The sequence below is a fragment of the Megalobrama amblycephala genome, linkage group LG17, assembly GCF_018812025.1.
Source record: "Megalobrama amblycephala isolate DHTTF-2021 linkage group LG17, ASM1881202v1, whole genome shotgun sequence".
Classification (NCBI taxonomy): Eukaryota; Metazoa; Chordata; class Actinopteri; order Cypriniformes; family Xenocyprididae; genus Megalobrama; species Megalobrama amblycephala.
Window position 1 is genome coordinate 48,851,643 of NC_063060.1, and position 72,089 is coordinate 48,923,731.

The 72,089-nt window shown below is 38.0% G+C and overlaps 4 protein-coding genes across 9 annotated transcripts in view; 2 read left to right on the forward strand and 2 right to left on the reverse strand.

The window, feature by feature from the left end:
• Positions 1–1,729: 1,729 nt before the first annotated feature.
• LOC125250799 (mucin-7-like) lies at positions 1,730–17,874 on the reverse strand. 2 transcript variants are annotated; one of them, XM_048163573.1, is made up of 6 exons: positions 7,910–8,189; positions 7,703–7,811; positions 6,884–6,970; positions 5,800–6,436; positions 5,449–5,608; positions 1,730–1,939 (listed from the first exon to the last, which is right to left on the reverse strand). In XM_048163573.1, exons 1-6 carry the CDS (start codon positions 8,130–8,132, stop codon positions 1,761–1,763), a joined length of 1,395 nt encoding a protein of 464 aa, XP_048019530.1. In that variant the 5' UTR covers positions 8,133–8,189; the 3' UTR covers positions 1,730–1,760. The 2 variants fall into 2 exon arrangements, 1 of the variants encoding a protein (XP_048019530.1); XR_007180865.1 differs by lacking the exons at positions 1,730–1,939; positions 5,449–5,608; positions 5,800–6,436; positions 6,884–6,970 and adding an exon at positions 17,168–17,874 and having other exon boundaries at positions 7,097–7,811; positions 7,910–10,281.
• Positions 17,875–29,225: 11,351 nt separating this feature from the next.
• On the forward strand, positions 29,226–32,056 carry LOC125250808 (gastrula zinc finger protein XlCGF57.1-like). The gene has a single exon (XM_048163584.1). The coding sequence runs from the start codon at positions 30,355–30,357 to the stop codon at positions 31,600–31,602; it is 1,248 nt and encodes a 415-aa protein (XP_048019541.1). The 5' UTR covers positions 29,226–30,354; the 3' UTR covers positions 31,603–32,056.
• Positions 32,057–33,161: 1,105 nt separating this feature from the next.
• Positions 33,162–37,811, forward strand: LOC125251409. 4 transcript variants are annotated; one of them, XR_007180995.1, is made up of 3 exons: positions 33,162–33,505; positions 33,877–33,976; positions 35,868–37,811. XR_007180995.1 is itself a non-coding variant. In XM_048164410.1 (3 exons), the coding sequence occupies exons 1-3, from the start codon at positions 33,405–33,407 to the stop codon at positions 34,500–34,502; spliced, it is 648 nt and encodes a 215-aa protein (XP_048020367.1). In that variant the 5' UTR covers positions 33,162–33,404; the 3' UTR covers positions 34,503–35,181. The 4 variants fall into 4 exon arrangements, 1 of the variants encoding a protein (XP_048020367.1); XM_048164410.1 differs by lacking the exon at positions 35,868–37,811 and adding an exon at positions 34,056–35,181; XR_007180993.1 differs by having other exon boundaries at positions 33,162–33,976.
• A 29,752-nt stretch (positions 37,812–67,563) lies between these two features.
• LOC125251502 (gastrula zinc finger protein XlCGF57.1-like) overlaps positions 67,564–72,089 on the reverse strand; it is a 13,404-nt gene continuing 8,878 nt past the window's right edge. For both annotated transcript variants that reach the window (XM_048164527.1, XM_048164528.1), the window contains one exon: positions 67,564–72,089. This exon is cut by the window's right edge and continues 37 nt beyond it. In XM_048164527.1, coding sequence (XP_048020484.1) covers positions 71,048–72,089 — 1,042 coding nt within the window. In that variant the 3' untranslated portion in view covers positions 67,564–71,047.

The following is a 72,089-nucleotide window of genomic DNA, read 5'->3' on the forward strand; positions in this document are numbered from 1 at the left end:
TGAAGGTAAGTAATAAATGACAGAATTTTGATTTTTGGGTGAACTAACCCTTTAATTACAAGAAACCAGCCCTAAACCAAACCCTAACTCTTGCTCTACAGTAAGTCCACTTGAATGAAACGACTGAGTGAATTCAGACACTGAGTGCACCGGAAGAGCTGCTGATTTCACACAGTTTGTGCTGCTGTTTATTAATCATTTGATTCATTCAGCATCTGCAAACCTTAATTAAACCATTTCATGATCAAGGAATTTATACCTGAATGATATTATGCTGGAATGAATGGATTCTTTAATATTTTCTGTAAGATTATACTTCAGTATATTCTCTATTTATGTAGAGCTGGACATTTTAATAATGATCAAATGACTGAGTTCAGCTGTGAGAATAAAACCAACCTGTTTGTTCCTCAGTATCTTCATGTTTCACACTGAATGTTTCTTCAGTCTTTATTTCTTCAAACTCCTCTTTATTAAACTCAATCTTCATGTCCAGTCTCATCTTTATTAAACTCAATCTTCTTGCTTCATTCCTCTTTAATTCCATCTTTAAGAAGAGAATCATTAAACAGAATTTCTTCAATGACCTGTTGGACGACAAAAAAAACACTCAAAACTAACACTACAAATTAATTAACTTCCCTGCCAACACACCCATGTGGGGCCCATAAGGGTTGGATATGGGCTGGTGAGTGGGCCCCATCTGGGCTGCCCAGATGGGGCCCAGTTAATTTTGTCCGGGGGTTCCATGGTGGCCCCATGTGGGCAAGCCCAGATGGGCTGAAGTTGGGCTTCACATGGGCCCTAGCTAAAACCCACACGGGCAACCCATGTTTCTCCCATCTGGGGCCCACACTACCTGGGCCCCATGTGGGCTGATCATGGGCCCCTGCTATTCTACCTAAGGGTAATAACCATTATTATTATGGGCTAACAAATTCATTTTTGGGGATTTATTTTACAGTCAGCCCATACAGTTCTTTAACCTGTGTTCAAATTTTTTTACACAGCCAGTATTACCGGGTCTGGTGGACCCACCTCATTTTTAGGCTTTTAAATCAATACAGCCATAACAATTCATGTAAAAAATACCTAACAGATAGCTCAATTACCAACAATATATACATCATGGTTCATATACGCCACACATTTATGATCGTTTCCATTTTTTGTGAGAAACCAAGGAAATTCAATTAAAAAAAACAACACAAAAAAAAACAAATAGAAAAGATTTTATCATTATTAGTGATTATAACTTAATCAGAATAGGTGAAAGTGCTTGAAAGTAATAATTTTGTAACTTTGTGTGGGAATAGCAGGTGCAGAAAGACAACATTCCCGCACACAGACATCTACGCTCAGACACGCACACATACAGGTGCTCAAACACACACAGAGATGCAGACACTTAGACACACACGCATACACAGCCGGCCCAGTTAGAAGGAGAACACAGTTAAGTTTCATAGCACCTACAATTACACTCAGGTCCAGTAGACCCGAACACCTCATATGTAATAGTTGTGTGTGTGTGTGGGGGGAGGGGTGTACTGTGTGAAGTCATTGAAAAGAAGTTATTTTTTATGTTCTTCACCGAAAATGAGCCAAGGCCAATGAGTTTGTGTTAAAAGAAAAATATGCTATTATTTCTTCTAACAACCTTTAAAACGGGTCCCACAGACCCAAACACCTTGGGTTAAACAAGCTAAAATGACAACGAGACCAGTAATACAATTAATGAACTTTTTATTTAAGTAAAATTAAGAAAAACATTTTGAAAAAAATTGATGAACCCAAAGCCTGAAGTCCTTATTGAGGGGTTGGCTGTCGGGCCTGTCTATTCCCCCCCGGTCCCTAGCACCAATGAGCCACTTGGAGACCGCCTTCTCTGCATCTTTACGTGTGATTTGGCTGGTCATGGCGTTTTTCTTTAAGCCTCCTGCAAGAAACAAATATAACGGTCACTTACTTTATATGTGCCAACACAACTCTCAGCCAGGACTGTAAAGACAACTATGTAAAGAAAAGTGCTATATAAATTAAGATTATTATTAGAACTAGACACATACTCTTAAACATACAAGTTAGGCAACTGAGAGACATGTGCGAACACACTGCTCAACAAGCGCTCCATACACAAATAATGTTTACAACGTTGGGGTATTGTGACACCTTTAAAGGTGTCACAATCAGCTAACAATGACCTGGCGGTCCGCCAGCACTTTTCGGGCGGCACAAAGTCAGCGGCTAGACATGGTAGGACCATCGACAGCACACCATCGGCAAGCCGACCAATCTGAAAATGCAGATGGTCTGACAGCGGTTTTTGGGTGGCACGCCACCAGTGGTTTGCCACTGCTGGACCACCGTTGGTACACCAGTGGCAAACTGATAGTCTGTCCAGTTTCTTCACAATTGTCCCACTATCACGTGCTGGGGTAGCATTTTGCGCCTAAGATCGGGTCATAAAACTACAAGATGAGTTTTAAATTCATGATTTAATATTAATGAGGTTATGTAATGTTTTAATTCTAGATGTTTATTTAAGTAAATACTGCATGACTATGACGTGTTTTAACGCGTGCGCGCGCTGAACATTTGAACCATTTTTAAACACTGGAGCGGCGCAGAGTTGCCATGGAAATGGAGAAACAACAACTGACAAGCAGCAAAAACAGCAGTCTCTCGCTGTTGTTTTCACTTCTTTCAGGTGAGTTTAGTAGCTAAAAATCACACAAATACAAACAACTGTTCTTGACACTTCTACAACATGTAATTGACATACTTCTGTTGAATATTTACTTTATAGAAACAATTTAGTGTCTTCGAAAAACTCTGTTAGCATCTCCGTTAGCATACCTCTTCTGAAAACGGGATGCTTGCTAACTCTATCGATTGATTTGATTATGATAGTATAGGCTTTAAATCACATCTTTATATATGTAGATGAGAGGATTTGATAGTTTTGTAAAGGTTTTTCTGTCAATGGGTGATTAGAATCTGGCTAATTTATAACATTTGTAGCCTACTGTTAGTCTGTGACGTAACTTGCATGAAGCACAATTTTTCAAAAGTGTTTTGAGCTCTTAGGGTAAACAAATATTGATAAACTTTGTTCTTTGATTTCAGGGGAAGCTCTGAAAATTTCAACATTTCTGAAGGAAGCTGCTGACAGGAGGAGGAAACACAGGCGAGTAGAGGAAACTTGCCAAATATCTCCATATCCATTTTTTCCCACAATATTTTTCACCTATACCATGCATCTATTTTATTTTTTAGAACTACTTTCTTATTTTCTCTAATTTACATTTTTTATTTATTTCATTTGTTTTTAGAAGGCTTTGCCATCCAAATGTAAGTGACACTGTATGAGCAATATTTAATAAATAAGTAAACCTAAAAACATAAATTCTGTTTTCTGTGTATTCTTTTTTTCTGCTGTAGCTTCTTTTCTTTTAATTAAACCTGACATTGTATAATAATATTGTTGGCTCTGTGACAAATTGTTTGTTCCTAGATACTTCCCTGCTGATGCCTTGCACCATAGTGTTGGAGCAGACTATTTTAACCATGAAAACATGGTTAAAATAGTCAACATGACTACAGTGGTACAAAAAGTATTCTCGTCGCTTCTTAACAATAAGATTGAACCGCTGAGTCACGTTGACTATTCTAACTACGTTTTTAACTATCTTTTTGGATGTCAAAAGGTGCAATGACTTTGCTGCCTATGTGTGGATAAAAATAAAAATTTAAGATAAAAATATCTTAATTTGTGTTCCAAAGATTAATGAAGGTCTTACAGGTGTGGAACGACAAGGGTAAATAATTAATGACAGAAATTTCATTTTTGGGTGAACTAACCCTTTAAGCCTTGTCTGTAAAACGGGGCAAGTGTCTTAAAAGGAAAGTTTGCTTGACAGTTTTGCTGACAAATAAACAGGGATCTCTCTATGGAAGCTTGTTTCATCACTAAATAAAAAAAAAGGTAATTGTAGGGCTGCGTGATTTATTGCACAATATCGCACAACTATGTGGTTTTTTTTTTTTTTTTTTTTTTTCAAACCATGGTTCTACTGTTGTAACATTGCAGTAATACTAGAGTAAAAGTATGGTTATCATGACTAGTAACCATAGGTTTTGAAACCATGTGCTTGGTAGTTATGCTTTTACAATGACAATAATAGATAAACCATAGCTGTAGTAAAACCATTTTGTTTTTACTGCAAATGCTATGGTAAAACCAAGGTTAATTTAGAAATAAACGTGAATTTAAAGGGTTAGTTCACCCAAAAATGAAAATTATGTCATTAATGACTCACCCTCATGTTCCACACCCGTAAGACCTCCGTTCATCTTCGGAACACAGTTTAAATATTTAAGATTTAGTCTGAGAGCTTTCTGTCCCTCCATTGAAAGTGTTTGTACGGTAGACTGTCCATATCCAGAAAGGTAATAAAAACATCATCAAAGTAGTCCATGTGACATCAGTGGGTTAGTTAGAATTTTTTGAAGCATCGAAAATACATTTTGGTCCAAAAATAACAAAAACTACGACTTTATTCAGCATTGTCTTCTCTTCCGGGTCTGTTGACAAGTGACGCTGCTGCTTCTTTCCTGTTTTACGGCGGTTGGCATCCAGCTTATTGGTGGCATTCATCACTCAATTCGTAAGGTCTGATCACGCTCTGATAACGGCAGTGATGACTCGCGCATATACTTCAATGAGTGCTAGACATCACTGCCGTTATCAGAGCGCGATCAGACCAAACGAATCGAGTGATGAATGCAGTTGGACATAGTGATGTATTAGAGGTAAAAAATGATATAAATACTGTTCGGTTTCTCACACAAACCGATCGTTTTGTGTCTAAGGACATCAATGTGTCGTCACGCCGCAGGGTTTAATTTGGATTTGTCTGTCGTGTTTTATTTACTCTTATAGTCCAAGTTCCCGCTGACTTGCATTATACCACTGACAGACGGCAGCGGTTGCAGTTAAAAATCTTAATTTGTGTTCTACTGAAGAAACAAAGTCACCTACATCTTGGATGCACTGGGAGTAAGCAGATAAACATCAAATTTTCATTTTTGGGTGAACTATCCCTTTAATGCTCCTAATTTACTTGACTAATATTCACGTTGGATAAAAACATGTATGTATTTATTTAATCTGTTCATTGAACATGTATTTAAAAATAAATTTGCAATTGCTATTGAGAGTGATGTACATTGATTCATTATAGTGTGGAAGGACAGTGGTAATATAAGTAACTGATTATAAACCGTGGACCGACTGCGGGCCGCCAGAAAACCTTTATTATAAACCAGCGGCGTGATAGCGGACCACCATCAGAAAAGTGGCGGGAAAACGCCAGTGGCCCGCTGGTCTGATGTTAGCTGGATAGTATCGGTACAACTTAAAACATTATCCACATGCACACCTACCATAAATTACTTCATATAGTTTTAAGGCCTTGAACTCCCTCTTCCCGTTTCGGCCCACAAAGTTGTACTGCCTGGATAGGCCATGGTCTAGGAGGAAGGTCATCATCCTTCTTGTGGCCTCGTCAACAGTTGCCCCCCCTATGTCAGTCACAGCTGCAACCTGAAGGGGAACAAATGCAATACAAAGCAAAATTATCTACAGTATAATGCTCACTGGAGTACACAACTAAACATGAAAGAACTTCCAGAAGCATGGGTGTGAGCACACCTGGGAAGTTTCAGATCAAATTCGCTGCTAGCCTCCCAATAAAATTTAATTGAGTTGCACTACGCTAGACTTAACATACATACCAGTTCGGACATGAAGTTTGGGTTTGCCAGTTTTTCCTCCATGATTTCCACATCCCTAACTGTCTTTAGGGGAAAACCCTCTGGGGTAGAAGAGACGGTGGTTCTGATGTTGTCACGCTGTTGTACAAGCATTTGTAGCATCCTCCCTTGGATTTTTTGTGTCTCTTTCATCTCCTCAAGGAGAGTTAAGATGCGAACAAACATGATGTCCCTGATTTGTCTTTGAGGAGTTTCTGGTGACATGGTGACGTGGTGATGGGTTGAAACATCGGGCAAACTAAGGTTACCCAGAGGGGGTGGAAGTGTAGGCCTAGCAGATGGAGGCAGTGGAGGTGAAGACCTGAGGTTGAATGGAGGCCGTGGAGGTGTTGGCACAGATCTGAGGGTTGATGGAGCCGGTGGAGGTGTTGGCACAGATCTGAGGGTTGATGGAGCCGGTGGAGGTGTCAGCACAGATCTGAGTGTTGATGGAGCCAGTGGAGGTGTCGGCACAGATCTGAGGGTTGATGGAGCCGGTGGAGGTGTTGGCACAGATCTGAGGGTTGATGGAGCCGGTGGAGGTGTCAGCACAGATCTGAGTGTTGATGGAGCCAGTGGAGGTGTCGGCACAGATCTGAGGGTGGATGGAACCGGTGCGCTGTATAAAAAAAAAAAAAAAAAAAAAAAAACAATTTTGAAATGACTAATTTTGTTGTGTTGGTTCAGCAAAAATCCACACTGTAAAAATCTTGTACAACAAAAAAAATCTTATATATATATATATATATATATATATATATATATATATATATATATATATAAAATTTAAATTCTTAAGTACTTCTGTATCCTATAGACACAAAATGTTGAATTGGCCCAACTATAAAAGATTTGCTACAGAATAGTTTTCTCCAGAAAACAAATAATGTCAAGTTGACTCAACTAAACGTTTTTGTTGTTTGTGTCACAGACAACTTATTTTCAGTTTGTATGACTGTTATTTACAAAAGTTAAGTCAACAATAAAAAGCTAAGGGAAATTAGTACTAAGATTTTTTTTGTTGTACAACCTTACTTTTTTTTTTTTTTTTAGTGGAGATGATGACCTGAGGGTGGATGGAGGTGTAGGCCTGATGGGGCTGCCGGACCAATTGTCATCATCATCCTCATCCTCACTGGACAAAATCACTCGCCTAGAAATGTACAATATACAAGCACAATCAATGAGTTTAAGTCAGGGGTAGGCAAGTTCGGTCCTAGAGAGCCGCTGTCCTGCAGAGTTTAGCTCCAACCCTGAGAAAAAAAAAAAAAAAAAAACTTCACCTGCCTATAGCCTTAGTAATCCTGAAGAGCTTGATTAGCTTGTTCAGGTGTGTTTGATTAAGGTTGGAGCTAAACTCCGCAGGACAGCGGCTCTCTAGGACCGAACTTGCCTACCCCTAGTTTAAGTATTTTCAAAACAGTTGGTTTAAAAAAAAAAAAAAAATGTATACATTTTGGACAACAGGTGACTCTACACACAGGGTTCGTACATATTTCCACCAGAGAATTTCCATGACTGATCTATATACAGTATGACTACACTCTAGATGCCAGAGAGACCCTCACATTGATCCTTAACATCTGTTCCAACACCCCATGCTCCCTTCAGGCATGCACACATCCATTTGTATACATCTCTTTTCCCCCCAAAACATGTGATTGTTACTTTTATTAACTGATTACATTTATTTATTATTTATTTGTTAATCGTGTATCTGTTGTCTACCTCCCTCGTTTTGACAGCTTTGAGACAAATATACTTAACAAAACTTCCACAAAACATGTCCTTCCTGTGTCATTGGGAAATTTTTCACCATCCATTTATCATCATCCATCACAATTTTTCATCATCCATTTAGTAGTAGTGATTCAAATAGCCTCACCTCTTTCTGCGCTTCCCCCTTCCCATATTCTCTGCAGAATCGGACTCAGTTGGTACATCTGTGTTCTGTTCATACTCAACTAATTTTGTTCGGGCAATTTCATATGTTGCTGTGGGAGACAGAGTGGCAATTAGTTTAATTCAGAGCAAATTTGAACAATCAACAGTGAACTCATGTCAGATAATATCATACACATGGACACTTTACCAATTTTTCTCTTGACAGTCAACTTGTATGTCGCCCAGTCAGTGTGAGGGTCCTGTTGCTCTATGACCGCCTTTGCCATGTTCATCCTTGCTGGTGGCCAGTAGCATTCATCCTCCTCAGGCCCGATAAACCATTTGGTCGGTATAACTGCCAATCCTCCACCATTTATAAATTCAACAATTGCGAAAGGTAACATGCTTAAAGAAAAACAAAATACATACATAAAAACACATAAATTCGTAACTTAAAAAAAAAAAAGAAGAAAAAAAAAGCGCACTAGTGCAGGAGTGGTAATGCCACATATCCAGCCTTAAATGGCAACAACACCATTTTTGTTTTTATCTCCTCCACAGGTAACAGCTGCAACTGTTCAGATAAATTGAAAACAAAAAGAATTCCAAGACGTGATGAGTCCATTGGATAGGTGAAAAAGGATTTGGCAGTTTCAAAGAAATTACACAGGACTTTAACAGTTCCAGAATGTGACAAAATGTTCCGCACAATAAGAATCCTTCCCCCTACAGAAAAACAGTCATCGCCACGAGAGGAGGAGATCAGTGTCTGTCCATCATTGTAACGCCTGTATTGTTCCCATGTTGCAATTGAATTAATCATTGGTCCAAAATAGTGGAGCTGTTTAAGTGGGCTGAAAACTGATGTGGTCTTTTGGCTTGCCACTTTCTGTTTCTCATGGATCCGCCTGACGAGTTGTTGGACAGGGTTTTGAGGTCGACGGACAAGTTTTTTCAGTTTACCTAAAAATGTCTCAAAGGGAAAAGCTGAAACACTATCCAACGGGCCGAATTTTCGTGCATCTTGAGCTAGGTGGATCAATGAATGCATGTTATAGCTGACAAATTCAGTGCCATAAATTGCAGCAAAATCTGTTACAAAGAGTTTCAAAATCTCCTCAGCATAGTCACAATTGTCAGGAGAACATAAGGCAGGACTCAGAAGAATTCTCATAGATACAGACAGAAGTAAAAAGTTTCTGTACATTCTACTGGGTATATTATTGAGGAGAACAACAGGGCCAGTGTAAAGTAAAAATTGCCGAAGCTCTGTAGCTTTCCATGTGCTGAATTCAAACAAGGACCGTGGTTTCCTTGCAAAATTGCTAGGTAAATATTGCCTGATAGAAACCAAATATGCTGACATTACAACAAAAAACTTCATAGATTGCCTGCATTTCAGCGGCCCTTTCAACCATAGAAATATTAATTTGCGCATTGCCCCCAAGCACACAAGGTGCATATAATCTAACACAAAACTGGTAACTAAACCTATACCCAGATCATTTAGGGGGGATGCTGACAGTTGGTGCTGTTGATAGCCTTGCCTACCAAATTGCTCATCTGTCCTGACCTCTGCTGATATTTCAGGATAAACCACCTTCCCATTAATGTACTGGCCTTTTTGATTGCACCTCTCACACCCATAATAGCCTGTATGTCCTTTTGTGCATTTAAGAAAGGCACGAGCAGGTGCATCACAAATAAAAGCATCTGGTAATGGCACCCTGAAATGTACACCATTGTACACAATACCACTCTGAGAAACGGCTTTCATATCTACAATGAATTCTTGTAAATATTCTTGAACATTTGCGGGTTTGGACGCACCCGAGTACACTCCAATTACAAACACACTACACCCTGGAATTTCCTTAATCCTACCCAGAATAGGCCACAGACTCTTACTAGAGCTACGGAATAAGGGCAATCCATCAATGTTAATTCGAAGTGTGAGAGTATCAGTCACATTCGCTAAATGTCCTAAAGATGTTAGTTCAGCTATGAGAGCATTTTCAATTCCAAAGTGGTAGTAGGACCCCCCAGCCATATTCGCCACATTGCAAGATCTGTCAGTAGACATAAGAGTTCTGCCATCCATTGGGATATCAAGGCCCTTCTTCCTTAGAATTTTAAGAAGGGCAGACAGCGCTGTTTGTGGTATGTTGAATTCTGCAGCCCACTCTGCAAGCCCATGTGAATCATCATCATCATAATCTTCCAAATCAGAACATTCATCTCCATGCAAATCACAGTCACTATCACAACCAGGCACCCAGTTTTCAGAATCCAAATCATCGAATGAGGAAATGTTACAATCATAAAAAATATCTGAAGAATTTTCATCTTCTAAATCATTTGATGTATTCTCAAAGCAGTTCTGATCAGAAGCATCGTAGAAAGTGTCCGTGGAATCTTCTCTTTCAGTATGTTCTAAATCATCCAGTGGGTATTCCTTTTCAGAATCATGTGCCAACAAATCATCAATCATATCAGACTCCTTTTCAAGGAGACGCAAATGTTCCTCCACTTTTGCTGATATTTTCCTTCTTTTAGTTCTTTCTGAACACTCCATTATTTCTATAAAAAAAAAAAAAAAAAAAAGCATTTAGTTTTTAGCTATGATTACAGGGGATTGGGAATGACAAACTCTAGAGTACAATTGCAAATAATATAGTTTGCTGAAGCTGGTATGAATGTGACTGTTCTTCTAGTATCCTTCAATGTGATCAGCTCACAATTTTTTTTTTAAATATTGAGATGTAACGTTAGCCTACCATCTCTCTCGTTCTGAAGTGTTGCGCTCACATCCAGCACTTATCTCAGCCAGTTTTTGCATCCCCTGGCCACGCACTCAGAGAAGCAGAGTTTAACTGCTGAACTTCGAATTCACCTCTTAAATGGAACAAATAGTGATGTGGAAGACTCGACAGGGTTTTCCATAGTAACAAGGGACTCATTTATCTACATAAATGTTTATTTAAATGTGTTTATGAATGTTCAGTAAATTAGAGAATACTGACAATAGCCTTAAAGGGATCCCCTGGTGTTAAGACTTGTATGACTTAATATATCATAAACGATGTCTCTTACTGAAATGGGTGGATGACATGACGTACAGTTCTACCTGTCCATAATGTCATTTACTAAAGAAAATGGGTATTTTTTAAAAATTTATATCCTTATGTTGTTCCTCTAACAAGATATTACTACAGCATACCATAGCTTTAGTTGGTGTATGAAGACCAATACTTCAAATTTTGATCTAAACATCAAAATTGTCATATGGTGTGACTGTCCGTGTGACTTTACTAATATGACAATATATCTCAGCAAAGTATAAACAATTGATAGATTAACAGTTTAAATAACAGAATTAGGCATTTTTAATGAACACAGAAAGTGTTGATGTCTGTGCATGATTTTTAAGAAAGTTCTGGCCAAATACATTTTGTCCGTAAAATGGGCATCATATGGTGTGACATTAAAATCTATATTTTGAACGGGCAATAATTTGGACAACATTATGAACCAGAGGTCCACACTCAACCAGGACGTTGCATTGTCATCTCTAAAGTGGTTTGGAAGGTCATGAGGCAAGTTCTGACTTTTTGATTTTTACTTAAAAAGCTCTGTATCTGATTAGCTCACTAGTGGTCAAAGTTTTGTGTCTTATGGTGTGACATTATTTGCATAAAAATGAAACACTTTTTACAAATTTTACTCATTTATTCTTAAAAATCATTGCTGTCATGTGGCAATTTACGTGCCAAGTATAAGCTAGCTGTTTTTAGTTAACCGAGAGATTATCTTAACTGAGCAAAACGTCATATGGTGTGACATCGTATCATATGGTGTGACCGTTTTTTCCAGGTCACACCATATGATACATTTGTCACACAATATGACATACCCCTTTTTTTGATGATAAATAAATAATCAAAACATATTGTAATAAATTAATGGTGAACATTAAATTACCCATCCAATTAAAGGGTTAGTTCACCCAAAAATGAAAATAATGTCATTAATTACTCACCCTCATGTCGTTCCATACCCGTAAGACATTCGGCTAATTGTAAATTGATATTTTTTACTGTTTAACAGTTATAACACACACACTGTCCTCTAATTTTAAAATGTTCATGTTGAAGTTTCTTGACATGAGACGGAGTTTGATTTACTCATATTTCATAAATAAAATCTTAAAAGTTTTAAAATGATAGTAAGTTTCATGATTTTTAGTCCTATTAATGTTAATTTAATTAATTGAATGATGAATGCATATAAAATACACTTTTTTTTCAGTTCGTCATATAGTGTGACACTATATCATTTGGTGTGACAATCAGAATTGTGACAATAAAATTACTTTTTTTGTTATAAATCATAAAAAAGTCAATGGAGCAAAAGTGAAATAGTATAAGCAAGAGTCACAGGCATTTTGTTAGATTTATATCAGTTTGTCAGAATTAATCTAAAATATCTGGAAAGGCTGAAGAGGTATGTCTTACTTTGCATGATGATTTAAAAAAAAAATAATACAAAATATATTGGATCTGCACCAAAAAAAATTTAAATCTAAAGATAGTAATGATAAAGGTTTATGGTGAAGTTAGTTACGTAGGGAGAGTATATCTCATTTTCATTTTATATAGAATAACTTTTATGTCACACCATATGACAATTTTAGGCACAAATGCAACAAATGGGTGAATAAATCCAATTTCCAATACAAAATCTAAAAAACCACAACTATTTTTGGAAATTCAAGAGTCAGTACAACACAACTCAATATTTTTTATGCCTAATATTTGAAGTTTTTAAAAAAAAATGTTTTTCAGGCTTATATGTCAACCACCCAAATATGTAGTAGAAAACCAATGAAATATCTGCGTTATTTAAAAAATCCATTATATATTTGGACAATGGGCAGCACCATTTTGTTTGTGTTCTAGGGCGATGGCGTAGAATGGTTGCACTCCGTAATCAAATGGCGCTACCGTAGCTATTTTTACCACAACAAGTAGAAAAATGTTTCAGAGTTAAAAAAAACAAAACAATTAATTGCTTTGTAATTGCATTTAAAACACACTCAAACACACGTGCACACAAACTCTCTCTCTCTCTCTCTCTCACACACATCCCAACAGATGGGCGCGAGCACACACACACACACACACACACACACTGTGCAGGCACACACACAAGCTCAATCAGCTGAAATGTTATATACGTGGATGTGTGTGTGTGTTGACTTGCCTAATCTGTCACCTGGTTCCGATTCGGCAGGCCAGCACTCTCCAAGGCTGAATCCGAAATCGCCCCCTAAACCCTCATTCACGATTCCCTACTTAATTTCACTACAGTTCACTTGAAGGAGTGAATGAAAACAAGTGCGTGAAATCAGACGGCTGTTGAGCGTATTGGCTGTACACTCGTTATTGCGGTGCAATGGGGGATTGAATGAGTGCACTCAAACATGTCCGCTATGGTTTCGGACACCACTTCAAATGGCTGTCCCCTCAAACAGTGCCCTATTTAAGGGTATAGGGCAGCGATTTCAGAGCAGTCTGTCAGGTGTGTGTGTGTGTGCTCGTGCCGATCTGTTTGTGTGTATGTGTGATTGAGTGTGTTTTAAATGCAATTACAAAGCAATTAATTGGTTTTAACTCTGAAACATTTTTCTACTTGTTGTGGTAAAAATAGCTACGGTAGCGCCAGTTGATTACCGAGTGCAACCATTCTACGCCATCACCCTAGAACACAAACAAAATGGCGCCGCCCATTGTCCAAATATATAATGGATTTTTTAAATAACACAGATCTTTCATGGGTTTTCTACTACATATTTCAGTAAGAAACATAATTTATGTTATATTAAGCCATATAAGTCTTAACACCAGGGGATCCCTTTAAAAAAAATTGCCATGTTTTATCAATAGCCTGAAAATTTTTGCGATTTTTTTTTTTTTAAACAGTAAAATTACCTACAACTCAGGATAGGAATGATATATCAACAAATCCCTCTAGACAAGCTTTCAGAATATATTTCAGTATAAGACTGAGGCCCCGTCCACACGGAGACGCGTTTCAGTGAAACCGCACAAATTTTTTATCGGATAGGCGTTTCGTCCACACGGATCCGGCGTTTTCGAAAGGTGAAACCGGTATTTTTTGAAACCGGGTCCCAGAGTGGAAAAATTTGAAAACGCCGGCTTGGCGTTGTCGTGTGGACGGGGCAATCCGTATATTTTCTGAAACGATGATGTCATCACCCCACGTGTCGACCCTAGTCAGACGCGCTAACACCACAAAACAGCACCAACAACAGCAATAGCAGACTCTACATGTTTGTGTTCGTGCTGCAGAAGCTACTGAACCAAAATAAAGTGTTATTTCTAAGCTTTGCTAAAGTTTGTATTCAGCGCGCAAGGTTTATGCGCATGCTCCAAGTCTTCTTTGCTGCTTTAAGTGCATTTCTGCGGCAGAATTACAGCGCCACATAATGGTCTGGCATGTATACTACATCGTTTTGAGTCGTTTCAGTGGTTTCGTGTGGACGCAGATATTTTTTGAGACGAGGAAAAAAAAAGATCGGTTTAGGGTAAGCTCCGGCTTCGTGTGGACGTAGCCTGAAAAAGCTGGTGCTTGTAGGTGCTACTGAAGTGGATAAATCTGACTCTGAGTGTGAGAAAAAAAACTCATTTTGAGAAAATGGCCTTTAACACTCTGAGGTCTAAAAACGCGCCGGCGCGTTTTGCAGGTTTTTTTTCACATTGCAGCAAAACAGACTTAAAATACTCCGTCATTTTTTGTCATAGAAACATAAGTAATACATCAATTGAAACTATAGAATATCTCCTTTTATTTGTATATACTCAGAGTAAAAACAAAATGTTGTGCTTTTTGTAAAATAAAGAAAACTAACATGATGCGTGATCTCTCATCTCCCTCTGAACGAAGTCCAATCTGATAGTTCTCAGAAAATGAAGTGTAACTTAGTGAATACTAATCACAAAAAATTCATACTTATGTCTAACAAAACGTTGAAATGTCAGGTTTTAAATCGTGCAAGTCAACAAGAAAACAAACATTCTGTGTTTATGTAATCTGTATGAAAAGAGAGCCATGTCAGAAGTCCGTGATTCAGCTCATTACCCACTAATGCGGCCACACCCACGGAGCCAGCGCTATTCACAGGCAAATTCAGAGACAACACATGCATTCATCATCTCAATCGTGTATTTATTGCCTTGAAAATTGTTTATCTGGATGAAAAAGCCATGGTTAGCGATCTCTGGAAGACATTCAGTAAATTCCTGTTTGTTTTCTTCTATTGATAAGTTTTAAGTGAGTTTTTGTTTCTTTAGCGCCCTCCGGCTGTAGTATGAATTGGTAAACACCATTCATGGAATATCGTCTTCTTCTTAGGTGAATTTGTGGACTAAAATGCACAGAGCGCCCTCCGGCTGCAGTATGAATTGCAAACACCAGTGCTCATAGAGATAACAATGAATATTAAATAAAAAATAACTCCTCTGTATAGAAAATTGACATAAACATATGAGAATCCTATATTTCTCCAAATGTGCATGCTTTTAAACTAAAAGCCTATATTCAGACTCTTTGCATCACAGAAATACATTATATTTTAAAGTATAATATAAAACCATTATTTTATATTGTAATAAAATTTTTCTGTATGTTTCATATACCATGATGAGCTTGAGACATCACAGAAGTTTTTTTTCACAGCCTACCTGACTGAAATGCCTCATTAATATGCAAGTCTTTTCAGGTCATTACTATTCAATTCTTTTGTCTTCACAGGTGAGAATGAGCCATTATTCATGGAGATTCACGCCTCCTCGCATACCGTGTTTCTTGGCAAAAAGTGTCTTACAAAAACTAAATCAGTATATTGTTATAAATGAAAGAGTAGTCAGCATAATTTTTACATAATTTTGAAGCAAAAACTCTAGTCTACAACCTTCAATACCCAAAAGTCTTGTGAACACAGATTTAATATACTTTTATTGGCCTTATATCAGTGACTTAAGTTTTTTGTTTTTTCAGTAACCACGCATAAACATTATTCCTTCAAAAACACAAACATGTACACACATGTTCCTCACATATTATGGTAGCCTAGTTTGTGCTGAATACAGTGTAATGACACTTGTGTCATTAATATGTTTATGAACAACTGAAAAAAGCACAAATGTCAGGGATGTCAAAACTTCTCCAGGCCCCAAATCAGCCTCAGACTCCAGAGGGTTAAAGTTTTATATTGTACAATTTCATACATTTCTATTGACACCCACAACCTACAAACAAAATATATTAAATTAATTAATATCAGTAAGTGTATAATATTTAAAACGCATTTAAATAAATGAATAAACTATTAATAGCAATAGAACATAACTACTTCTCTTGTCAGAGAAGAGTCAACATTTTTTGAGTGCAGTTCACACCCACAAAATTGTCTGAATGCACCACGTGCAACATGGATAATCCAGGATTGGGTCTTCTGACCTTTTGATTTTGAATAATATGTGAAATATGAGAGAGTTAAGGGAGAGGGGCGGGGGAGGGGCTATCTGCTCGTTCTCTCTGTCACTCAGTTCACATGCGCAGCAGGCATCTACATCACACATAGATCACAATAACTGATCAAACCAGGCTTTGGCGGGACAAAAATTCGTTTTGGCAGCCGCTAAAAAAAATTAACGCAGTAAAAACCCTGGAATGTTAGCTTTTGGTGATTTACGGTAGAAATCTAAAGGCGCAAGTTGACAAAATATAATGAAATAACCACCTTAATGTGTAATGCTGACAATTTTTTTTTAATTTTAATTTGGAGCAAACTGGCCTAAAATCTCAGAATTGATCACTGCATAAAAAAACAAACAAAAAAAAAAAACGACGTTTTCACCTGCCATGTCTCGCGTGCAGCAGTTAAACTTCTCTGAGTGCGCGCGCGCGGCCAGGGGATGCAAATCATAGCGGGGATATATGTGCCTTAATTAGCACGACACTAGCCGATAAAACTTTGCTGACATTCACATGGACTTTCATCAGTGTTTTTGCTTTAACTGTAAATGCAACAAGTGCAATCATTAAAATTCCACCAGCTGGTAAAAGCGGAGAAATTGGCATTTTACAGCTTTTTTAACAGCTTGCTAATACCTGTTTGACTGCCTTGCTAAGAAGTTTACAACCAAATATTTCTAAACAATATATTTAAGTCAACCACTCAAAACAAGCTCAAATGCTACTAAATTAGGTATGTTCAACGCTTTAACCAGGTTTAAGCTACATTTGCTAAAAGCTAGTGTTCCTATCTCGTAACTAATACTTTCCAAAAAAGCTTTAGGTTAACATCATGCGGTGAAATTAAGTTTATTTTAATAATAAATATAATATTAAATATAAATAATAAAGTTTATTATACTCTTACCTGCCTTCTGTCCACACGACGACACTTCTGAACTCCTTAAGGGACAGCAGCATACTGAAAAGGCGGCAAAGTTGTTGCTGGGCAGATTTCGCTCGGTGATGGGGGTGGAGCTTTCAAGATGTGCGCTGCACAGAGTGCGCACTGCTTACGGTTTGAACATTTTGTGGGGAAACCGTACAAACTTGTCTTTTGAAACTTGTATAACGTTATTAAGACAACTGTTTAGTTGCAGTTCTCAAAAAATAGTTAATAAACAGAATTCGTCTTGCGGAAGAACACTGCAGCCGGAGCTACTTCTCCTGTTTATGTATGACGAATCACGCAGGGACTTGCTCCTCCACAGCGATTCCTACTTGACCGTCCTGAAATAGTCCCAATATAAACACTTATTATAAATGTATAATGATTCGGGATAAGACAAAAACACGGTTAGGAAAATGATTGTTGGATGGATGGACTGAAAATGAGTGTTGTACATTCTCATTATATATTTTTTGTAAATCTTAAAACACAAAAAAAAGTTACAGACAGCAACTAATTAATAAAATTTGTATAAAAAGTGGACCTAGCCCAGAGCCTATATTGTTAAAAATAGCATCCATGTCTGACACAATCAATTTTGAATGGAGCCCTTTAGCCAATCTACTGCCCATGTGGGGCCCAACAACAAAAGCCCACTCTGAGCCCATGCCCAGCTGAAGCCCAACTAGCCCAAGCGAGGCCCATGTGGGCCCCAACTGGACGTGTTTGCAGGGCAGATAAGAGTAAAGATGAGACAAATTAAACTATGTCTTTATTGCCATCACTCACTTAGGCTACTTTACTTTCCGATGCAATCTCCAGTCTTTGATCAAATAAAAAAATACTTCCAGAGTTGAAAAATAACTGGGTTGATCGTGTTAAACAAGTCACATCATCCAGGTTTAAAGTTAAGCGTGCAATACTGGAAATAATCTGAAACAACAAAAACAACAGTTACATAAAGAATTGTCAATCAAGTTTATGTCATTCTATCAACTCCATGTCATCATATAACTCCAGTACATCATATCTTCATTGGAAAGCGTGCGTCTCCTCTTCTCTGCTGCCATCTTGTTACTCTTAAAGGATTAGTTCACTTTCAAATTAAAATTTCCTGATAATTCATTCAGCCCCATGTCATCCAAGATGTTCATGTCTTTCTTTCTTCAGTCGAAAAGAAATTAGAAGAAGAGAGCTAGTTCAAGATGAGCTCTTAAATTATTTAAGAGAGCTGGAGAGGTGTCTTAATCTAGTTAAGAGTAACAAGATGGCAGTAGAGAAGAGGAGATATACGCTTTCCAATGAAGATATGCTGTATTGGAGTTATATGATGACATGGTTGATAAAACGATATTAACTTGATTGTCAATTCTTTTTATAACTGACCTAATAAGAAATGTAACAACTTAATAATTGTTGTTTAAGTAATATTTATTATGTTTAATGCATTTTCATACATTTAAAGGTGCTGTATGTGATTTCTCAGATTCGTTTTTGAACACTGTTCACATTTGAAACCAACTCAAACAAACACACACCACCCTGCTCTGAGTTGGTCTCGAACCTTGGCCCAATTACTGCTGTCATGTGAGGCGAATGCAGCAGTTTACCTGCGAAACTCATATTGTCTGGCCTCTGTTACACACGTAATGAGTGGATGTCTGTTTATCACGGCTGATGCACAACAAAATGCTTCATGAAAAATAAAGCGCAGGTGATGAACGAATGACAAGGAAGCACAAAAGATGAACATACAGTACACAAGAGTTTCATGTTAATCTCAAACATTTTTGCTTAAACCATCAAAATGAGGAAAATATTTATTTTTGTTTTATTAAAATGTTTTTAAAATATGACATTGACTACAACATAATCAGTTTTTAATATTTCATTGGTCCTATCTTGTTTTTGCATGAGTTCATAATTTCTTTGTATGACAGCCTGGCCAAAAATAATTTGAAATAATTTGAAATTTCATTATCATTATCACACATGAAACAATTGAATCCAAGCACAGCTACACAATATGCTTACATCTTTTAACACATTTTTAAAAATATCTGAATTAAGGTTGAAGATGTCAGTTTTCATACAGCTGGACATCACATTTTGCCACTACTCATTGACTGTCTGACTGACAATCAAACCATGTGGCAAAAGAAAGCCACTTTTATGTTGACTGTGGGCTTCCCTGCAGTTGTTGGAGCCGTTGATGAACTCATGACACATCATTACTCTTACTATAAATGAGGAGAGGTATATCAATAGAAAAAGATTCCACACCATCAATACTAATTTGTGATAATTTTGCACAATGCAAAGCAATAAAAATTAAAATATTGAAACATTTCAGTGTCTTTTTGATTGGTATTGTGCTGCTGTGGCTTCACCCTTCCAGGCTTGCTATTGGCTGATTCAGAGGTTAAGGGCGGCCATTTTGAGTTGACATCATTGTAGTCCTTAGTTCACAACACTTAAGTAAGCACTTAAGAATCCGTCTTATACTTTACTAAAAGTTGCTTTTAGCTTCTTTATAAAAGTCTCCTACTCTTAGAAAACTCCTACTCTTTACTAAGAATTTTTTGACACTTAAGTCAAAACTTGAGACTATTCTTAAGAACATCTTGGATGACATGGGGGTGAGTGAATTATCAGGAAATTTTAATTTGAAAGTGAACTAATCCTTTAACTAGGTTAAGACAGCTCTCTTAATTAATTTAGAAGCTAAGATCTAGTCTTGACACTTAGGAACCTTTATAAATCACATTTATTCTTAAGTCTAAGAATAAGAGTAAAATTATGTCATTGTTAGAATTTTGACACACTTAAGACTAAAATTTTACATGCGGGCCCAGATTTGACCAAAAAATCTCTTACATTTCTGGCTCTATAATGTGAAAAAAAGTGGCGGATCCGCAAAAAGACGTTCCCCCACTGGATCGCTCATACAGTGGTGGTCAGAATTATTGGCACCCTTGGTAAATATAATCAAGTGACTGTAAAAATAAATCTGCATTATTTATCCTTTTGATCTTTAATAAAATTAGCAAAAATCTAACATTTCATTGAAGGAAAAGAATTGAAAGTGGGGGGGGAAACACATTTTAAAAAATAAATGTTTTTCTCCAAAACACGTTGGCCACAATTATTGGAACCCCCTTTTACCCCTAGAGTAAAATATAGATTGTTGAGCTTCACAAAATAGAAAGTGGCTGTAAGAAAATAGGTAAAGCATTGAAAATCCCCATTTCCACTATCAGTGCAATAATTTAGAAGTTCCAATCAACTAAAGATGTTACAAATCTGACTGAAAGAGGACATGTGTCTAAATCGTCCTAATGTGAAGTGAGGAGGAGAGTTTGAGTGGACAAAGACTCTCCAAGGATCACAGCTGGAGAATTACAGAGATTAGTTGAGTCTTAAGTCTCAGAAAGCCTAAATTATCAAACAGCACCTACATCCCCACAAGTTTTTGGGAGGGTTTCAAGAAAAATCCTCTGCTCTCATCCAGAAACAATCTCTCGCATATTCAGTTGTCAGACAAGACTGGAACTTCAAACGGGACCGGCTTCTGTGGTAAGATGAAACTAAAACAAGAGCTTTTTGGCAGCAAACCCTCCAGATGGGTTTGGTGCACACAGGGATAAAAAGTACCCCATGCCCACGCTTAAATATACTGATGGATCTTTAATGTTGTGGGCCTATTTTTCTGCTAGAGGTCTGCTGGACATCTTGTTCAGATACATGGTATCATGGATTCTACCAAATATCAACAGATAAAAATTCAAAACCTGACCGCTTCTGCTAGAAATCTTATAATGGGCTGTGGTTGGATCTTCCATCAGGACAATGGTCCAAAACAAACATCAAAACCAACACAAAAATGTGTCACTGATCATAAAATGAAGCTTCTGCCATGACCATCCCAGTCCCCTGACCTGAACCCTAAAGAAAATGAGTGGAGTGAACTGAAGAGAAGAGGCACCAACATGGAGTTGGGAATCTGAAGGATCTGGAGAGATTCTGCATGAAGGAATGGTCTCTGATCTCTTATCAGGTGTTCTCCGAACTCATCAGGCATTATAGAAGAAAAGTGAGAGCTGTTGTCTTGGCAAAAGGAGGTTGCAAAAAGTATTGAATAAAAGGGTGCCAATAATTGTGGCCAACGTGTTTTGGAGAAAAAACATTTATTTCATAATGTGACTTTCCCCCCACTTTCAATTCTTTTTCTTCAATAAAAGGTTAGACTTTTGCTAATTTTATGAATTAAAGATCAAAAGGATAAACGATGCAGATTTTATTTTTACAGTCATCTTTGATCATATTTATCAAGAGTGCCAACAATTTTGAGCACCACTGTAGGTACGTACCAATGTTTCTTAATGATATTCTTAATCGCTTCACTGTGCGCAGAGAAAGTGGTTTTACAGACTACGGAATGAGGCTTATTTTGTTTAATCGATGTATTAGACTCTTCTCGTACTCTCTTCAAAGCAGCATCAAACCATTTTTTTGGGTAACCTCTGAGGATAAAACGCTTATTCATTATCACCACTTGTTGTTCAAAATCTGATTCCACATTACAGATACATTTTAATCGAAGAAATTGAGTATAGGGAAGTCCTTTCTTTAAAAAAGATGGATGGGTTCTCGCAGCATGAAGAATACTATTTTCATCCGTTGGTTTAGAATAAGAACATAGAGAAGTAAATAAAGTCCCTGATTTCAATTGGATCCTGATATCAAGAAAAGCAACAGAATGGGCATCTGTTTCCACATTAAAACTAATGGAATTCACCATATTATTTAAAAACTCAATGAATTCATCAAAAATGTTTCTGGGATCCCTAAAAATACAAAAAAACATCCACATATCTTTTCCATATGACAATATTATCTCTAAAAGGGTTATTATTCCAAATCTATCTCTCGTAAAATAAACAAAGAATTTTCTGCCGTCTCGGTTTCCTTTCTGTGAATTTCTCAGAAATGAACCGAAACTCATATGGCCTAGTCTATTGTCGCATTTTTCCCCTTTCATTTTTTTAATATGATAATTATTTAAGTGAAATACATTTTGTGCGTAGACATAGGCTATTTAATTCCTTTTATATAGCCTAATGTAATCCTTTTTTTCCATTCACAGAAGCGCAGCAGGAGCGTGATGATGATGAACCCTCATGTTCTGTTGTTTATTTTGCTATTTGTTCATGTAGGCTAAAATTAAACCCCTGGGATTTTTTTAATGATTCACAGACACTTATCAATTCTAATTTTGTTTAATTCTGATTTAATATAATCTTGTCAATTAAAGACAAGATGATCACAACTCTTACAACGTGATTAATATTCATGAACCAAGCAGCTCATCAATCTTGTGTGTTGTCATTAGTGGTAGAATTAGTAGTAGTATTATTTTCTTTTAATAATAATTACTAATCTGTTTTTTGTACATAAACACTGAATGACAAACAATATCTTAAAGGTGCTAAAGAGGATGTTTTGTTTTATACATTTTTGCAATATTACTTGAAACTGTCTTTACTAACTGATAAAAGACTATTTATTAGGTGCACTGAAAGGAATATTATTAATATACATCATCTGTGCACGAGGTAGGGCCTTAAAAACATCAGCCAATCGTTTACGCGATCATCGCGTAAACGATTGGCCCTCTGGCTTGTCAATCACTGCCATGACGTTCCTTGTGAGAGATGCGCGGTTGCTCGCTCCAGTAACTTTCCACACTCCACAGGCGCCGCATGCAATGTTTTTGTCCGGAGACAGGAGTAACAACTGCAGATTATGAGTCACCTGCGGTGAGTCCGACATAATGAATCCACTAATTGTGTGCGCGGCTTAACGATTGTAAGGCCGATTATGAATGTAAATTGATACTTATGACTGATCTCGCTCAAACGCGTCCAGTCAGAGCCAGTTGCGTTCAGTCTGCGATTACAGTCGGTGTTCAAATTCCATGTGAAAGTATATAAATCTGCTTCAGGAGCAGGAAACTATCGCTGTATGTTGAGCATAGTCTTAGAATGTTTTAGCTAGTCGTTAAATGTGTGCCCGGCTTAATAACTCAGCGAATGGCGAGTTTTGGGAGGCGTTCCCTTGAAAAGAGCTGTGAAGGAGGGGGGTTGTTCTTAAGCATGCGCTCATTTCAAAAACTCAAAGACGAAAAGAACCTCTTTACCACCTTTAAGCACCACCACCAGTTCTGCTTAGTTAAAATGGCTAATATGCATTCATGGTTATCAAGTTTTAGTTCTTGTTAATAAAGTTCTATTATTAAATAATGCTTGATTATCATAATATTGTATAATGCTTGATTGACTTATGTTAAGAGCTTTGCCATTTTACAAAGATAAGCTAATTTGGTGGAATCATGTATAATTTTTTGTTCCGGCTTTATTACGTGCTGTCGTCTCCGCTGGTTTCAAAATATGTCTCAGTTTTCTGCTCGTCCGGCACTTTGCAACAACACAACCTTGTTTCTGCAGTGACTTGAAATATGTTTCCTATAACAATGTCTGATGTTTATGTTTGACGAGGCGTGAGCAAGTCAAATAAACCATGCAAAATCTGATCAGAGCGCTCGGACTGAAACAGACTTCCAGAAATACAATTTTTGAATAGGATTTCAAACCACATATGAATGTAGCTGGAAATGGATTTGTATAAATCACATTTCATGTTGGGGTTGTATGTTTGGTCATAGGAGCTGATCAATTATTGTTCATGGTTATCGTGCCACCAGCTGGCAGCAGTAAGTGTGGCACATATTCGAGCCTTTTAAAATAGTCCTTTTATAGTTACAGTATTTTCTGGAACATAAGTGCATCTATAAATCAGCTCCATAGCAGATTCCAAGCAATCCGAGCAAATAGCTCAGAGAGGTACATTTAAAGTAGCTAGACAGATTCTGCCAGTGTTGGTTCAATGTAAACAATGATGTACATCTGAGTCCTTAAGATGGAGGGAAGTTAGCAAGGGAAGGGCATAAAAATCTGAACTTGAGCACAGCCCTGGAGTACCTCAACAGGACACTTTGTAGATGTATTTGAAATATCCATCAGTCTCAGGTCAGAGTATCAGAGCTGATGAGTTGAACCTAGAGCAGGTATGCCCAATCCTGTTCTTGGAGATTTACATACATGCAGAATTCAGATCCAACCCTGATCGAACACACCTGCCCCTGAAAATCTTAGTTCCCTTTCGAAAGGGAACTTCAACTCTGCGCTGATTGCGCTTTGGGGAACCGTCACTCGTGACAGGTGTTCGAAATGCCAAGAATCACAAAACTCCAATCCTATTGGCCGGCGACAGCCTATGACATCATATGGCGCGAACCGTGACGTATAGAGGGAGTGCCTGAGGAAGCAGTCAACATCTTCTCGTCTTTTCGGGACTGTCTTAATCGTGCCATTGTTTCACAAACTTTGGTAGGAAATTACTCCATTTATGTCTGCAAACGTTCAGGAGAATGTGTTCATCCGTGTCCCAGGGTTTTGACACTTGCTGTACAAATTTCTGGCGTTTTTCTGTCTGGTGAGGAGCGAACGCATAGACATGCTTGATGGTGTCGTCTATGTGTGTTTGTCTATGGTTCACTGTGAGCGTCTCCCATGTCGGGAAGCTCCGCTCTTGTTTGACACTCTTCCCGGGGGAGGAGGTGTCTGCATCTGTGCTTGTGATTTTGGCCCCGTGTGTGCTGAGGCAATACGGCGGCTGCAATCATAGGGCATCATTTTAAGGGCAATTTATATCTACCCTTTCCTCTTCTTCTTTCACCTCCCATATATATATATATATATATATATATATATATATATATAAAATATACTTTCTACTTGCTCAGGTGTTGTTTACAGTTAGGCTGTCTGCTGGCCTTTTTCTAAGGCCGCCTTCTGGCTTGATAGTAAAAGTGCTTTTAGGCTTAAAAGAACTTTTGATTTCTTCCTTCTTCATGCTTTAAATAAGGACGGAAAATCCGCAGGATTTTAAAGCCGCAGGAAGGTAAGCTGGGTCCATATTTTTGTTTATAAAAAGTGTAGACCTTGTTTTTTCTGTATAGCTTTCCTGAGCATGTAGTCAATAAAGTTAGAAGGGGTTCTTTTGGGCAAAATAACTGTAGCATTAGGTTGGCTAATTTCAAAACATGCAGGCTGCTTTATGGCTGCTATTTTGTAGCATCCAATGTTAGAGTAGCTTCTCAGCTAATACTTTGGTTTGAGTTAGCACTCGTCGCTTCAGTTATTTGCCGCCTTATCAGCCGCCTGCTTGCAGTGCTCCATTTTCTCCTCATATTTGAAGGTTTCAAAATGAAGCCCAAGCTTTGCTTGGCCCAGTAGGCCTTAGCTAATGGCTAGGCTAGAGCTAGGTTTAGGTATTTGTTACATCGCCCTTATTGTTACTATCCCTGTGAGGTTGTATAGTTCCTAGTTCTGGCCGCCTCCTGAGGGAGTTGGGCCGTATGCCCATTTCCCCTTCGATGTGAAAATGTAGGTGCTATGGCTGAGGTTAAACAGCTAAGGTTATAGGCTGTTATTAGCCTTCCTGGTGCTGTTTTTCCCAGGTGGTAGGCCCTTATCTTCGAGAAGATGAGTTATGCAGTGCTGCTAGGCCCCACTTTTTAGAACTTTGTCATGCTTATAATGTCTTCACATGAGCCCCTTGAATTATACTCAAGTTTGAGATTACGATGCTAAATATTCTAGCTTTCATTCTCTAAGGGTTCATTACAGATCTCAGATCTATTCTGTGAAACATTTATCCTGTTTGGATGGCATGTATTACAAAGCATTCGCGTTTGCTTTGGGGTTCTAAGCTTTAGCCCTACATACATATGTGAGCTTACTCGAGTGCTGCCACAGGTTAACGCCTGTTTCTGTGATAGCAGGCTGTGATTAGCCTCTATCTATGAACGTGGTGTTTTGTTGTACTCCCCAGTTAGGGTTTGTGTTTCACTGAGTGCATCACCTCTTGGATTGCACACTCAGGTTGAGTGTAGAGAGCATTATTCTGGTTAGAATAGTATGATCTCTGCTAGCTCCCAGTCGATCATGACCACAGCAGCTGTTTTGCATTTGCTGTTAGATTGTTGGCTCTTTATTGTAGCCTCTCTCTTAATACAGCTTGTTTTTTGAGCACTGTTGGTTTACGATCACAAGTTTGCTCACGTATTTTAGCACTGCCTCAGGCTTATGTGTTGTTTGAGGTGGTAGGCCTTATAGGCCTTCCTTAGACCGCGATAGCATACTTATGTGTACTGGGCACATTGCCTGTTGGAATGTGTAGGCTTAAGCTCAGGTTGTGTAGCTAGTTACCCACAGTTATCGGGTAGGGTCTAAAGGTGGTCCCCTTTGAGCTTGGGCCCTGTTTCTCTCTGAGTATTTTACTGAAGCAGTAAAAGGATTTGTGTCGCTGGCTGGCCGGGGCTCGGGCTGACTGATGACCTCCTTTGTAATCGGTCTGTTTAGCCTGAACCTTGATAACACTGCCACGAGCTGATGCCACGTGTCTGCTGAGGTTATAGGCCCATCGGGCCTTCTTTAGCACATGGCGTACGTTGTACTCTTGCTTAAAGAGTAGAAGGGTGCTTTTTCTGAGTACACTGCTCATCGGATTGTGTTGGATGGGCTGTTTCATGGGCACTCACAGCTACCTAATTACTTGGTTGGTCATGCGCTCAGCATGCTATGTTTTCAGTTGTATGACCTTATGGGTCATCCTGAATACCACCCTGTGTGTTGGGTTCATGTTGTGATATTAGTTCATTGTAAGAACTCTTAGTTATGTTGAAGGCCCCTTCTGGTCGGCCTCCATGGCTATATGCCTTCATTATGGTCTGTCTGTTAGGTTGAGCTTCGTACTTCCCTTTGGGTTGACTGCATAATTGTGCTTAGCTCCCTAAGCTGGTCATTGGTTGTAGACTTGTGAAGTCTCCCATTCAGACTGGCCCCAGGCTGGTTTGTGCTCCCCTGTACCAGGGTTTTTCTAGCGCACAGCCTCCTCAGTGCTTTATCAGAAGCTGAGTAGATCCTAGGATGAGCGGTTTATACTCCCCTCAATACGAGGGTTTAGAGCGCTTAGCTGAGTTCTGCTCTCCGGGATGCCCATCTCTTAATGGCCGCTAGCTGACGCCGCGTGTAACAGGTAGGCCCTCAGGGCCTCTTTTGGGAACATGCTGGCATGTACCTTTTGCGTTTCTTTGACAAGAAACAGTAAAAGGAATTTTATGTCGCTGGCTGGCTAGGGCTCCGGCTGACTCATTAACCTCCTCTGTAGTCGGTTTGTTCTGCCTGGAGCTTGATAACACTGTCACGAGCTGATGCCATGTGTCTGCTGAGGTTATAGGCCCATGGGGCCTTCTTTAGTGAGTGATGGCGTACGCTGTACTCCTCTTGCTTAAAGAGTAGAAAGGAGCTTTTACCGAGTACACTGCTCGTTGGATTGTGTTGGACGGGCTGTTTCGCGGGCACTCACAGCTACCTAATTACTTGGTTGGTCATGCGCTCAGCATGCTATGTTTTCAGTCGAATGGCCTTATGGGCCATCCTGAATACCACCTTATGGATTGGGTTCTTGTTGTGATTTAAGTTCATTGTAAGAACTATTAGTTATGTTGTTGGCCCCTCTGGTTGGCCTCCATGGCTATGTAACTGCAGTATGGTCCGTCCGTTAGGTTGAGCTTCGTACTTCCCTTTGGGTTGACTGTGTAATTGTGCTTAGCTTTCTAAGCTGGTCATTGGTTGTAGACTTCTATGAAGTCTCCCGTTCAGACTGGCTCCAGGCTGGTTTGTGCTCCCCTGTACCAGGATTTTTCTAGCGCACAGCCTCCTCAGTGCTTTTCAGAAGCTGAGTAGATCCTAGGATGAGTGGTTTTACTCCCCTCAATACGAGGGTTTATAGTGCTCAGCTGAGTTCTGCTCACCGGGATACCCATCTCTGCGTGTGGGTTTGAGTTGCTTACTGCCTTTTCGCAGTCGCTCTTTCCTGCTCTCCTCTTTTGGAGTTTGCGCTTGGAGATTCTGTAGATCACACAAGGTTGGCTAGGCTATGTTTGGCTTCCGCTAGATTAGTAAGGCCTCCTTGGTGGCGTCGGGGGTGATTTTGTCCCCCCCTACTGACTGGCCGGGGTTCTGTTTGGTTTCCTGGCCACATTCCCTTTAAGGGACCACTTTCTATGGTTTGTTGGTGCCAGATGCTCTAGCAGCCTTGGCAGGCCTTTAATGGAAGGCCTCTTTTAGGCTCAGCTTGGGCTGTTGATCGTAGGGAATGCTGTCACTGACAGCCTTGGAGAAGTTGCTCCTGGTTTTTCCCTGGAACTGCCTGACGTTTGTCCAGACTTTTTGGGCATGCACTCTCCTCTAGCATGGCAGCGTTGGTATATCGTTCCCCAAAGCGTAATCAGCGCAGAGTTGAAGTTCCCTTTCGAAAGGGAACGTCTCAGGTTACGCATGTAACCATGGTTCCCTGAGAACAGGGAACAAGACTCTGTGCTTCCCTGCCATGCTTCGGGATGCCTGCTGAACAGTCCCTCAAGGACGAGAAGGTGTTGACTGCTTCCTCAGGCGCTCCCTTTATACGTCACGGTTCACGCCGTATGATGTCATAGGCTGTTGCCGGGCAATAGGATTGGAGTTTTGTGATTCTTGGCATTTCGAACACCTGTCACGAGTGACGGTTCCCCAAATAGCAATCAGCACAGAGTCTCGTTCCCTGTTCTCAGGGAACCATGGTTACATGCGTAACCTGAGATGTTCACTGCTTCAGGTGTGTTTGATCAGGATTGGAACTCTGCTGGAAATGTAGATCCAAAGCCACTGGAAGGCAAGCCTGCAACCTTTAGCCAAAATAGCGTAGCGGCTAATGCTAAAGCTCTGCCCCGTGGTACACAGGGAATGAGACCAGAGGCTGTTTTTTGAATGGATGTCAATGGATGAGAGGCTTCACTATGCTGATTAAACAGCTTTTGTGGGGAAATAGCTAATCATTTAATTTATCTACAGCCTGTTTGCCAATCTTCAGCATGTTTTACACTAAACAATGCTTTCTTTGGGAACTATATGTAGATTTTAGCTTGATTAAAATGTATTCTTTTAAGAGAAGGCAGACTAGGAAATGTTGCGATTGACGTCACTGCCATTATACGATACGCTGAGAGGTGCTGCACATGATTAAGTTTGCCGTTACGCTTTCTCCAATGGTAAAAGACACAGACCCTCTCATCTCCCTATAATATACAATCTCTGGTAGATCTCCAGAAAAAGGTTGTCTAGTGTTTCATTTCTATTCAAATGTGCTCCGTCTGTTTGATGTACGTGTTCATACTGGTATTCGTTCACTGAAGTCTGTGAAGTTTAATGGAGCCTGTTGTCAGAAAATGCACATTTGCATGATTTTATAACATTTACAGGTAAGAGTATAACCATAAAATGTAAGTTTTGTGCTGAGGGAAACACATGTCATAACCTGGTTTGAAAACCACTAGTGTATTGAGTATAAGGTCTATAGATGGGATGGGCAATTCTGGTCCTGGAGGGACACTATTCTGCAGAGTTTAGCTCAATTCCTGATCAAACACACCTGCAACATTAACTCAACCCCATTATTTAATCGTAAAGGCTGATTTATACTTCTGTGTCAGACCTACGCTGGAGCCTCTGCACCGTAGTCTATGCGACTGTTTTCATTTATACTGCCGTTGTCCATGTTGACATGCATGCAGACCACTGGTAGGCAGTGTCCATGGTCATGTTGAGGATCAAGGCCAAAGAAGCAGCAGCTTGTCATGTACATTGTGTACATGTACATAGACACGTAACATTTTCAAAGAGGTGCGCGTCAGGCTGCATTGTACAGGCTGCTCAACCTACGCCCTACCTACGGCATACACAACGCAGAAGTATAAATCAGCCTTAAGTCTTCAGGAATGCTTGAAAATTGAAACTTAACTCTGCAAAAGAGTGGTCCTCCAGTACCAAAGCTGCCCATCCCCGAGCCATAAGATAGGATAGGGTATAGATCATACATGTTGTTGATTTTGATGCTTTAAATGTCTAAATTGTTTTATATCTATTTTTGCCCTAGACCTAACGGCACTGAAAGAGGCTAGCCATGAACTTGATGAAAAAGAAGAAACAAAACATTATAATTCCATGACTGGAGAAAAATCATCACAGGTTTCCTCACAAAAAGGAGCTCAAAAGGCAGGAACTAAAAGTTATTTCACCTGCCAACAGTGTGGAAAGACTTTCAAACATAAAAAACACCTTAAAGTTCACATGAGAATTCACACTGGAGAAAAGCCTTACACCTGTCAAGAGTGTGGAAAGAGTTTCAGTCATAAAGGAAGCCTTATAGCCCACATTATAATTCACACTGGAGAAAAGCCTTATACCTGCCAACAGTGTGGAAAGAGTTTCAGTGACAAAGGAAACCTTATAGTCCACATGAGAACTCACACTGGAGAAAAGCCTCATACCTGTCAAGAGTGTGGAAAGAGTTTCAGTCGAAAAGGAAGCCTTGTAGCCCACATGAGAATTCACACTGGAGAAAAGCCTTATACCTGTCAAGAGTGTGGAAAGAGTTTCAGTCGAAAAGAAAACCTTACAGTCCACATGAGTAATCACACTAGAGAAAAGGCTTACACCTGTCAAGAGTGTGGAAAGAGTTTCAGTCACCAAGTACACCTTGAAATCCACATGAGTATTCACACTGGAGAAAAGCCATACACCTGTCAAGAGTGTGGAAAGAGTTTCAGTCATAAAGGAAGCCTTATAGCTCACATCAGAATTCACGTTGGAGAGAACCCATTCGCCTGCCAACAGTGTGGAAAAAATTTCATTGGAAAAGGAAAACTCAAAATCCACATGAGAGTTCACACTGGAGAAAAGCCTTACACCTGCCAACAGTGTGGAAAGAGTTTCACTGTAAAAGGAAGCCTTAAAGCCCACATGAGAGTTCACACTGGAGAAAAGCCTTACACCTGCCAACAGTGTGGAAAGAGTTTCAGTGAGAAAGGAAGCCTTACAGCCCACATGAGAATTCACACTGGAGAAAAGCCTTACACCTGCCAACAGTGTGGACAGAGTTTCGCTGTAAAAGGAAGCCTTAAAGCCCACATGAGAGTTCACACTGGAGAAAAGCTTCATACCTGCCAAGAGTGTGGAAAGAGTTTCAGTCGAAAAGAAGGCCTTATAGCCCACATGAGAATTCACACTGGAGAAAAGCCTTATATCTGCACTCTGTGTGGGAATGGCTTCCCACAGGAACGGAGCCTCAGGCAACACATGAGAATTCACACTGGAGAAAAGCCTCATACCTGCCAACAGTGTGGAAAGAGTTTCAGACACAAAGGAAACCTTATAGCACACATGAGAACTCACACTGGAGAAAAGCCTTAAGCCTCGTTTACACTGCACGAGGCTACTGAAGATAAAATACAAAATAAAGTCAAATTAATCACCCTGATTTAACTCCCGCTCTTATTTCACATCACTAGGAGGCCAGAAAATGAAGACAAGAGATTCGAAGTTAAAAAACTTGACATTTGTTTGTTCTTGTCATCCATAACTGGACTTTTTTTTAGTGTATTAACTTTGTCTGTAGGCAACAGCAAAATAAAGTATGGCATATCAATAAACACAATCAAATATATAAATATAACCATTTAGCCATTTAAAAACACGAAAGCCTTGGAGAACTGAAGGGTGATAATCAAAATTCCATTTCCTCTTCACTATATATACAGTGGGTACGGAAAGTATTCAGACCCCCTTTAATTTTTCACTCTTTGTTATATTGCAGCCATTTGCTAAAATCATTTAAGTTCATTTTTTTCCCTCAATGTACACACAGCACCCCATATTGACAGAAAAACACAGAATTGTTGACATTTTTGCAGATTTATTAAAAAAGAAAAATTTAAATATCACATGGTCCTAAGTATTCAGACCCTTTGCTCAGTATTTAGTAGAAGCACCCTTTTGATCTAATACAGCCGTGAGTCTTTTTGGGAAGATGCAACAAGTTTTTCACACCTGGATTTGAGGATCCTCTGCCATTCCTCCTTGCAGATCCTCTCCAGTTCTGTCAGGTTGGATGGTAAACGTTGGTGGACATCCATTTTTAGGTCTCTCCAGAGATGCTCAATTGGGTTTAAGTCAGGGCTCTGGCTGGGCCATTCAAGAACAGTCACAGAGTTGTTGTGAAGCCACTCCTTTGTTATTTTAGCTGTGTGCTTAGGGTCATTGTCTTGTTGGAAGGTAAACCTTCGGCCCAGTCTGAGGTCCTGAGCACTCTGGAGAAGGTTTTCGTCCAGGATATCCCTGTACTTGGCCGCATTCATCATTCCCTCGATTGCAACCAGTCGTCCTGTCCCTGCAGCTGAAAAACACCCCCACAACATGATGCTGCCACCACCATGCTTTACTGTTGGGACTGTATTGGACAGGTGATGAGCAGTGCCTGGTTTTCTCCACACATACCACTTAGAATTAAGGCCAAAAAGTTCTATGTTGGTCTCATCAGACCAGAGAATCTTATTTCTCACCATTTTGGAGTCTTTCAGGCGGGCTTTCATGTGTCTTGCACTGAGGAGAGGCTTCCGTCGGGCCACTCTGCCATAAAGCCCCAACTGGTGGAGGGCTGCAGTGATGGTTGACTTTCTACAACTTTCTCCCATCTCCCGACTGCATCTCTGGAGCTCAGCCACAGTGATTTTTGGGTTCTTCTTTACCTCTCTCACCAAGGCTCTTCTCCCCCGATAGCTCATTTTGGCCAGACGGCCAGCTCTAGGAAGGGTTCTGGTCATCCCAAACGTCTTCCATTTAAGGATTATGGAGGCCACTGTGCTCTTAGGAACCTTAAGTGCAGCAGACATTTTTTTGTAACCTTGGCCAGATCTGTGCCTTGCCACAATTCTGTCTCTGAGCTCTTCAGGCAGTTCCTTTGACCTCATAATTCTCATTTGCTCTGACATGCACTGTGAGCTGTAAGGTCTTATATAGACAGGTGTGTGGCTTTCCTAATCCAGTTCAATCAGTATAAACACAGCTGGACTCAAATGAAGAGGTGTGTTCGAGCTCATGCGGCGCTGCGCAGACCGATCGGCGAGGTTTGCCGCTTGCAGTCGAGGGAGGAGCTGAAGACGGAGCCATCAAGTCGGACAACCTGGCTTCCGTAGTTTCCTGCGTTTACTTCAGACATGGCAGATCACGTGGTGTTCGTTTTCTTTATAGCAGACGAAGTAGAAGCGATAGAAATTCCATTATTGTTGCATGAAATTGAGCACAACGATCACCAAAGGTTAGTAAAAGGTTTAATGCAATACAGTAATTTCTTTTTTCAAAAGAAAATGTAAAAAAAAAAAATTATACTAGGCCTACATAAAAATGACATAACCTAATCATACGATTAACTTAATTAAAATTATGTATATCCTTATAAAAAGGAATAAGCCAAATATCTAACTTTAGTTCTTATTTTTTTAAAAAGTCAAAAACTCTGCTGTTAGACTTTTAATGGGTGTTAAAAACCGAACACATTTAACTTCACGCCTAACTCTTTATTGTTTGACTACAATCCCAGTTTTAACATAAAACATTGATATTCAATTTTACTATGTGTCTCAATCTACATGTATTTATTGATTATATATTTCTATTTCTGATATTTAGAATAGTTCCAAAAATACTGCATTTTGTGGAAGATGTTATGCCTCTCTACAGTCCTTCAGAATTTAAAGGTCATTTCAGGCTTTCCAGAGATCAAGTGGAGGTGTGTACTAAACTATAAAAGTCATTTAACTATTTCAATTATTAGAAAGTTTTCTTAAACCTATTTCTTATCTGTCCAGGATGTCATTACCACCATTGGTCCTTATTACATGAATTTACAACAGACTAAACTGCCACTCACAAACAGTGTTCTTGCCTGCCTTTGGACATTGGCCAATCAGGAGTCATATCGAGGGGTGGCAGATAGATTTAACTTGGCAAAATCCACTCTTTCCAAACAAAACTCAAGGAGATGTTCACTCCTTATTACTCAAATGAACTACCACATTTCCTGGCCCAGAGGCCAATGGCTGCAGATATCAAAGTTAGCGTTTGATGCAGCAGGATTCCCCAACACTGTATGTGCAGTGGATGGGTGTCACATTCCAATAATGAGACCCCATTGTCGTAATCCTTTAGCATATCTAAACAGGAAACAGTTTTATTCTGTTGTTCTAACTGGGTTTTGTGACAGTCAGCGGCGCTTTTTTTCACATCAGTGTGGATCACACTGGGAGTTGGCATGAGGCTAGGGCATTGCGCCTAACAGAGGTTGGTCAGGTTCTTGAAGAGGATCCTCATTCCCTTGTTCCATATTATTGGGGATTCGGCCTACCCTCTGTTGCCTCAATTTATGAGGCCTTACAGAGACAATGGCCACTTAACAGCTAGGCAAAGGCACTTTAACAGGAAACTCGATGCTGCTTGTGTGGTCTGCATTTTACACAATATTTGTTTAGAGCCAAGTGACCAAGTTGTTGTGGAAGATGATGATGAACCACCTCCCCAGCAACCCCACAACACTACTGCAAGCATTTACAGAGACATAATTTGTAACCAGATCTAACATTAAAAAAAGAACAAATTGATGCATTTATTTTGTAAGGAAAACAATTTCTACAAAGATACCCTTGGAGTTATGAAAGATGTGTATGAGACTTTAGTGACTTTACTGTCTAAAGAAATTTAGCTCTGTTTAACATGTCTAAGTGGTGGTAAAAAAGATTATGGCAATTTAGTCTTTTTAACTGCAATTATTTAACGTAGAATTTTAGATACACTTGTAAGACAAGTTGGGAGTGTGGAGTAAAGTTAACAGTGTAACATTACACATCCATTTTAAATTAAAAAAATAATTGTAATGATAAAAAGAACAGTGTATACTATTAGTCAAAAGGTTAATTTATTTTTCTAGACAAAAATATAATTGTGTTAGACTTTTATTAGACTTGGACCAAATCATAAATCAGTTAATATGAGCCCTGTCAAACCTACACTAACTCTTTTCTCTCAAAAAGGTATCATTTAGAAATAGTGAAAACTTGAATCTTGTTATAAGCACGTTTTGTTCTATTGCCTCGCTATGACACATCGCTTTTGTTTCCTAATCTTTGTAAGTTGCTTTGGACAAAAGCATCTGCGAAATGTAAATGTAGCCCTGCATAGAAGGAAATTTCAATACTCTAACAAGCTTCCCTTCGTGACGCTCCAGAAGTCATATAAATGCCCAGGGAATGAGTTTGAACATTAGTTAAAGGGTGACAACTCCTAAAATATAACCGTTTTTGTCAACAATTTCCATTTACAATTCTGCCACTTTTGAGGCGTTTACTACTTGAAAGGTGGGAAAAAATATAAGGAATGAGTAAGCATTTAGTCAGTACTGTATATTAGTCAGTACTGTATAATTTTTGAACAGTTTTTGTCTTTAAAAATTGTGTAACATGGGAATAAGTCCAACAAAAGAGAACCTGTGAAGAAATAACATTTACACAGGTAGTAGACATTTAAGAAAGTCAAAATGCAAAGTTTATTTTTGAAAACATTTTATTGAGGTTGGTTTTGTAATAGGTGTATAATTTGCTCTTGATGTTTATTTTTTATTTTTTTAGCTCTTCCACAATGGTTTCCATACTGGTCAACATCTTTCTTTCAAAGGATCGCCTTCGCCTCTCCTTTAGTTGCCGCTATCTCTCCAAGTCAGGCCTCACCAGTGTCTCGAGCACAGCAGTCCTCCTTTCTGCATGCGCTTCATATGCCTCCAAAACAGAGGATTGCGTCTCTTCCAAAAATAACGGCATGGAGTAAATTGTACCAGGTGATGCAGTGCCAATCCCTGACGAGCCAAATAACTCATCCAGCTGTAGGAAAAAAAAGCAGTGCACAATGAATCTCTAATCTTCAGTCACTTAGTAATACAATATGGTTTTACACTTTCTGTATAGTACTCCCAGGCATTCTTCCCCTCCCCAGTTGCACGTCGTCTGTCCTTCACCCTTTTGTAGGTTTGTCAACATGTTTGATAGCTTTTGTTGACAGGTTGTTCCCCTTCTGTGTGAATGCCGTTCGAAGTTTCTGATAGAAAGCCGGTTTGTTCCTGAAGTACAGTTGTTGATGAGTTTTTGTTAGGTCCAGTAGCAATAATGTCATTGTGTGTCATTTCTGAGGGAAGAGACAGAATAAAAAAATAAATAAACAACCGAAAACAATCTGAATAGTATTTATTCACAGCATTGACATTTATCTTCCTTACAATCTTGGATGCAATACCTTGTTGTGATTCATGGCTGTCTGACTGGATGGAGGTAGATGACCTTTGAATGGCTTTACTTGCTTGGAGAGTGGCAGACACTGGGACACTGACACTGGGGGTAAGTGGAACTGGGGGCCTGGTGGTAGTTATCAGTCCCTCCAGAAAAACGGGATTATGCGATCGCCTGATTTAACGCATAATCAGCCAAAGTCCGCATATTTATGCGGGGGTCGCATTTTTTCAAATACGCCGCACTTTCGCCGCATAAATTGCCGATTTCAGCAAGCAAAATATGCGGGGCTAGCATGATTTCATAATCCCTGTATTTTCGTTGCAAAAAAGTCACATATATCTTAGCAGAAAGTTGAAAAATGTTGCGTTTACTTCACACAAGTAAAGCGCCATTTTTCCCCCTATTGCCATGGGAACCTTATGAAATGACGTAATTACGCGACGTGAACATCATCTGCAAGCCCCGTGGTGAAACCAAGGTAAAACCATGATGAAGCACGCAAATCATTCTCATTTGCAACAAAAATAAGCACAAAACCTTACAGTTGTAAGTAAAATAATTTACGTTGCAGTAAGAGATTGCACTTTGTGCATTGGAAGCACTTAATTTAACAGAAGATGTCTGTTTTGTATAGCTACCTCTGTAAAACAGGAAGCACACATTTTATTTATTTTTTATATTTTATTTATTCATTTTTACAGAAGTTGTTGAATATTCCTTTTGTAAAGCTACAGAACTTGTTTGACTCAATGTTTTGTAAGTTTGAGCCATGTGTTAATTAATGTCTGAAATAAAACAGAATGAGAACTTAAATATTCTGTGATTTAGTATGCTTGCTTATCATAGGAAGTAATAAGAAATAACTCTTTACATTAAGGTAGTAGCCTAGTGAGAACAGGGTGTTGGGGAAATCACCTTTTTTTCTCTTTTTCATCAAACCGCAGTTTTTGCAAGTTCCCGCAATTTCATTGCATAAAATTGCAAAAATATCCTGCATATTCCATTGCATTTTTTAAGAAAACGTGCCGCAAAATCAAGGATTTTTGCCCACAACAATCACAAAAAAAATCTGCGTTTTTCTGGAGGGACTGAGTTATATTGCACTGGCTGGTTGATGGTGGTGGTGACGGTGGCTTCAGAGTGGGAGGTTGAGGGACCTTTGGGATTGAAGCTGGGCCACTGATGAGGGCTGTTTGGAGAGAAAGCATTAAAATGTGGTCATTGTCACTTACAAAAATATTGACAAAAGCTCAAACTTTTAATTAAAGACAATTGTGTAAAAGTATACCTTGTTTCATTTCTGTGGCTTTTACCTTCTCCATGACAGAGGAAAGGAACTTTTGATCTGGAGAAGAAAAGAATTATTAAAAGACAAAAAAAAAAATTGGTGACTTATTATTTCACAGTTCTGTCATTTACTTACCATTTTTCATCCTTTCAGCAATTTCCTTGGACACTGTTAGTGCAACAACATTACCTGTGCTGTCCTTCGCTTGAATTATTTCATTATCCATTTTGTTTGGTGTTGCACAAGGCAATGCATGTTCTTTATATATCCAAAGGAACAATTGGGCCACAGCCAACACCTGTTCTGTTTTTTTTATTACTAATAGGTACCAATCAATGCAGATACTCTTTCAAGCCAACTTTCAATTAGTAGTGATTGTCATGGTGTTTTTATTATTTATGTTTAAACCAACTTGTAAGTGGTGTGTTTTTCTGTAGAAGGCTGAAATATTTAGACATATATAAGTTTTGGAAGACAGATAAAATAAACACAAGAGTCAGGGTGTACAAATTTTGCTGATAAATTACATGGGTGTTTCTGCTATAGCATGATTAAGTAATCTAATAATAAACTTAATCCCAGGTGGCTTTATAAGGTCTTTTAACATATTTAAGATTAAACAATTTTTTTTCAAATAAAGAAAAATAATTCTGATGGATTTCAATTCTGATTTATATATCAGCTCCATAAAAGTGACCAGAATGTGTTCCTGTTATTATGTCGAAATTGCAGTCTAAGTTGTCAGCAGTTTGTTTACTATAAAGATAAACTATAAGTATCCACATAGCTATGAACAAATTAAGGAGTGTAATGTTGAGTAGGATTAGACACTATTTTGCCCACACACACAATAAAAAAACGTTTGTAAGGTTGACATTAACTTATTATTAAACAATATTTATTTTAGATTATGCTGTTGAATATTGTAAAGGATGTGTATGAAGAAAAAAGGGCAAAATAAACCTATAAACAAATACTATATTAATAATACTATAAATATTAAATAAAAAACAATAAAACAGGCATTAGAATAAACGTGAAAGCATGTGATCATGGTCTGGCCAATCGTAAACACGTGACGTCATCAGAACTGCGTGGGCTGAGCCAGCCGGCTACTCTCGCGGTACTTTAAAACCATACGTCACAGTCACATGCCTTCAGCGCCAGCTCAAGTCGGACAAAAGTGCTAACCGGAATGCACTGCGCCGCATGAAGTCGAACACACCTATACTCTCCTCATCAAACTGAAGCATAACTGATAGACTGTCCATACTTTCTTTGTTTTTCACATATTGCAGCTGTCCAATTACTTTTACCCCTTCGACGCAACTTTTAATTTTATCAGTATTCACATCAGTAAGAATTCCAGTTATTACTCCTCTAACCCAGGGTTTCGTCTTTTTCATCCTTACACATGATTAAGTTTCCATCTCTCAGAGTCTTTGGACCATTTATTTCTCCTAACGCTTTATTCAGAGATTTTGTCAGTTTAATTGGATTTATTGTCATGAATTACTTTATAATTCTTCTATGTTTTTCCTACTCACGTGTGTTCCTCCTTTCCACTGTCTGTAAATGATCCTTGACTATTTGCTTTCTTTCTTTTCCGATTGATTACTTTCCACCATTCATTCCCTCCTGTACTCCCACTACACGATTCATCTTCCATTTCCGGATCACTACCAGAGCTATTTCCTGCCATCAGTGCTCCAGTCACAGTCCAGTGTTGTCAAACCACCCCACTGACTATCCTCTCTCTACAAGCGCACCTGAAGGACTCATCATCAATGTAATAGACACACCTTACTCAACCTATCACTAGATACGAACACGTGCAGCCAAAAAAAACAAATATTACAAGTTATTTAGGTATAATTTACTTTTTGTTTCAACGTCTTCATTTTGTACACCATGATAAATTAATTTAAATTTCATTCCGAACACCTGTAGTCCAGTTAAATAAGCTAACAATTCAAATAGGATTACATAAAAACGAAATATTTATTGGACATTAAATCAGAACGTTTATAAAATCTTACAAACAATACTTGTGTGGCACAAAGCCCAAATCTACGTTGGATTGATTATGACGACCCTTTTCAGCACAAACCCAAGTTTGGACGCTGTATTCAAATTGAGGCATATTGTTCTTTTTATACAAGTTCTTCTATATACACACTGATTAACGATACATTGGCTACAGTGAAATAAGCACACAATGCAAATAAGAGATCAAAACACCAAATATTTATTGAACATTAAAGCATAGGAACACACACACACACACACACAAAAACAGCAATAACAAGCAGTGAAACGAGGGGGGGGAAAAGTCATTAGCAAAAAGGCATTTTACACCACTCTCTTCTTAACGAACCTGAACTCAGAACATTAATTGCTTAAACCTCAGAGTAGCCCTCAGCGGACTCCTCTTCAACTCGCTCAGTCAGCTACACCTCGCTTTCCTCAACAAGCTCTGCTTCAACTTGGTCTGCCACCAGAGTGTCAACTTCTGCCAACTGTGTGTCAACTTCTTCTGCCATTGGTGCCGAGCTTTCTTCTGCATCGCCAGTCTCCTGCTCATCTGCTCCAGAAGCATGTCTCACATCCGCAGGCTCGATTAACTGAATCCATCCACGTTAACCTTCATATCAAAAAGTGCCGACTGCAGAAAGTGGTCTTCTATGGCCTCTGCATCGTTAAACATACTGCTTGAGGTTGCATCTCTCGCACCTGTGCGTTAGAGACTTCTCCACAAACTCCCTCTGCTTGAACTGGCAGCTGGCACACTTGCGCTGAATCGTAACGTCGATGCCCTTTATCGTGGCGCTGAAAAGCGCCTTTGATCCGTCGCCTCCTCCTCCCTCTGGCACTTCTAAATCGTCTATCTGCTCGATGGCACTTGTCGACCCAGTACATAGGCGGATGCTCCCGTCTCTCTCTCTCTCTCGTGGACAGCTCCTTGAAAGAATATGACTTTCCACCCTCAGCCTGGCTGACGAAGCTGTCCCACAACATCACGCTAATCTCGCCCGTCCCGTCGACGATCACCACTTCTTTCAGCTCACAGTCCGAGCCGCTGACCGTCACAATTCTGCTCAAGCTTCCACCAAGTCGGACCTTCAGCAGACCTCTCCCACCTGTAGAAACCAACCACAAACAAAGCGTTACTTTTCCATCCAGGTCATTCACCAACTGTACAGACTCAAGGTTGGGCTCTGAAAGCTCTGCAATAGAGTATGGGGGCGTGACATAAGGGTTCTAGCGCCGCAATGGCTGATGGGCAAAACCGCCATATTGTGAGGCCACTTGTTTTACCTGGAGGTGTTTTCCGTTTCTGTGCCTGACTCCTTATGGCTGGTGCTGTGGACTGTGTATTTATTTGCTGGTCTAATGTCTTCCTTTGTTCAACTGAGGAGGTGTAGTCGATCCTATATCCCACTTCTGGGTGAATCTTGCTGAAGTTACTGGGCAAAACCAAGTATGTTGGCACATCAGTGACCGTGTTTGTGCCGCAAATTTAACAAGAGAGCACCAACATGGGTACAGGTGTCAGCTACCCCTGCCATGCAGGTACAATGGGCACACTCCACCTTCCCAGCACTGCTCACAATGAGCCAGGGCTTTAGGGGAGGCTCATTCAATCTCTGTGATTGCTTAACCTGTGTACATACAGAACAACAGTAAATGAAAAGAACAGGTGTGTGTGTGTGTGTGTGTGTGTATTTTTATATATATATATATATATATATATATATATATATATATACACACACATTATCCTCCTGACTACCAGGATAAAATGGATGAATTATAAAATTATATTTTATTCATATGTTATGTCATATCCTCTGTAGTCCTGTTTTTAAAAAAATAAAAAGACATGATTAGACATGAAAGGGATTTTTGTTTTAATCACAAATCAGTTTTCATTTTTTATACTATATTATCTTTAAAGATGATTCTCAACAATGTTATGAAAGATATTTTTAAAAACATTTTTCTTAATGCAAAATGCATGTAAAATGGCCATAAACAAGTTTTTCCATTATATACAATGCATTTATAAACTGTATCTAATTTGCTTATTAATGTGTTTTTGGGGCAACGTGGAATGAACAAATAAGTGCAATAATGAGAGTAATAATTAGCAAGATTTTCAAAATAATATCTAATATTTAATAAGAATTTTGATATATAATGTTTTCTCTATTCATTTGTTGTGTCTCCCAAAATGTGTAATAAACATGATTTAATTCCTGGTGTCCTCTACATTGGACTTGACATGTATGAAATCGACGCCCTGTTTCAGAAGGTCATATTTTGATTTGAAGCCCCACAACATTTTCCTGAGATGCTGATGTAACTACAAAATATTATCATATTTCCATAAGGGTGTTACACTTGATCACTAAATTAATGTCATTCATTTTTAAAGATCAAGGAGAGGGAGTGGTCATGGTGAAACATCCAATCATTTGTTATCTCTGAAAAGCTCTGAACATGCTCTGTACAGGACATCCTTCCTGTAATGTCTCAGAGAAATCGTCCATAAATGTCCATAAAATGTCCATAAAACACCATAGCTGGTAGTCAGGAGGATATTATATAAATCTGATTAAATATTGTGTAAAGATGCATGTTTCACTAATCACAGGTAGGTAAGTAAGATGATACACACCTTTGTACGAACGACGGTGTTTTCACAACTCGGTGGTTTGTAGGCTTCCAAGTCATGGACCCAGCCATTTGTGAATTGAACGTGGGCTTCCATAGATTTAAAATTACAAAACTGAGCCTCGGTATAAGCACTCACACCACAGACTAAATATACAAAAATATCTGGAAATGTCAGAGGAGGTAAATCGTCGGGGGTCTCGACTACATTCTCTTGCAGGCACCTCATACGGATCCAGATTTACGATCAATGGCATCTTTTCCAGGTACCGTTTTCTTGCGTCCGGTAGAAGTTTGTCTCTGTATAGAACATGTCGTTCTTTTAATTGCCTTTTCAACATAGTTTTACAGATATTTTCATGTTGGCCTCACAATATGGCAGCGCCCTCTTGTTTACGTCCCAGAATGCACTGCACAGTGACGTCAGTTGCCAAGCTCTATACTTTTGGCAATATAGTGTATATTATATATTATGTTATGTTACATTGTTTTGAACCACTATATAAAGGTTCTTCTCATTTGCATTAAAGTGAAATAACTGAACGTATTAGCTTCATAAAAAATTTAATCTTTGAAGAAAATTTAATGTGGATTTTAGAGGGTTTTGCATCTGAACTCTTCTTTTATTACTTTTTATTGGATCACCTAAAATATACTATGAAACTGTGTCCTGTTCTAATTAATTATGCAGTCATCACAGATTGTGTTTATGTTTGTATGCTATACAGCAGAAGAACAGAACAATGTGGGCCAGAGCTGTTTGGAAGGAAGGTAATGCTGAAATGGAAGACGTTATACAATCCTGTTGGGTGAAGAATGGTTTTGCAAGCAGCAATTATCGGGGCCAAAATCTAAAAGCAGCATAGACAAATACAACAAGGAATAATAAAAAAAATAATAATTTTGCATTACATACACAAATTAATTTTGCATTACTGTGGTTATGTAATTATGTTGTGTTATATGCTGTTTTTATTCGTACAGGAACTGTAAAAGATTTGATAACAAAAAATGTCTAATTCCTCATACACTGAACCATATCGAAACTGTGACCCTAAAAAAGAACACCGAATCATTACCCCCAGTATTATATATATATATATATATATATATATATATATATATATATATATATATATATATGTTACAGTTTTTCTCAGTCGCTTTGGTGCATTTCTCACATCACTATTTACATTTGCACAACAGTTAGTTCAACCTCCACAACATTTAGTCATTTGTGCACATCATAGTAGCAGTTTCTCATTCCTTCGAACAAATTGCAAATGCTTTTGGACATGCATCAATTGCTTTCATACAACTCTCTGCTGTTTTATAACATTATCATTTGCTTATGTCACGTCAGTCAAAATTAACTATACTTGTGAATGCTGAATAGTCATTCCATATAAAACTAATAGTCCTCATTTCAGGGACGTGCACAGGAATTTTGAGGGGCAGTTGCTCTGACCTAAAAAAAAGGGCAAAAAAAAAATAAATTCACGGGCTATATAAGCGGAATAATTGACTCCGCTTCGAGTCGTGACCGCATCACCACCTCAGGTGTGCATTATTTTTCTAATAATTCAACGGCCCGTCGTCAATTATTCCTCACTTGAATCACAGCTTAAGTAGTGTTTTGACATCGACAACCCAAGTGCATTTTACCTCAAACTTGCATCTAGTTAAGTTTCTAAAGTAGCAATCGCTTCTCGGGTCGACATTAACACGCTAACAAGATTATATTCAGAATTAAAAATATTTTTATACCACATTTTAATGTGTGATTGTGTAAAGGTTTTCACGAGATACCAACCTTTCGCGAACTTGCTTCCAACACTCGTTCTCATGGAGGCGCGGTGTGCACGGAGGGGTATGGAACGCCAAATGGGTCAAAATACGCCAGTAACCAAACGCCCGGTGTCCAGAAAACGCCGTTATTTGCGGCGTTTTAGACGAAAAGACGGCGCAAAATACGGCGTTATGTAGTACAAGCGCCGTAAATGACGGCGTTTTCACCGCAGAAACGCCGTTAATATCGGCGGTTTTGATCCGACCCAAAACGCCGTTCATTTCGCCGTTTGGCGTTCCATATTACGCCGTCACCCAGCAAACACAATAACGTTGTAAAAACGTTTTTTTCACGTTGTGAAAAGGTCGTGATAACGTTTTAATCGGACGTATTTAATACGACAGATGTCGGGTTTTTTTAACGTTATAAATACGTTTTTTCACAACGTTGCAGAAACGTCTTTATAACGTTTTTATCACGTCTGAATGTCTCCTTGCAACGTTTTAAAAACGTACTTAACACGTCCAAACTGGTACTTCATATGCTGCCATCAAAATGTTTTCTTTAGTGTTATCTTTCCAGATAAAATGACTAAAACCATATAAAACAAATATATAAAACATAAATGTATAGTAAGATAAATACATTAAGTGGTGTATTTTATATTTCTTTATAATTCATCATAAGCTATTATGTCAGTTTACAACATTTCTGTAAATCTGAATATTCAGCAGGACTTTTTTTACATTGCACCACCTTACCTGTAGAGCAGACCTCTGGTTGTTGTCCATTGTATAAGCCTACATTAACATATATGTAGGCCTAATAATTTATACTACACACAAATTTTGTCACTCATATTTATTCACAAAATGTAAAAAAAGTAACATGATATGAAAAAAAAGGTAAATATGTAAATAAATAAAACACATGAAAATTATGCAATGACTGGCGAATTTAAATATGGGGTCATTAACAAATTCCAAGAAATTTCAGAGGACAGATGTTTTTACAGAAGAAAAAAACATTTAATTTGTAAATTGTAAAGTATTTCATTTTAAATAGATACAAATTATTTTATTGCGATTATAATAATTATATTTTAATCACTTGTTTGCAGTAAAACTAATGCTTATATTTTAAGGATTTTTTTCAACACAAATTACAGATATATAGGCATCGGAACTTAAATAATATATATTAAATAAGAAGTTTATTGTTCAATAAATACCTGATTTTGAGAAACTATGTTAGCGATTTCTCGATTTTTCAGCGCTTTCATTGCAGGTTACATTGTTATGCCAGTAGGTGGCAGCTAGGAGCTGTCTTAATGAGATAGTAAACCCAAAAATGAAAATTATGTCAATATTATTACTCACCCTTGTGCTGTTCTACAATATTAAGACCCAATACTAATATTAGTAGACCCGCTGTACTGCTTTAAACGTTTTAGTACCTCTCTGGGCACTGAAAGTGTAAATTAAAGGATTAGTTCACTTTCTGAATGACAATGTCCTGATAATTTAGTCACCCCATGTCATCCAAGATGTTCATGTCTTTCTTTCTTCAGTTGAAAAGAAATGAAGGTTTTTGATGAAAACATTCCAGGATTATTCTCCTTATAGTGGTCTTCAATGGATCCCAGATGGTTGAAAGTCAAAATTACAGTTTCAGTGCAGCTTAAAAGGGCTTTAAATGATACCAGACGAGGAATAAGAATCTTATCTAGTGAAACGATCAGTCATTTTCGAAAAAAAAAAAAAATAACTGTATATGATTTATAAACACAAATGATCGCCTTGCGAGTGCTTCTGTGTTGTGTATGCTTCAAAAAGCTTACGCTGTATGTCCTACGCCTTCCCTATTCAACTTACGGAACGAACCCGGCACCAGTTCAGTTTTTTTCCGTACGTAGAATAGGGAAGGCATTGGATATACAGCATTTGAAGAATACGGAACATGAAAGCACTCGCAAGGCGATCATTTGTGTTTATAAAGCATATACAGTTGTATTTTTAAAAAAATGGCTGATCGTTTTGCTAGATAAGACCCTTATTCCTTGTCTGGTATCACTGAAAGCCTTTTAAGTTGCACTGAAACTGTAATTTTGACCTTCAATCGTCTGGAGTCCACTGAAGTCCACTATAAGGAGAATAATCCTGGAATGTTTTCATCAAAAACCTTCATTTCTTTTTGACCAAAGAAAGAAAGACATGAACATCTTGGATGACATGGGGGTGAGTAAATTATCAGGACATTGTCATTCAAAAAGTGAACTAATCCTTTAACTTGCTGGCAATGGAGGCCTCACTGAGCCATCAGATTTCAGCAAAAATATCTTAATTTGTGTTCCGAAGATCAACGAAGGTCTAACGGGTGTAGACTGACACAAGGGTGAGTAATTAATGATATTATTTTCATTTTTGGTTGAACTAACCCTTTAATTGCTGATCCAAACAGTTATAATGCCGAATTCTGTAACCCACTAAATTATGTGACCCTAGTAGGTTATAAGGTGTAGGTTATGGAAATTTATCATGGTTTTACCATGATTAAAAGCAAAAAAATATAGTCATTGTAGTAATTCCATGGTTACCACAAATGAACCATGGTTCTGCTAGAAAAACAGTTTTAACTATGGTATTTGTGTGATTATACAAATGGTAATCAATACGTCAAAAAAACAACAACAACAAAAAAAACAACAACAAGATTTTATTATAGTAAAACCATGGTTAATTATCAAAAGGGTAGGATTAGGGTTAGGTTTAGTCAGATTAGGTCAATGCAATGCCTATAGTCATATGATTTGGTAGGTCACAGAATTCGACACAACACCAGAAAGAAAGAATGTTATAAACAATTGTCTGCATGCACCCAATTCTGAAGCGAATAATAATATGCTAGTATACAGCAATCCATATGAGAAGTCTGGTGTTGAAGGTGGATCTGGAACTGACTTTTGTCCAGGTTGTCACAGCATCTCGTCTTCACAAACTGCCCTGAAATGCAATTCACACACCAACAATGATTGTTATTAATATAATGTGAGGCTCTTACATTCACAATGCTCAGTACTTTTTTTATTATCATCTGTCTCATTTTGAATTATGTTGGACCTTACTGTAGGTTGCTAACTCTATACCAAGTGTCCTCAATGCAGAGTTAAACAAGATGGCCATAGAGGACTCAAAAAATATTTGATGAATTTTTTGAATAATTGATAAACTTTTGATCAAACTTTAACATGGAAGAATCTAGGAACATAAACAAGTTGTCATAGGGCCAACAAAATGTAGTATTCAATGTCAGGTTTATTAAAATAAAAAAAATAATAAAAAAAAAATAGAATAGAGGTGAAATGCAGAAATGAGAAAGAATAATATACAGAACATATATATATATATATATATATATATATATATATATATATATATATATATATATATAGGCTATGTGTGTTTGTCTGAGTGTGTGTGTGTGTGTGTGTGTGTGTGTGTGTAAAAAAAAGTCTTAAGATGCCAGCATTTACATTTGTAGCTTTACTTATTTAGTATTCCTCATACAATGTCACTTAATTATGTTTGGACGCAATAAACATAAATTATTCATATATCTGACGCTCCTGAAATCACAGTGCAATTTTAATCAATATTTATTTACCATGAAATATCAAAACATGTTTGAAATAACGTTAGTTTCACCCCATTTTCACGCTCCATATAAGTGACGTCACCGATTAACAGTACACCGCATACTTTTAAGTTATATTTTCTAATCATCCATTGACAAATTGCCAGAAAATCATTTACAAAACTATCAAAACCTCTAATCTACACATAAAATGTGATTAAAAGCCCAAACTTTCATAAATAAGAGTTTAAGTCAAGTTAGTCTACCTCTTAAAGTTAGCCTAACGGTTGAGATTCTAACGATCTTTTTCCAAAGACAACAAACCTTTTCTATGAAGAAAATATTCAACAGAAGCTTGTCAATTACATGTATGAACGTGTCAAGAACAGTTGTATGTATTATTTGTGTAATTTTAGGCACTAAACTTACCTGAAAGCAGTGAAAATAACAGTGACAGACGGTCGTGCTCTTGCTTGACACTTGTCAGTTGGTTGAGTTGCCGCCTGGTTGCCGCCCCGTTTCCATGGTGACTCCAATCCGATTGCTCACGCGACTCGAAATGTTAAATGCGCACGCCAATTAAACATGTCAAAAGTTAAGCAGCTATCGTTTACATTACAGCGTTAAAACAATAGGCTACTGATGGAGTCAAGGGCGTAGATTTGGTTTCAACATTGGGGGGGTTGAGCGTTGGTATGCTGCCTGTTTTTTTGTGTGTTTTTTTTAATTAAAAAAAAATCTGTTTTATGTGTAGCGTTATTGGATAATTTATTTCTTCTATCTATCTATCTATCTATCTATCTATCTATCTATCTATCTATCTATCTATCTATCATAACTTTATGGAATATAACCATTCATCAAATTCTAACATAACGGAGTGATTCTAAAAATAAATAAATTATGTTATATTGAAACCGCCAGTAGGTGGCAGCGATTCGACGTTTTAATGAGTGAGCTACTTAAATCGTTCATTCAGCCAATTCATTCAAAAATCAGATTAATTAAGGAAGAAAACAAACACCGATTTGAATACTTTTGTCACTGATAAGACACTATTGAAAAATGAAGTAACAAAATAGATGGCTGTTTTAGTAATTGGTTACAGTTACACTGATAGTTATGGCTAAATTGCAATGGATTAGCTAGCTAAAATATATGTGGAGTGTACTTAACTATTACAATGTTTTCATACCTCCTTCTCAGTACATGCTTTATTCTTTTTAACGTCCCTCTTTGAACAGAAGTTTAATATAGTCGGCTGGGCAGCGGTTCTCTTCTTTTTTGGTGCTACCCGCTCTCTTTCATTCAAACAGTAGAGCGCCACTGGCGTTGTTTTGGTGAAAATGCGATGCGCATTGGTTGGGCGTTACCAATCGGTTCAATGGAGGGGGGGTATTTTTTTTACTAATTTATTATGACAAACACATATTCGATTATAAACAAAATTATTGTTACAAAATAAATGAATTATACATATTTTAGTATAGATCTACTGTGATTTTCATGTTGAAATATTGGGGGGGTTGTAACTGATGGATTTGAATATTGGGGGGGGGGTTAATATAATATAATATAGCTTTAGAATACTTACGTTTTCTTTTTCTTTTCTTTTTTTCTTTTTGACTAAAGAAAACATATGTTTTATATACCAGAAATTATCAACGTGGTATAGAAATAAAAGTAGGCTATAGGCTATTGCACAACACATAAAAAAAAAAATTTAAAAAAAAAACAGAATGTATGTGTTTTGGCCCTAGCATAGTCTTTGTTTTGACATGGTTGTATTTTGGTACTGTCATGACGTTTTTTAAACGTCGTATTCCAACGTGCAGATTACGTTATTTTAACACCTGAATAAAACGTCTCCCAAAAGTTGCAATTTGGTATAGTTTCGTTTTCGTAGTAGACAAACGTGATATTAACGTTTTTTTGACTACTTAAAGAAAACATACCAGCTTGGTATTTTCACAACGTTTTTAAAACGTTTTATTTTGGTTACATTATTTTTTTATTTTAAAAAACGTTTTTAAAACGTTTTTAAAACGTTGTACTACAACATTACCTAATTGCAACCAAAATACAACGTTGTGAAAAGTTGTAAAAATGTTTTGTGTTTGCTGGGCAGTTACGGCGCTTCAGTCTGTCAAAGACGGCGTAAAAAGCGACGTTTTCTATAATATTCAAACCAGCCCCTCCTTTTACTACACAGCCCAGCCCCATTAAAAGACGGTAAGACCTGTGTAGTAGAATGTCGATCCACCTCAAGAGTCCTGTCTTTTAACGCTATTGCAACTGATATTTGGACTTTCATCGTGTGATATTTGTATTTTTTCATTGGGCATGTGTGTATGTGCCTTTTCCTTAATCATATATGCCTAAGTAAAACTATTTTATAATCTTTTGTGTACGTTATTGTTTGTGAAAACCACAGAGCTATCGTTTGTTCACGAGTCAGTAGTCTACTCTTTATTTCGTGACAGGAGTTCGAGGTCTCTCTCTCTCTCTCTCTCTCTCTCTCTCCTTTTCGGTTTTTGTATTATTCTGTTTGGTCTTTTAAATATCTACAACTGTATGTTGCTGACAACTTAACCAACAGGAAATGCTTTATTCATAATGCTTTTTAACAGGCGACCTGGCACATGCTTTAACACGCAACAGCTAAATATAGGCTTCTTATTGTTGTGTGCAATGGCTTTGTCGGGTTTATTGTTGATTAAAATAATTTCCTACACAAGCGAGTTTATTTTCGCCCACTTGATGCAAACCTTGAGCATAATACCTATAGGTTTCTGACGAACAAAACGGTAATGTAGGCTACATATACATTTCCTTGCTTTGTTCTTAACCTGATTAATTAATTTATCTCTTACATCGAGCAATGCTGCTGAATAAATAAATATAAACACATTATTGCGGTTACAGCAAATAAACAAGGATTGTCTCCGTCCTGTTGCATATTTCCCGACATTATAGCTGTTCTTTGTGTGCTCTTAATTACAATTTCTAGCAGCGCGGTGAGCATTTTTCAGTTCAATCATAGAATAATCAATTCTGTCAAACTTCCAATAGACAATTCCTAGACCTACAGGCAGTTCTGTAATAACTACTGGCACTAGGCCTATATCTTTTTTTACCAGTAGCATATATATTCTTCTTTTTTTATTGGCCAATGCACTTTAATAGATTCAATTAAAAAAATAAAGCCTTTCTTTCGGTTTGGAAAAATTATATCTTAATATTGATCAATGTTTCAACAACACACACATACATATATATATATATATATATATATATATATCAGAGGTTGCGTTAGACTGTAACTTTGACGGACAAGGTCGTAAAAAATCCGTCATAATCTATTATTACCCGTCATTTTAATTTTCATCTTTTAATTATAATAATTGCTTTTATATTTTGTTCACATTTGAATTGGTAATTCGCACGTGAAATTTATCTGTACTGTACTATAGGCTACGTGTTGGTAGCCATTAAAGAAAACATGGTTTCATATTTATGTTTAAATAGTATATGTATATAGTATATATAATAAAATATGTTATGTTTTAAATTCATCTATTTGATTATGAAAAGTGAAGAGCATGAGTAAGATGCCTCATAGGATGCGCAGTATGTCGGGAGACATGAGTGTGTCAGACATGATTTTGATCACTTCATGAAGTTTTATTTTGTAGAAAGCCTTTCTTTAAAGTGAAAGTCTTAATTTTAATCAATGTTTCATCAACCAATTGCCTGGGTGTAATAAATAAGAAGCAAATATAGTAGAAAATATAATCATGACATGGAAGCGCGGGCGCGATCAATGGCGCGCGAACTGGAGCGCATCTTACATGAATGAACCGAAACTCAGCGTATAGGCTGCCTCAGAGACATGAGAAATATCTCTATAGAAAGCATGAAATATCTACTTTAACGAAAACGAAATCATTCAAAATGAAAAGAAATAGGCTACTCTGTTTATGTAGAATAAACCGAATGAAATGTGCATTCTCTCTCTAAGCACGTCCATGAGGAGATGAGGAGAGTCAATGTCAACTTCATCTTTGCCGCCGACACTGATTCAGAAAACATTACTTTATTAATAAACAATTAAAATGTCTCCTTGCTGTTTTGGTCACAGTCATAAGACCGATATTGATTCGTAAATCCCAGTCGATATTTTGGCTATGCTGTTTTCAGTTGACGAATAAACATAGCTGCGCCTCCCACCCAATAAATCGTAATAGGCTTAAAGCTTTGTGTTGCTTTTGATATGGAACAAAGTCTCAGATTTTAAATTCTATCCATTTCATTAAGAAATTCAAGCAATAAATACCGTTTTGGCGCTCTTTAATGTGGCGTCATATATCGTTGTAGCTTCTGGGTACCAAACGCATAGCAAAAGATTCTACACCTACCAATAAACCTGATCGATAAACACGTGTTTATCGATCAGGTTTATTGGTAGGTGTAGGGAAAGCTTTATTGTCCCATAAGGTGGCAATCATTATTTAATAAATATAATCATTTACACTCAATATGTTATTATTGCATAGCCTACTTATAATGTACAAAATACTGAGGTGCAAATAGTATCCAGCTAAAATTAAAATAAATTACTTAATGAATAATATAGGCCTATTACAGTCTTAGTAGCTAGCCGATGATGTTCCAGTGCAGAGCATGTGAGCGGAGCGGTAATATTTCCTCCATAGTGAGAGCGCCTCTCTGAAGATTCTCGCTCAGTCCGCTCGTTCAACTCAGAATAGCCCTTTGTGACGTGCTGGATTGAGAGAAAAAAAAATTATATAGGCTATATATATATATATATATATATATATATATATATATATATATGTGTGTGTGTGTGTGTTGTTGAAACATTGATCAATATTAAGATATAATTTTTCCAAACCGAAAGAAAGGCTTTATTTTTTTAATTGAATCTATTAAAGTGCATTGGCCAATAAAAAAAGAAGAATATGCTACTGGTAAAAAAAGATATAGGCCTAGTGCCAGTAGTTATTACAGAACTGCCTGTAGGTCTAGGAATTGTCTATTGGAAGTTTGACAGAATTGATTATTCTATGATTGAACTGAAAAATGCTCACCGCGCTGCTAGAAATTGTAATTAAGAGCACACAAAGAACAGCTATAATGTCGGGAAATATGCAACAGGATCGAGACAATCCTTGTGTATTTGCTGTAACCGCAATAATTTGTTTATATTTATTTATTCAGCAGCATTGCTCGATGTAAGAGATAAATTAATTAATCAGGTTAAGAACAAAGCAAGGAAATGTATATGTAGCCTTACCGTTTTGTTCGTCAGAAACCTATAGGTATTATGCTCAAGGTTTGCATCAAGTGGGCGAAAATAAACTCGCTTGTGTAGGAAATATTTTTTAATCAACAATAAATCCGACCCAAAGCCATTGCACACAACAATAAGAAGCCTATATTTAGCTGTTGCGTGTTAAAGCATGTGCCAGGTCGCCTGTTAAAAAGCATTATGAATAAAGCATTTCCTGTTGGTTAAGTTGTCAGCAACATACAGTTGTAGATATTTAAAAGACCAAACAGAATAATACAAAAACCGAAAAGGAGAGAGAGAGAGAGAGAGAGAGAGAGAGAGAGACCTCGAACTCCTGTCACGAAATAAAGAGTAGACTACTGACTCGTGAACAAACGATAGCTCTGTGGTTTTCACAAACAATAACGTACACAAAAGATTATAAAATAGTTTTACTTAGGCATATATGATTAAGGAAAAGGCACATACACACATGCCCAATGAAAAAATACAAATATCACACGATGAAAGTCCAAATATCAGTTGCAATAGCGTTAAAAGACAGGACTCTTGAGGTGGATCGACATTCTACTACACAGGTCTTACCGTCTTTTAATGGGGCTGGTTTGAATATTATAGAAAACGCCGCTTTTTACGCCGTTTTTGACAGACTGAAGCGCCGTAACTGACGGCGTAATATGGAACGCCAAACGGCGAAATGAACGGCGTTTTGGGTCGGATCAAAACCGCCGATATTAACGGCGTTTCTGCGGTGAAAACGCCGTCATTTACGGCGCTTGTACTACATAACGCCGTATTTTGCGGCGTCTTTTCGTCTAAAACGCCGCAAATAATGGCGTTTTCTGGGCACCGGGCGTTTGGTTACTGGCGTATTTTGACCCATTTGGCGTTCCATATAGGGGAGGGGCTGTGCGCGCGCGAGTATGTGAGAGAGACGCGTGAGTGAGAGACGCAGGGAAATGAAATGCAGCTGAACGTTTGCTCTATGAAAGACATTGACAAAGACGAAAACTAAGGACATTTAATCTATAATTTTATTTTATTTTAGTTTAGTTAGTTTTGCCAAACACACATTACAGTTTTGGTTATCGTTTTTTTGTAATGCCCCGTTTTTATTTTTATTTCAGTTAATGACGATGTTTTTTCCCACCTAGTTTTCGTTTTTTCGTTCGTTTTCGTTAACGATTATAACCTTACTCACCTTTCCGACAACGATAAGTCGTCTCACCCGACAACCGCGACGATCTCCTTCTAGTGCCGCTCATGCAGGCTCAGCTCAGGTGCCGGTCGCGTGCAGCGCTGCAGCCACGTAAACAGAGTTTGCCCTTCCCCTACTGACTTTCACTTTCGGACGGGTGCCCGAATATGGAAGTGAATGAGGCTTTGCGATTTTTTTTATTTTTTTATTTTTATTTTTTTTTATCTAGGCCTACGTGAAATTCTGCATCCATTGTACGATTTTTTTATTTTTTATTTTCCACCTCGGAAGGGCAACGTGAGTCGAGAAGGGCATATGGGCAGTTGCCCGGGCAACCTGAGCAACCCCCCTGTGCACGTCCCTGCCTCATTTCATTGCTTGAGTCATTACATACAAAAATGTTGAACTAGTTGTCAAAATCTGTCAAGCAAATTTTACACATTTTTTTAAAATCTTTTTTTCCTGAAAATGTCTCCTAAATTGAACAGTTTCTCTCAAGTGAATCTCAACTTTCACTGATGAGAAGGGGAGTGTGAAGCATTAGTTGCAACCAATGATAAGCCACTTCTCTACAATCACTGTCAGAGCTGAATCCTATAAACCCCCACTTTACAAGCATATATGAACCAAGCAGGACATAGTGTGTACCATTTCTACAATACTGTGACACAGAAATGGAAGGTCAGCCTCATGGAAGAGGGGTGAGGGTGCAGGGAGGAAGGGGAAGGGGACAAAACAGGGGAAGCGGAAGAAGAGGCCAATAGGCAGATCCCTGATGAAATCAGGGCTACAATTGTGGATCATGTTGTCAATCACGGCCTCACAATGGCTGAGGCTGGTCAAAGGGTGCAGCCAAATGTTGGGAGAACCACTGTAAATTCAGTTACTCAAACATTTTGTTGGGAGAACAGGTGTGTATACTGTAAATGGACAGTAATTCAGCACTAAACAATCTCCACTGCACTACTGTCATCGTGTCATACATGAAGCTTGCAGTGGGACAAGATCTCGTCACTGTACATTTTACATTTAGACATACAGCTTTACTGCATCACACATTTAGTGTATTGTAGTGTACAGTAGTGTTACAGTAAAGATTTGCCATATGTACTGCAATATTGTTTACAGTTGTGCACAGCTCTACCCAAAGGGAGTTTATGTTTGTTGCAAATAAGGGTGTATTTTTTCTTTTGCACAATGCTGTGAACAAATTAGAATTGCAAAGAGCATATGCAGTAAAAATGTGAAACATACATATTCAGTGTCTTGTACTCAGTTACCTCACTAAATACAGTAATATGTAACTTTACTGTATTTTTCAAATGGCTGTGCAAATAGTATATAGTGCTGTCTTGAGCATTTTCAGGTAGTGTCACCAAGATCTGACTTTTTTGCATTGGAAAACATTGACAGAGTAAACTGTCATAATGAAAACATGACAAAGCCATTTGACTATCTTGTTCATAAACAATGGTGTCAGGACTTTTCATCTTGATGACACTGACACTTTCATTGACACGAATACTTGCTTTTGAGGAATGACCTATCCATTTTGAGCAAGTGACACGCTTTTGCAGGTTATCAACTAGGTTTGCAGTTTGTACTAATTGTTTTGAGAACTGCATTAACTGTTGTGCAAATGTAAATAGTGATGTGAGAAATGCACCAAAGCGACTGAGAAAAACTGTAATAAAGTGGGATAGTACTTGTGTGTGTGTCAACAAATAAGTTAGCTTGTTTTGTAAAATATATATATATTAAAAAAAGCACATATATATATATACATATATATATATATATATAAAACAACAAAATCACACTTTTGTGTTATTTTCCAAGTGAAAACATTTCTACTAATGTAGTGAGTATTTGAAAAAAAAAAAACATCTTTGCTATACAGTCCAGTAGACACAAGTATATACAGCTGTGACAAAAAAGTAACTCACTTCACATGTTGTACTTCTACTTCGCAAATATATATGTTGCAACTAATACAACTTATAAACTTTAACACACAAAAAAGAAAGAAAGAAACACAGACTTGGATTTGGAAGAACTTGAGTATTAGAATGGATAGGGGGCTATGTCATCAAAATTGTCTTGAACATCTACACCCTCTTTCTCATTAGTACAGGCAGTAGTACAATAGTACAAGGAGTACAAAGCACACTGTCCTTCTCACTGTGGACTGCACACTGCAAAGATTTATTAAGTCCAGATTCACTGCCACTCCTAGCACAAACACTAGCTGAAGTAGTACAAGGCACACCGTCCTTCTCAGTGTGAACATCAGATTGCACAGCTTTACTATGACCACATTCACTGCTGCTTAAAGCACAAGCACTGGCAGTAGAAGTACAAGGCATACTGTCCTTCTCAATTTCAACATTCGAGAGCATACGTTTGTGGAAATCAGGCACACTACTGCTTCTGGCCTCACACATGGACTTTTCTGCAGCATTGTCTAACTGTACATTTATCATGACTTGACCACACATATCAATCTGCAGTTTTTCATGGCCAAGTACTTTTGAAACCAATTCATTGGGGTCATGCCTACCACATGTTGACAAACATAACAGGTTGCAGAAATTGTCATGGTCCATATAAATTTTCTTCTTTTGTGCTCCTGTTTCGACTGTGATGTGTCCATGTAACAGAGATGTAACTTTGGAAGTTTTACAGAAAGCTCTGCAATTTTCACATCGAGTCATATTGGTTTCCAGATTCACAAACTCCAAAGTATGGAATTGTGGACACAAGTACTGAATTCTGATTTCTGAATTCTGATTTCTGTATCCACAATTTCTCCTACAATACTTTCTCGTTCACCTTGTTCTACTTCTGCTGAACTACCACAGTCATCGGCAAAGAAGGTGTCTGTTTGAACAACTGTACAGACACATCTGTAAGCTCATACCAGCTACCTATTTCCAATGAACGGTCACCCCACACAGTCAAGGAGATTTTTTTAGCATGGTCTGCGACGGTATATGTTGTCTGTGTCAGCCTCTGCCGGCTCCTACTGACAGTTTGTTTCTGAGACAGTAACTGCAACACCTTTCCCATAGGAAAGAAAAATCAAAAGTGAGATCTCTTTAACATCTCAAATGTTTCTCCTAGATATAAATGAGGTTACTTCAACATCAAATGGAGACTTCTGCTTGAGTCTCCTGATTCTCACACTTGTCTCCTGAGACAAAAAGTCTAACAATCTCACAATGGTCTCCACTAAAGTTTCATAAGAGATCTCATCATCTTCACATACTGTGCTCAGATCTTTCTCATTTCTTAGAGACATTTCTACTCTCACATTTGTCTCTTCTAAAGTTTCATAAGAGATCTCATCATCTTCACATACTGTGCTCAGATTTTTCTCATTTCTTAGAGACATTTCTACTCTCACATTTGTCTCCTCTAAAGTTTCATAAGAGATCTCATCATCTTCACACACTGTGCTCAGAGTTTTCTCCTTAGATAGAGACTCTGTATCACTCAGATTTATCTCCTGTAAAGATTCAGAAGAGATCTCAACAACATCACACACTGTGCTCATATTTTTCTGCTTGGCTATAAAGACCTTGAATCACTCATATTTGTCTCCTCTAAAGATTCAGAAGAGATCTCAGTAACATCACACACTGTGCTCATATTTTTCTCCTTAGATAGAGACTTTGGTGGTCTCACATTTGTCTCCTCTAAAGTTTAAAAGAGATCTCAGTAACATCACACACTATGCTCAGATTTTTCTCCTTACCTAGAGATTTTGGATCACTCATATTTTTCTTTTCTTAAGATTCAGAAGAGATCTCAACAACATCACATATGGTGCTCATATTTTTCTCCTTACATAGAGACTATGGATCATTCATATTTGTCTCCTGTAAAGATTCAGAAGAGATCTCAACAACATCACACACGGTGCTCAGATTTTTCTGCTATACTAAAGATTCTGGATGACTCACATTTGTCTCCTCTAAAATTTAGAAGAGATCTCAACAACATCACACATTGTACTCAGACTTTTCTCCTCAGCTAGAGACTCAGGAGCTCTCACATTTGTCTCCTCTTAAAGTTTTAGAAGAGATCTCAGCAACATCACACACTACGCTCAGACTTTTCTCCTTAGCTAAAGACTTTGGTGTTCTCACATTTGTCCCCTTTAAATTTTAAAAGTGATCTCAACAACTTTGCAATGTGTATACCAAGTTAAATGTCTCAATGTGAACTCAAACAATTCTATCATATACTATGTATTAATAATCAAATTAGTCAAGGATTGGGTCATAAGCCATTTAATGTGCCTTTCAGCAAAGAAAGTGCATGAATACCTAACCGGTAGTAATTTTCCTGATAACAGCATCTGGTACATTACTATTTTAAGAAAGTACTACTTTCTTATTATATCTACAATTAAGAGTAATGTTAACCTCATTTCTGCATAATTTCACTCTTAATATAGGCTTAAAAGCTGAAATTATGGACTTTTTTTATTTTATTGTTGCACAATTTGTAAAGTTGTTGAGATCTCATCTAAACTTTAAGAGAAGACACATGTGAGAGCTCCCGAGTCTCTAGCTGAGGAGAAAAGTCTTAGCACAGTGTGTGATGTTACTGAGATCTCTTTAAGAGGAGACAAATGTGAGAGCTCCTGAGTCTCTAGCTGAGGTGAAAAGTCTGAGCACAGTGTGTGATGTTGCTGAGATCTCTTCTAAAACTTTAAGAGGAGACACATGTGAGAGCTCCTGAGTCTCTAGATGAGGAGAAAAGTCTGAGCATAGTGTGTGATGTTGCTGAGATCTCTTCTAAAACTTTAAGAGGAGACAAATGTGAGAGCTCCTGAGTCTCTAGATGAGGATAAAAGTCTGAGCATAGTGTGTGATGTTACTGAGATCTCTTTAAGAGGAGACACATGTGAGAGCTCCTGAGTCTCTAGATGAGGATAAAAGTCTGAGGACAGTGTGTGATGTTACTGAGATCTCTTTAAGAGGAGACACATGTGAGAGCTCCTGAGTCTCTAGATGAGGAGAAAAGTCTGAGCACAGCGTGTGATGTTACTGAGATCTCTTCTAAAACTTAAAAAAAAGAAGGCCATTGTGAGAGTGTAGAGATTTTGTCTCGGGAGACAAGTGTGAGAAGCAGGAGACTAAAGCAAAAGTCTCCATTTGATATTAATTTAACCTCATTTATGTCTAGCAGAAACATTTGAGATGTTAAACTTTTTTTCTCCCCTTTGGGTAGCTTCTATCTCATTCCATTTCAATCAAGCACAATACACGCATTCTCATATTTGAAGTTTAGTTTTGTTGCACAATTACTTAACAGAGGAAAACATGACCAATATTTTCATGCATGCAAAATGGGTTGTACAAGGCAAACTTTACAATGTTAAATGAAGAAATGAGGAACTGGTTCATTATTAAATTTGTTTAAAAAGAAAATATCTATCTTAGCCTAAACATCTCACACTTGTCTAATCCCTTGTTTGGAATATGCACTGCATATACAATGCTGGGTATTGAAGATAAATTTAAATGAGTATCCCTTTATATTCATATTATGTAATAATGCTATTTGAATAATAGTTTCAGTATTTACAATATTAGTAAAAATTTAAAATTTAACATGTTTCTCCTAAAATAAAATTGAAGACATCTGGGGCTGGTTGCAAAAACTTCTTAGAATAGTCATAAAAAATTAGTCATTTAATTTTTTTTAAAAAACTTCAAGCCTGGTAATAACATTTAAAATAAGTTGCATAAAAAGGTATATCTGTTTAATTTGAATCAGGAAAGTAAGACTGACTGCCCTTTGGTTAACTGCTACTTAGTCAAACTAGTTCCTAAGTTAAAATGCAACTATGCTAAGATAATGCAGCTGGCACCAAAAGACAAAGCTGATACCTAAATGAGACATGTAACAGAATAATCAGCTCTTAGTGTCCCAAACTTAGAGAAAGCTCTGTCAGAGCCATAGCCTTGTGGACGGCACATCAGCATTGAGACACAGAAGCTCCTCAGACAGCACGAGTTCGAATCCCAGCTAAAGGTACTTTCCATCTCCTGTTCCCTTCTCACCTCTCCCATCCTACTGTCCTGTCCATTAAAGGTAAAAAAAAACAATGTCACCAAAAAAAAAAAAAAAACCTTCTGAACATATTTTTACAATAAAGAGATTTCTTATTTCTCATTTTCTCTCAGAACTTTCTCATGTCTCAGTTGTGTCTACTTTTATTTCTCTTAAGGCATTTTAGGAGAAACATCTGAGACAGTGTTGATACTACAATGAGAGATATTTGAGAATCACAACTAAGTCTCATGAGCTTAAAAAGAGCAACCTCTGAGCAATAAAATAATGGAGTCTTGAAAGAGACTACAGAAAGACAATAATGAGATGTTCTATTTTGTTCCACCAAAATCTCAGTTTTAACTCATTTTCTCTCAGATATTTCTCATGTCTCATTTGTGTCTATTCTTATTTCTCCTACAGAATTTTAGGAGAAACATCTGAAACAATTTTGATACTAAAATGAGAGATATACGAGAATCACTACTTGGTATCCTGAGGTCAGAAAGAGCAACATCTGAGCAATAAAATGTTTCTCTGATGGAGCCTTGAAAGAGATAACAGAGCGATAATAAAGAGATCTCCCATGTCTCTCACACCAAATTCTCAGTTTTGACTCTTTTCTTTTTGACTCATGTCTCATTTGTGCCTATTTTTATTTCTCCTTAGGAATTTTAGGAGACACATCTGAAACACTGCTGATACTGAAATGAGAGATATATGAGAATTACAGCTAAGTCTCATGAGCTTAGAAAGAGCAACCTCTGAGCAATAAAATGGAGTCTTAAAAGAGACTGCAGCAAGACAATAAAGAGATGTTCTAAGTTTCTTCCACCACACTCTCAGTTTTGACTTTTGTTTCTCTCAGATATTTCTCATGTCTCATTTCTGTCTACTCTTATTTCTCCTAAGGAATTTTAGGAGAAACATCTGAAACTCTGTTGACACTAAAATGAGGGATATATGAGAATCACAACTAAGTCTCATGAGCTTAGGAAAAGCAACCACTGAGCAATATTTTTTTTCCTATGGGATGTTAATCTACAAATTGGCCGCGCAGATGATCTAACTTTTAAACGTGGTGTTATTACCCTGTAGTACTTTGACTATAGCAAATGTGCAGTAACCGTGAAACACTGATTAATTTGTTCCTCTTGATCAAATGATATATTATTATAAACAGCCCTGGATCTTTATCATTTGCACTTTTTGAATGGTGCTTATTTGTCATTTTTCAACAGACTGTCTTTGCAACAGACTGTATTTCAAAGCATGACAATGGAAGAAGGTAAGACTTGATTTAGTTGAAATGATACTGCCATGCAAAGTTTGGTCCCACTCTATCAAATGTCTTTAAATGTCTTTAAGTATGTCATCAAATGATTGATTGAATAAATGAATTAATGAATGAACGATTCATTTTAGGTTATGTAAGTCGTAGCTTGCGTGCTGTGTATCAGGGATAAATTAGGTATTGTTATTGTATTTTATTTTATGTTTTATTCTGTGTGTTTATATTATGTTTACACAGTTGCTGTATTGCTGAGGGAAAACCAAAAGGAATAAGTTACAACTAGGGCTTCTTGCACAGAAACCCCTTTCATAATTCGCATTCTCGATCACTTTTTAGAGACAATAAGAAGACGGGTCAGAAGGCGATACAAGGAAGTACAACAACATGTTGTGCGGCTAATTAATGAGAGCAATGTTGAAATGAAGAGGCTTGAACATCGTCTGCTGGCTTTGACCACACCTCCACATACAAACAGTAAAATACAGATACACACATTTTTTCCCATATTGTGTTAAAGTTGTTTTTTATTATTATTTATTTGTTATTGAAATCTCTTTATTTGTTATTGAACTGTACTAGCTTAACTCAATAAATGTATTTATTTAGGTAGTATATGGAAGGCAAGACACATTTCAAACTATTGTTGTGTCGTCACCTTGAATTAAATAATTAATTTATCACTGTGTTATCATTCACCTTTTAACAGCAAATACAGAAGCTGCTGAGCCAATTTATGGAGCCCCACAAGAATTCAGTCCAAGCATAGATCAGTGTGAGTTACATATATTGCGTTTGTGATTAAACTTTGGGAAAGTTCTCTGAAAGGTGACATTATACATTTAATATGTCTTTTAATATGTCTTTTAGTACAGGCTTTACAGATGCATGGGGAAGAAAGAAGATTTATGTGCTGCTTTCAAAAATAGGGCCCTACAAAATCTTCTTTTCTGACATAAGTAAGACTTCTCCTGGTGAGGAGCTCGAGAGTGAGGTACACAACCAAACATTTTTTATTTTTTACTTCGTTGTTATGCACAATAAACACAACATGCATGCACTTTCATGTAAACCTCGTTGTCAGCAGGTCATCAATGCATTCATGCACCTTGAGATCAAGAAATGTAATGCTCTGTTAGCAGAGCACGCCTTTTATATTGACAGTGATGAAATGGCCAGCATCTGGAAAGGCCATTCAACAAAGCGGAAGGTTGGTCTATTCAGTGTCATTAATATAAGGCTGAAAAAGCTTTGAATTCTATAAAAATCTTTTGTATTTTCAGATTGACCTGTCAGTGTACCACTATGTAATTGGTATCATAAACGACCACTGTCATTGGACAGTTATGGTATAGGATGCAACTTGCTTTGTTTTTTAAATAAACTAAACCAAAATGGTACACTAGTCTGCATAACTATGTTTTAAAATCCTGAAAGGTGATCATGCCAGCACAGAAGAAGAAGACTTTATTTTTAGACCCTCTGGGAGAAAGCATAGTAAAAATAGAGAAGTGCCAGGAAGTGACAAGGTATTAACAATGATATCAAAGATTATTATTTTTTTTTTTCCCAGTAACACATTTAAAACTGCAATGCGTAGCACTGTCATTTGTTACATTGTTGTTTGTTGATTTGAGGGCATTAATGAATCAGACAGGATACGATGCCTCTACCTGGTTGTTCGAGACTGTTCCTCATCCCATGCAGACTGACTCCTCATCCTGTGGAGTTTTTGCACTGAAGGTATTAATGATGTTATGATGATGGACATTAATTTCTAATATCACAGTCCTAAATGTGATTTTATTTATTTGTTTATTTTGTTGGTAGTTTGCCGAATGCATTCTTCAGTGAAGTGTCAGTGAAGAAGCTCAGGAGACACATCACTGTCACACTACTACAAAACAGTGGTACGGTTCATGGAAGTTGTTTATTCTCAAGTTCAGATAAAGCACTGCTCCTTTTAGGATACATTGTTTAAATCAATGATGCATGATCAGTCCTTTTAATTATTTTCTTATTGGGGAAAACACTTACCACGTAACAGATAACAAACAGTAGCCCAGGTAAATTTAAAATACATATATAATACAGGTGCTGGTCATATAATTAGAATATCAATCAAAAAATTGATTTATTTCACCAATTCGATTCAAAAAGTTAAACTTGTATATTATATTCATTCATTACACACAGACTGATATATTCCAAATGTTTATTTCTTTTAATTTTGATGATTATAACTGACAACTAAGGAAAATCCCAAATTCAGTATCTCAGAAAATTAGAATATTGTGAAAAGGTTCAATATTGAAGACACCTGGTGCCACACTCTAATCAGCTAATTAACTCAAAACACCTGCAAAAGCCTTTAAATGGTCTCTCAGTCTAGTTCTGTAGGCTACACAATCATGGGGAAGACTGCTGACTTGACAGTTGTCCAAAAGACGACCATTGACACCTTGCACAAGGAGGGCAAGACACAAAAGGTCATTGCAAAAGAGGCTGGCTGTTCACAGAGCTCTGTGTCCAAGCACATTAATAGAGAGGCGAAGGGAAGGAAAAGATGTGGTAGAAAAAAGTGTACAAGCAATAGGGATAACCGCACCCTGGAGAGGATTGTGAAACAAAAACCATTCAAAAATGTGGGGGAGAGTGGACTGCAGCTGGAGTCAGTGCTTCAAGAACCACTACGCACAGACGTACGCAAGACATGGGTTTCAGCTGTCGCATTCCTTGTGTCAAGCCACTCTTGAACAACAGACAGCGTCAGAAGCGGCTAAAGACAAAAAGGACTGGACTGCTGCTGAGTGGTCCAAAGTTATGTTCTCTGATGAAAGTAAATTTTGCATTTCATTTGGAAATCAGGGTCCCAGAGTCTGGAGGAAGAGAGGAGAGGCACACAATCCACGTTGCTTGAGGTCCAGTGTAAAGTTTCCACAGTCAGTGATAGTTTGGGGTGCCATGTCATCTGCTGGTGTTGGTCCACTGTGTTTTCTGACGTCCAAGGTCAACGCAGCCGTATACCAGGACATTTTAGAGCACTTCATGCTTCCTGCCAGGGGCGGTTTCTTCATTAGGGCAATAGGGCAACGCACCACCAAAGTGAGAAAGGGACAGATTTTTAATCACATTCAACCACCGAGTTACGCTAGCTGTCACTGCTGGTCCAATCACCGTCGAGTCATGCTCTGTGGAGTACCGCCTCTTTTTGGGCATTTCAGTCTGGCGGAGATTTGCCCCGACTGCTCTCATAGACTTCCATTCAAAGAACTTTTTTTTCGAACTGCAGGCACTGCAATGCATTCTCTATGGTTTCTGGGAGGGCTCGCACTAACGTGCTTTCGTCATCATACGTAACCTTAACTTGTGCAGCGGTTGGTGGAAACAAACATACCTCTATTAATAATTTTTTTTAAGCTGAAGTGACATTTAATAATTTCCTCAGTGCATAATTTACATTTCACAGACATATTCTCCATCTGTAAAAGTTAGAAAGTCGAGAATATTCCCATTTTGCAGTCAGGCGTGGACGAGCCTTCAGCAAGCACAAACTTCCGTGAACGAGCGCCGCCGCAAGCATGCGCGCCGAACAGACGGAGTTCAATATGAGTAAAATACATTTTGCTCAAAATATTCGTTGAAAATTAGATTTTGTTGGCGAACATAATTATGTCATATGTAGAATTTCGAACCTACAACTAAGCGTATTTGTACGATAGCAGTAACTGACTATTGTAGGGTAATCAAAATAATAATAATTATTAGTCTGTTCTTTTGTTTTTATTTATTTTCATTTTTAGTTTAGTGTATTTAATTTCTGCTTCAAAAAACATTTTGTTTTTAGATTGTAAAGGAACAATTTTAGAATGTAGCCTAGGCCTAATGTGATTTGACCCCTTTTTGCACATAATTTATAGCATATACTACACAGTAACATTCATGTTTGTTTTTATAGCCTTCAATATGAACATTGTTTCTAGGAAAATATTGGGCAGGATCTTAAATATATATCTTTTTTTAATTAAATACACATATATATATATTTTTTTTTAGATCTCAGCCCTATGGCATGCTTTAAATATGTTTTAAATAGATACATTATTATATCACTTGTTAAATGGTTATTTAACAATTAGACTATTCATTCCTGCATTTCTAAATTGTTTTTTTTTTTTTTGCGCCCCCCCAAATATTTTTTGCACCAGCCGCCACTGCTTCCTGCTGCTGACCAACTTTATGGAGATGCAGATTTCATTTTCCAACAGGACTTGGCACCTGCACATAGTGTCAAAGCTACCAGTACCTGGTTTAAAGACCATGGTATCCCTGCACTTAATTGGCCAGCAAACTCTCCTGACATTAACCCCATAGAAAATCTATGGGGTATTGTGAAGAGGAAGATGCGATATGCCAGACCCAACAATGCAGAAGAGCTGAAGGCCACTATCTGAGCAACCTGGGCTCTCATAACACCTGAGCAGTGCCACAGACTGATCGACTCCATGCCACGCCGCATTGCTGCAGTAATTCAGGCAAAAGGAGCCCCAACTAAGTATTGAGTGCTGTACATGCTCATACTTTTCATGTTCATACTTTTCAGTTGGCCAAAATTTCTAAAAATCCTTTTTTTGTATTGGTCTTAAGTAATATTCTAATTTTCTGAGATACTGAATTTGGGATTTTCCTTAGTTGTCAGTTATAATCATCAAAATTAAAAGAAATAAACATTTGAAATGTATCAGTCTGTGTAAAGTATGTGTACAAATTGTACAGTTATTTAATCAATTTATGGGCGAAATATATTAATATAATAAATCATGAATACTTATGATTTATTATGATGCATATATCGAGCCAAGAGGGAATTATGCATATATATGTGAATCAATTACAACGAATTATAATCAATTACGTATATGATCAACTCTAGCTTAATAGTTGTTTAGAGAAACTATCCAAGTTTGTCCAGCAAACTGTTAGTTTCACAGACTATTAAAAAAGGAAGGTTATTCTCTGGCCACGAAAATAAACCTCATATCATAGCATCAAAGCGTAAAGCAATGGTGCTGGATAAAAAAATGTTAAAGTGACCTGGGTTTTATGAATGAGCAGCAGAACAATTGGGCATGAATATAATGTATTTAATATATGAAATTGATAATACAAAGGTTATACGGCTAAATATACACAGGCCATATACATATATACAGAAGTTAAAGTAAAGAAAGGGAAAGAGAGAAAACAAGTAGCAAAACTTACTAACAGTCCTTGAGAGCCAGCAGAGAAAATCTGTTTCATTAAAGGTGCTAAAGAGGATGTTTTGTTTTATACATTTTTGCAATATTACTTGAAACTGTCTTTACTAACTGATAAAAGACTATTTATTAGGTGCACTGAAAGGAATAATATTAATATACATCATCTGTGCACGAGGTAGGGCCTTAAAAACATCAGCCAATCGTTTACGCGATCATCGCGTAAACGATTGGCCCTCTGGCTTGTCAATCACTGCCGTGACATTCCTTGTGAGAGACGTGCGCGGATTGGCCCTCTGGCTTGTCAATCACTGCCATGACGCTCCTTGTGAGAGACGAGCGCGGCTGCGCACTCCAGTAGCTTTCCACACTCCACAGGCGCCGCATGCGATGTTTTTGTCAGGAGACAGGAGTAACAACTGCAGATTATGAGTTACCTGCGGTGAGTCCGACATAATGAATCCACTAACACGATACAGCGAATGCCGGTGGTAAACACTCGTTTTCCAATACTCGTGAACGAGTTTTGGGAGGCGTTCCCTCGAAAGGAGGGGGGGTTGTTCTTACGCATGCGCTCATTTCAAAAACTCAGTTACAGTCTTTGGTTTCTCAGTCGACGAAAAGATCCTCTTTATCACCTTTAAGTAGATTAGGTATATCGCATCTAATGATAGAGAAACGGTACTTTCATTAGTTTGCGCTGAGTTTCAAAAGATTCAGTGCTGCTGCAGTTTCGTTGGCTTCTTCCGTTTCCGCTGGAAGATTTTAACTGAGGACTTGAACGTTTGTTTTGCTGGAGATGGTGATCCCGAAAGGAGATGCGCACGTGATGGGAGCGCGGTCGCCTGAGACGTCCAGGAGAGACGTGCACAAGAGAAGGCGACGGCTGATTCAGAGAAAATCGAGAGAACACAAAGCACAACTGTTTGTGCTTGTCTTTTATGGACAAACAAGCCAACACGCCTCCTTGGTTGGAACAACCAATGGTCAGGGTGCAGTGTTTGGTGGGCAAACTTTCTTTGTCTTGTGGCTTGATTTGCATAATTTATGAGTGTATTAGATCAGGGTACATTGTTCTTTGAAGTACCATTAAAAATAGAACAATTCATTTTACAGTTATGTGACATACATTGTTGAATGAGGCGTAAGGAGAGCTTTACATAGAGACCAAGCTAGTCAGGTGGGGAAGGCATACAAGGGAAGTTATAATTCAGTCAAATTTTTTAACATTAGAAATGACACTAGCACAACTACAGTCATTTAAACTAAGTCTAAACCTAGGACAACATACATGCACTTAAAATACACAATGGGTACATTTTGGCACAGTCATATTTTGAGAATAACTGTACAATCTCTAAGCATGTTTGTGTGTGTGTGTGTGTTTGTGTGTGTGTTTGTGGGTGCGTGTATGTGTATATGTGGTGTGTGTTGGAATTTGGCTGGTCTGTCTGGACCCACAAAAGGGGGTGGACCCTTTTGAAGTCTCCAGAGCTAGGAAGTGGGATTCTCTGTTTAACTTTAGTGGGTCCACAAAAGTGCCAAAGTGCCTGTCTCTCATTGGACCAGACAGAGCCGATCCGTGATTTACAAACACAGTTCAGCAGGCTAAAAGCATTCTGAAAATCCCAAAGTTTATTGACTAGTCTGATCTATCCAGACACTACACTGTGTGTAATGAATGAATATAATATACAAGTTTCACTTTTTGAATGGAATTAGTGAAATAAATCAACTTTTTGATGATATTCTAATTATATGACCAGCACCTGTAGTTTGTATACAGCGCGCAAGGTTTATGCTCATGCTCCAAGTCTTATTTGCTCCTTTAAGTGTATCTCTGTGGCTGAATTACAGCGCCACATACTGGTCTGTCATACATCGTTTTGATTCATTTCAGAGGTTTTGTGTGGATGCAGATATTTCTTGATATGAGAAAAAAAAGATTGTAAGCTCAGGCTTCGTGTGGACATAGCCTTAGTCGGCCAACTAACAAAAACTACCCGACAACTGACTCTCGGCTTGGCGTGTTCCTTCCTTAAGGCTTTTCTCCAGTGTGAGTTCTCATGTCATCTTTAAGGCTTTCTTTTCGACTGAAACTCTTTCCACACTGTTGATAGGCATAATGTTTATCTCCAGTGTGAATTCTCATGTGGATTTCAAGTCTTCCTTTTCTGTTGAAACTCTTCCCACACTCTTGACAGGTGTAAGGCTATTCTCCAGTGTGAATTTCATGTGATCTGTAAGGTTTCCTTTTCGATTAAATCTCTTTCCACACTCTTGGCAGGTGTAAGGCTTTTCTCCAGTGTAAATAGTTGTGCGGACTAGGGATGCTCACATTGACCGTTTAACCGTTAACCGAAAGTAAGAATTTTAACCGATTAATACTATCAGTTAAACGTTTTTTGTTTTTTTTTTGCTGCATGGTTATAGAAAAATATGCTATATATACATATATGCTTATTTGTTAACTCGCGGGGCGTTTCACACGTGCCAGACATATTTCGCTAAGCAACAAGCAAAATGAAGCGAGCGAAAAGAAGTAGCCTACTGACCATTTCGATAGAAAGGGTCAGGCGCGCCGTTGGCACGGGGGACAGGGGGATCAGGAGGACCCCCGCAGTTTTGAAAAGACAGAAATCGACCCCCGCACTTTTGATAAGGGCTGCTTCAATCAGTCACAATATATCATCTTTTAGCTTAGGATATTTTCTTTCAAATGAGACCATTTTCACGTTTCTGTGAGCTTTCGTTCATAAATAATCAACTGTTTTGTCGCAGATGTGAAGAAGAGGAAATGCGCTCTCGAACAGAGAAACAGGCGATCTCCAAGCAATCGATCACAGCGTGCTAACGTTTTAGGACAGGTCGATGGTATATAAATCGTGGCCGAACGTTAGCGTTTGTCAATCAAGCAAAACCGTCCATTCAGAAACCGAGAAATTTGACACTTTAAGGTAAGAGGCTGATCTCTCAGATTGACGCGCGAGCTGGCTTGACTGAAGTTTTCGTGAGGATTTGTAGTTTATGGACTGTTTTGAGTTAAAAGCATTGATGGCATCTATAAAAGAGATATCTAAAAGCGAAACGAAAATTATTGCCTCGACCGGCGACACAGTGGGGAGGACGCACGAGAGGAGACCTGCGCGTTTAATTGGTATGTGTATAGCTACTGTAATACTGCATTTACAAAGCTTACCAGTGGCATGCACTTTGATCACGAAAGTGAAAGTGCCTTTTGCGGTCGCATCGTGGTGCCCCCGCGTTCCCATTTCTCTCGATGTGAACCGTGAGCTCCAGTCCATTACAATTTAGGGCCATGGTATACTTCATTTCCCGCATTCCGCTTAGTCTCGTGCGCGAGCCTTTCAAAGAAACTCCTTTGCCCATGAGCGCGGAAAGACGCGTTCGGTATGCACATGTGCACCGTCCGTGGTCATAACAATAACAATCCTTGAGGTAGGCCTGCTATTTTTATTTGACGGAAAAAATGTCTAAAATACCGGTTGTTCAAAGCTTCAATGGATTCACCGTGTTTTTGTTTTGTCATCTTAATTTGTTAAACATTTAAGTGAAAAATATTTAGTGTAGGCCTATTTATTTTATGCCTTTTATTGAAATTATTTTTTTCTGTTGTCAGAAACGCTGCAGGTGCATGACAATTTGATAATGTGAATCCAGGTTCTGTTGTTTATCTGTTCTATGCTGCTGTTTGCATGTTAAAATAAACCCGTGGAAGACACAGACACTCGTCAATTGTATTTTTTATTTAATGTCATAGCCTATATATGTCATATTATCATCATATAGGCTTTACAATATTATAATCTTATCGGTTAACGGTTAATAATCGGATAACGAGCGTCGGTTGTCGGTCGAGAAATTTAACCGAAATGAGCATCCCTAGTGCGGACTGTAGGGTTTTCTTTGTCACTGAAACTTTCCACATTGTCGGCAGATATATGGCTTTTCTCCAGTGTGAATTCTCATTTGATCTTTTTCCACACTGTTGTCAGGTGTGAGGTTTCTCTCGAGTGTGAATTCTCATGTGGACTTTAAGGCTTCTTTTAAGACTGAAACTTTCTCCACATTGTTGGCAGATATATGGCTTTTCTCCAGTGTGAATTCTCATGTGGACTTTAAGGCTTTCTTTACATCTGTAACTTTTTCCACATTGTTGGCAGATATATGGCTTTTCTCCAGTGTGAATTCTCATGTGGACTTTAAGGCTTTCTTTACATCTGTAACTTTTTCCACATTGTTGGCAGATATATGGCTTTTCTCCAGTGTGAATTCTCATGTGGACTTTAAGGCTTTCTTTACATCTGTAACTTTTTCCACATTGTTGGCAGGTGTAAGGATTCTCTCCAGTGTGAATACTCATGTGGACTTTAAGGCTTCTTTTAAGACTGAAACTTTCTCCACATTGTTGGCAGATATATGGCTTTTCTCCAGTGTGAATTCTCATGTGGACTTTAAGGCTTCCTTTACATGTGTAACTTTTTCCACACTGTTGGCAGCTTAAAGGTTTCTCCCCAGTGTGAATTCTCATGTGGATTTCAAATCTTCCTTTTCTATTGAAACTCTTTCCACACTCTTGACAAGTGTAAGGCTTTTCTCCAGTGTGAATAGTCGTGTGGACTGTAAGGTTTCCTTTGTCACTGAAACCCTTTCCACATTGTCGGCAGATATATGGCTTTTCTCCAGTGTGACTTCTCATGTGGATTTTAAGGCTTTCTTCACGTGTGAAACTCTTTCCACACTGTTGACAGGTAAAAGGTTTCTCTCCAGTATGAATTCTCATGTGGTTTTTAAAGCTTTCTTTATGTCTGAAACTCTTTCCACAGTGTTGGCAGGTGAAAGGTTTCTCTCCAGTATGAATTCTCATGTGGACTTTAAGGGTTTTTTCACATGTGAAACTCTTTCCACACTGTTGGCAGGTGAAATAACTTTTAGTTCCAGTCTTTTGAGCTCTTTCTTGTGAGGAAGCCTGTGTCGCTCTTTCCCCAGTCATGAAATGTTTATAATAATGTTTTTCCTCTTCTTGCCTTTCA

Coding starts and splice junctions, on each gene's coding strand:
- LOC125250799 (XM_048163573.1), bottom strand. CDS start 8,132: ATGTATGTATTTTGTTTTTCTTTAAGCATGTTACCTTTCGCAATTGTT. Junction 7,812..7,909: donor GACTGTCAAGAGAAAAATTG/GTAAAGTGTCCA, acceptor TGTCTCCCACAG/CAACATATGAAATTGCCCGA. Junction 1,940..5,448: donor ACTATATGAAGTAATTTATG/GTAGGTGTGCAT, acceptor TGTTTCTTGCAG/GAGGCTTAAAGAAAAACGCC.
- LOC125251409 (XM_048164410.1), top strand. CDS start 33,405: ATGGCAGATCACGTGGTGTTCGTTTTCTTTATAGCAGACGAAGTAGAA. Junction 33,506..33,876: donor GAGCACAACGATCACCAAAG/GTTAGTAAAAGG, acceptor TCTGATATTTAG/AATAGTTCCAAAAATACTGC. Junction 33,977..34,055: donor TTTCCAGAGATCAAGTGGAG/GTGTGTACTAAA, acceptor TTATCTGTCCAG/GATGTCATTACCACCATTGG.
- LOC125250808 (XM_048163584.1), top strand. CDS start 30,355: ATGACTGGAGAAAAATCATCACAGGTTTCCTCACAAAAAGGAGCTCAA.